Source organism: Hordeum vulgare, chromosome 3H, assembly GCF_904849725.1.
Source record: "Hordeum vulgare subsp. vulgare chromosome 3H, MorexV3_pseudomolecules_assembly, whole genome shotgun sequence".
NCBI classification, from domain to species: domain Eukaryota; kingdom Viridiplantae; phylum Streptophyta; class Magnoliopsida; order Poales; family Poaceae; genus Hordeum; species Hordeum vulgare.
In genome coordinates, this window is record NC_058520.1 from 25,141,958 (window position 1) to 25,214,046 (window position 72,089).

General features: G+C 45.6%; 1 protein-coding gene and 2 pseudogenes across 1 annotated transcript; 2 read left to right on the top strand and 1 right to left on the bottom strand.

Moving 5' to 3' along the window:
* Positions 1-5,274: 5,274 nt before the first annotated feature.
* Positions 5,275-5,902, bottom strand: LOC123442706 (histone H2B.4-like). The gene has a single exon (XM_045118826.1). It carries the CDS (start codon positions 5,813-5,815, stop codon positions 5,405-5,407), a length of 411 nt encoding a protein of 136 aa, XP_044974761.1. The 5' UTR covers positions 5,816-5,902; the 3' UTR covers positions 5,275-5,404.
* Positions 5,903-43,857: 37,955 nt separating this feature from the next.
* Positions 43,858-45,996, top strand: LOC123439370 (annotated as a pseudogene).
* A 7,263-nt stretch (positions 45,997-53,259) lies between these two features.
* LOC123441411 lies at positions 53,260-55,497 on the top strand (annotated as a pseudogene).
* Positions 55,498-72,089: the final 16,592 nt, after the last annotated feature.

A 72,089-nucleotide genomic window follows, 5' to 3' on the forward strand; every position in this document is an offset into this window, starting at 1 on the left:
GATTGGAAACAACGTAGAGTTTTTAGAGAGCATAAAGGATTACTTGAATAAAAGTTTCTCTATGAAGGACCTAGGAGAAGCTGCTTACATTCTAGGCATTAAGATCTATAGGGATAGATCAAAACGCCTGATAGGACTTTCACAAAGCACATACCTTGATAAAGTTTTGAAGAGGTTCAAAATGGAACAGTCCAAGAAAGGGTTCTTGCCAGTTCTACAAGGTACGAGATTGAGTAAGACTCAGTGCCCAGCAACTGATGAAGATAGAGAGCATATAAGCTCCGTCCCCTATGCTTCAGCCATAGGTTCTATCATGTATGCGATGTTGTGCACTAGACCGGATGTTAGCCTGGCCATAAGTATGGCAGGTAGGTTCCAGAGTAATCCAGGAGTGGATCACTGGACAGCGGTCAAGAATATCCTGAAGTACCTGAAAAGGACTAAGGAGATGTTTCTCGTGTATGGAGGTGACGAAGAGCTCGCCGTAAAAGGTTACGTCGATGCAAGCTTTGACACAGATCCGGACGACTCTAAGTCGCAAACCGGATACGTATTTATTCTTAATGGGGGTGCAGTAAGCTGGTGCAGTTCCAAGCAAAGCGTCGTAGCAGATTCTACATGTGAAGCAGAGTACATGGCTGCCTCGGAGGCGGCTAAGGAGGGTGTCTGGATGAAGCAGTTCATGACGGATCTTGGAGTGGTGCAAAGCGCACTGAATCCAATAACCTTGTTCTGTGACAACACTGGTGCCATTGCCTTAGCAAAGGAACCGTGGTTTCACAAGAAGACCAGACACATCAAACGACGCTTCAACCTCATCCGCGACTACGTCGAGGGAGAGGACGTGAATATATGCAAAGTGCACACGGATCTGAATGTAGCGAACCCGCTGACTAAACCTCTTCCACGGCCAAAGCATGATCAACACCAGAACTGTATGGGTGTTAGATTTATTACAATGTAATTCGCATGATGATGTGAGGACTAGATTATTGACTCTAGTGCAAGTGGGAGACTGTTGGAATTATGCCCTAGAGGCAATAATAAATATAGTTATTATTACAATTCCTGTATCAAGATAATTGTTTATTATCCATGCTATAATTGTATTGAATGAAGACTCATTTACATGTGTGGATACATAGACAAAACACCGTCCCTAGCAAGCCTCTAGTTGGCTAGCCAGTTGATCAAAGATAGTCAGTGTCTTCTGATTATGAACAAGGTGTTGTTGTTTGATAACTGGATCACGTCATTAGGAGAATCACGTGATGGACTAGACCCAAACTAATAGACGTAGCATGTTGATCGTGTCATTTTGTTGCTACTGTTTTCTGCGTGTCAAGTATTTATTCCTATGACCATGAGATCATATAACTCACTGACACCGGAGGAATGCTTTGTGTGTATCAAACGTCGCAACGTAACTGGGTGACTATAAAGATGCTCTACAGGTATCTCCGAAGGTGTTAGTTGAGTTAGTATGGATCAAGACTGGGATTTGTCACTCCGTGTGAACAGAGAGGTATCTTGGGGCCCACTCGGTAATACAACATCACACACAAGCCTTGCAAGCAATGTAACTTAGTGTAAGTTGCGGGATCTTGTATTACGGAACGAGTAAAGAGACTTACCGGTAAACGAGATTGAAATAGGTATACGGATACTGACGATCGAATCTCGGGCAAGTAACATACCGAAGGACAAATGGAATGACATACGGGATTATATGAATCCTTGGCACTGAGGTTCAAACGATAAGATCTTCGTAGAATATGTAGGATCCAATATGGGCATCCAGGTCCCGCTATTGGATATTGACCGAGGAGTCTCTCGGGTCATGTCTACATAGTTCTCGAACCCGCAGGGTCTGCACACTTAAGGTTCGACGTTGTTTTATGCGTATTTGAGTTATATGGTTGGTTACCGAATGTTGTTCGGAGTCCCGGATGAGATCACGGACGTCACGAGGATTTCCGGAATAGTCCGGAAACGAAGATTGATATATAGGATGACCTCATTTGATTACCGGAAGGTTTTCGGAGTTACCGGGAATGACGAATGGGTTCCGGGAGTTCACCGGGGGGGCAACCCACCCCGGGGAAGCCCATAGGCCTTGAGGGTGGCGCACCAGCCCTTAGTGGGCTGGTGGGACAGCCCAAAAGGGCTCTATGCGCCAAGAAGAGAAAATCAAGAGAAAAGAAAAAAAAAAGGAGGAGGTGGGAAGGAAGGGGGACTCCCTCCCACCAAACCAAGTCCAACTCGGTTTGGGGGGGAGTCCTCCCCCCTTGGACTCGGCCGACCCCCTTGGGGCTCCTTGAGCCCCAAGGTAAGGTCCCCTCCCTCCCACCTATATATACGGAGGTTTTAGGGCTGATTTGAGACGACTTTTCCACGGCAGCCCGACCACATACCTCCACAGTTTTTCCTCTAGATCGCGTTTCTGCGGAGCTCGGGCGGAGCCCTGCTGAGACAAGGTCATCACCAACCTTCGGAGCGCCGTCACGCTGCCGGAGAACTCTTCTACCTCTCCGTCTCTCTTGCTGGATCAAGAAGGCCGAGATCATCGTCGAGCTGTACGTGTGCTGAACGCGGAGGTGCCGTCCGTTCGGTACTAGATCGTGGGACTGATCGCGGGATTGTTCGCGGGGCGGATCGAGGGACGTGAGGACGTTCCACTACATCAACCGCGTTCACTAACGCTTCTGCTGTACGGTCTACAAGGGTACATAGATCACTCATCCCCTCTCGTAGCTGGACATCACCATGATAGGTCTTCGTGCGCGTAGGAAAATTTTTGTTTCCCATGCGACATTCCCCAACACACAGCCCATGCACACTCAGCAAGATCCGCGCGCGCCAGCGGCCCGCCAGACCCCGCGTCTGCGCCGAGCCCGTCGTGCTCCCAGCGGTCGTCGCATCCTCCGACGCCAGCTCGACGCAGCCGCCGCGCCCGGCAGCACAACAACTCCCCTCTGCCGCGCGCACCGGCGACCGCGCTAGATCCGCGCGAGCCCCACGCCGGCACGGCGCCAGATCCGCGACTGCCCACACGCAGCCCTGTGATGCGCTTGCTGACAAACCACCTGGAGCCGACAACCCGCCCCCTCCTCCGTGCGCATCGGTAGCAAGCCGCCCGAAGACAAACCGCGCCCTGCATCTCCGAAAAGTGAGCCGCCGCCGCGCTGCCCGAGCTCTTCACGAGATGGAGAAGGCCCCGCCGCCGTCGACGCAGCATGGGCTTTGCCCGGCGGCGCCATTCGGCGGCAGCGAGGGGGAGGGGGTGTGGCGTGGGGTGGCGGCGACGGCGATTTAGGATTCTCACGGGCCGCTGCTGGGAGCGACACGGGAGACTTTTCCCCGATCTTTGGACAGAGGCTTACACATAGAAGTGGCAACGGCCAGACCTAGCGGGCGACCGGAGAGATGCGCCTACCGCGAGCCAGTGCACATACACTTTTTTCTCACTTTTTTTATGTGAATTACCAAAATTCAAGCAGCTTAAAAAGTGTGTGTGCGCGCGCGCGTGTGTTTTTTTTTTAAATATAAAAGTTGCTTTAAACGTGTCACACATTTGAGAAAAGGTGTTCATGAAAAAATAAATCATTTGTGCATTTTAATAAAATGTTTATGACAATTGAAAATGTATTCATGGTGTATAAAATGTTTGTAGCATTCAAAAATAACAAACGCACGTTTAAAATATTGTCCATGAGATCTAAGAAAATGTTCATGAAACTAAAATTTTGTGAGTGCAGTCTTTAAATAATGTTCATGACATATAAGAAATGTCCGTTCCATTTTAAAATGGTTCATATCATTTACAAAATGATAACGTGTTTGAAACAATTTTATTGAAAATGTAAAATTTTGTTCGTTCAATTTCTAGTTTTTTAAAGTACCTATTGGCTTACAAAAGAAACTTAATTTTATTTGTTATGTTATATAACTAGTGGGACAGATGAGTCTGTTTTCAGAGAAAAACAGGTGAACAATCCTAGACGGGAAGAAAAATAAATCAAAACAAGAAGAGGAAGGAGAAACATACATAACGTTGGACAACATACGAGTGAATCCTGGAACCTTATATATTTTTATGTATAGGAGAGAAAAACGGTGGAAAAATCAGAGATGAAAAGGGGGCGGGGGGGGGGGGGGGGGGGGGGAGAAGTGAGAAAAAACATACATAAGGTTGTACTACAAAGGACGATGTGTGGACTCAACCAAAACAGAATCCACGCATCGTACCAAATAATTGAGTGAAGTTCAGCTAGCAGCAATGCTCGTCGCCCATTCCCTTTCTTTATACTTCTGTTGACGAAACGACCGCGGTTGTTCCATCAAACTAATTTGTACGATTTGCATACCCTTGTACTCCCAAGAACAATGCCACTAGATTGTTAAAGTACAAGTGGGGAAAGAAAGTACACATGGTACAAGATATGCATCTCAGCACATAGGACCAGATTCCTTTTGGCCTTTCAGCGGGGATGGTTCTGGGGCATGCCATGGGAAGTTCAGGTTCAGCTGTTTGAGGGCGTCAGTCATGAAAATCATTTGTTGGAACTTTCAAAAAAATAGAAAATCCTTTGTCGGCCGAGCGTGGGCCTGCAAGCCTGCCATCCGTGGCTTGGATTTCAGGTTTGATGGCAAGAAGCTCTTGCCGATTTTCCAAAATATCCTAATTCAGAAACTGAAACCTTTTCTCTCGGCCCTTTCCTTCCACTGAATTCTTTCTACCGCGACAATGTCGGAAACCAAACCAACGTCAAGATCCTAGCACTGCCACTTGCCAGAGGCCACTAAATAGTGCACAGGCCAGGATTGTACTTGGAATTGTGTAACTGGAGAGGCTGGTCTGATCAACACTCCAACTAGTGCCTCTAATAGGTTTTACACACCGCACGAAAATCTCCAGTTCTCCACCACCATGGCGGGCAGTGGCCACGAAATTGAAAGGAGCACGAGTAAACAAATGAACACCACTAGAGAGAAATGGACAGCTAATCTGCATGTGCAACAGCAACGATTTAGGCAAGCAGACAGAAGGTCGGGACCTGAAACTGAGTTTACGTCTCAAGACATCGACACTTTCGTCAGTTACCTGAAATAGACTTGCGATGGCATAACCAAATCACATCCTCCCAGTTCAGAATTAATTGTCCAGCAGAGAAACACCTCTGCCGGTTCAGAGTCGTTGTCTGCAGAGAATTACAGAGAAACGCGGGCTTGCACAACAGATCGAACCAAGACAAAGTAGCACAAACAGGATCATGGCAAGAACTGAAAGGGCTGTTGCTATTTCTCCAGATCATAAGATTTGATCCCACAAACAAAGGTTACAAGACGACAGAGTCTGAACCAACAATTACACAGCAACATCGATGCAACGGGAAGAAACTGTTTAGGCAGAGGTGAACTTGGTGACGGCCTTGGTGCCCTCGGAGACGGCGTGCTTGGCGAGCTCGCCGGGGAGGACGAGGCGGACGGAGGTTTGGATCTCCCGGGACGTGATGGTGGGCTTCTTGTTGTACCGCGCCAGCTTGGCAGACTCGCCGGCGAGCTTCTCGAAGATGTCGTTGATGAAGGAGTTCATGATGGACATGGCCTTGGAGGAGATGCCGATGTCAGGGTGCACCTGCTTGAGCACCTTGAAGATGTAGATCTTGTACGTCTCCACGCTCTTCTTGGACTTCTTCTTGCCCTTCTTGTCGCCGCCGCCATCCTTGGACGCCGGCACCTTCTTCTCCGCCTTGGGCTTCTTGCCCGCCGGAGTCTTCTCCACCGGCTTCTTCTCCGCTGCCTTCGGGGCCATGGATGATGATGATGCTGCTTCGACGGGGAGAGGGAGAGGTGGTCTGGTGTGTTTGTGTGTGGCTTCGCTGGATGGTGGGAGGATTGACGGCGGGGAGGGAGGCGGGTTTATAGGAGAGGGAAGGCGGCTCTGATTGGTGGACGGGTAGGTGCCGCGGATCGGTAGGATATCTGCCGTCCGCTCTGGTGCGGGATGGACGACCCAGATGCGCCTTGACGCAGATCGATGACGTGAACGAAAGAAAGTGGGCGGGGACCACACGGGTTTCGCCCTACGCGCGCGTACTGGAGTTTCTCCATGGCGGGAATCTGAATTCACCTAGCAAAAGACAATTGCGATGGATGAAAAAAAAATCACAATTTCCTAATTCAGTAATCATGACTTCGGACTTTAATAGGTTCATGCCTTTTATTTCAACACATGGCATCTCATATGTATTGCCACTTCCAGCAATTTTAATGGAACGATCCATTTCGTCCGATCGAGTCTGTTTGGATCGTCGCGGACACAAAAATCGGCTCAATGCACGGACCCAAGCGTCAGTTTTTCGTTCGCCCGCAACCCGTTTTAGGCCTAAATTTGAGCGTCATTTGCGTTGTCGCGGATACGAAGCGGATGCCCGTGTCGCCCGCCCTTCTCTTCCCCCTAGCCCGCTGGTCGGTGGCACGTACGCCAACCTCCTCTTCCTCCTTCGCCTCCAAATCACCCACCCGCTCCCCGCCTCCCACCCCCGCCGCTAACTTTCATCGTCGACGACGGCCATCCGCCCGTGAACTCACCCTTCCGGCACCCTCGTCTTCCGTCGCCGCCGCCCAGCTCCGCCACTTTCTCTCGATGGGACATGAGGCTCCTCTCCGGCCGGAATCTTCCACAACGCCCGCAAGGTGTTCAACGCTTTGCCCAAGGTACAAATGGACTCCAATGATGAGTATTTTTTTTCTACAACGTTTTTTTGGAGTCAGATGATTCTTCGTGTGATGATGAGAAGACGAAGGCGGATGCATTGGTTGTCCATGACCACGTAACTTTATATAGAATTTGGCTTACACTCGCCACAGGCTACATCAGAGTCACAGCAGTACAATACATAATCGTCATGAAGAAGAGCAGGGTCCGACTACGAACGAAAACAAACGATAAAAGAAGAACGACGTCCATCGTAGCTATCCTAAGCTGTTGGCCTGGAACCCATCCTAGATCGACGAAGAAGAAGAAGAAGAAGCAACTCCAAATGAACAATCAACGCGCTTGCGTCAAGTAACCTTTACATGTACCTGCAACTGGTGTTGTAGTAATCTGTGAGCCACATGGGACTCAACAATCTCATTTCCAAAGGTATCAAGACTAGCAAAGCTTAATAGGTGAGGTATGGGTAAGTGGTGGGGGTGCAACAGCGGCTAAGCATATATTTCGTAGCTAAACTTACGAGTACAAGAAATAAGAGGGGAAGATCTACGCATAGCGGACGAAACTACTGATGATCAAATGAATGATCCTGAACACCTACCTACGTCAGACATAACCCCACTGTGTCCTCGATCGGAGAAGGAACTCACGAAACAGACAGTCACGGTTACGCACTCAGTTGGCAAGTTTTAGTTAAGTTAACTTCAAGTTATCTAGAACCAGTGTTAAACAAAGTTTCCACATTGCCACCTAACCGCGGGCACGGCTTTTCGAAAGATTTAACCCTCAGGGGTGCTCCAACTAATCCATCACAAATTACCACAACCCGCATAGAAATCCTCGATCACGAAACTCGCGATCTCGTCGGACTCCTTAGTGGAAAACCTCAACTCTGAGATTACACAAAGCATCACCGGAATCCCGATGCACAAGATATCTCGTCAAAGGTAAAACTAATCCAGCAAGGCAGCCCGACGTGTCGACAATCCCGATAGGAGCCGCGTATCTCGTTCTCAGGACACGACGGATAAGCGAAGCATACAGTGGCCTGATAGACATCTCCCGAGTTGCCGCGGGTTGGCCCCGCACGGTGCTCTGTTTTGGACCAGCACCATCAGCACTGGCCCTCCCTATATTATGTAAAAATACTCATGGGGTTCATGACGCCCTATGCTTTCAGTATTAACAAAGTTATTATGTTGGGCAAATGTAGTACCAATGTTGTGCCTTGCCAGACCATCTTTAAGCTAAAACGAATTATCAAGGGGGTCCCCATAACACCCCCGATCGTGTTAGGAGCGCTCAATTATGGAACATAACACCGGTAGCCGAAACTAAGGGGGGCAAAGGTGGAACAAAACACCAGGCTAGAAAGGTCAAGCCTTCCACCTTTTACCAAGTATATAGGTGCATTAAATTAAATAGCATTAATATGGTGATATAACAAGGAACCCATGTTTTCACATGGAAGCAACTGCACCTGCAACTAGCAACGCTAACACAAGGTTAAGCAAGCGGTAACATAGCCATTCAGTGGTTTGCTAGGTTGTGAACAGGTTGGAGGTTTTCATGGCAATGTTGAGAGGTTGTTATTTAACAAATGGTAGGCAGCGAGACAATGACGATAGCATCAAAATAACTAGCATGGCAATGATAGTAATGTTATCTAGGGAAATGGTCATCTTGCCTGAGATCCCGCTTGGAAGAAGAATGACTCCGCGAAGCAGACGAACCGATGTAGTCAAACGGGTCCTCACAATCCGACACGCTTGCGGAACTCTATCGAGACGAAGGAAACCGGAAACAAGCATCAACACAAGATATTCTCCACGACATATGCACGACACGATGCAATCCACATATGATGCATGAGCAGCTGAGTACATGCAAGTCACGGCATGACAAATCTCACAATCAACCACTACACATTAAGTGAAGTTCAATATGCAACAAGTTGCATATTGACGAAACTCCATATACGAATTATTTAGTTCTATCCCGATTAGGTACTCGGCACTATTAAATGTTATTAAACATGGCAAGAGGTGAAGCTCAATTAAACTACCTATCTAGGCATTTTAAATGAGGTCGGAAATGACATATAGCACCTCCGAAACGACCTCACATGTTAATTTACAATGCTGTCCAGACCTGAACTAACACATTTAAATAGTTGTTAAACAGCAAAACAAATAGGTTCACCTGTTTCTACGCGTCGTTACAATCAATTTACACATAGAGAACATCTCCAACGGAGCTACGGATCAAAAGATACGGACACCGCAAGATAAGATGGCATGAATGCAATATGTGTGCAACGACATTCACAAGCTCCTCAAAACACACAAGCAGAAAGATAAAATGAATCTACATGAGATTCTAAGCAAGTTCCATATAGGACACGATCAAAACGGAGCAACGGAGCAACAACTACGAGCTAAACAAGAAATCACTACAATCTGACAAAATCAGCCACATAACATTTTCTACACCCCACAACTACGAGCTACTCAACTCCAATATACTCAACCAAGGCATGAGACGATAGAGGGCAAGAAGCACTACAACATACAACTAATAACTCCTAGCATGGAAGCATAGATCACTAGGAAAAGAAGTCACAAAATGGCTTCTCACACACAGTTTCAGACTTAGTGAAAATAACACTTCATGAAAGTGCAGTTTTCGATCTGAAGGCATATTGACAGCAGCAAAACCATAAGCTAGAGGACTTCAAATGGCATGAAAATTGACAGCATGCTAGAGAATCCTAAAGTCTACAACTAACTACATTGCACCAACCTCAAAAGAGCTACAGATCACCAGATAAACTCATGCAAAGACAGTAACAAAATATAACAGATTCAGACTTAGAAATATTTCAGCATCTCTAAAACCACACTATTTCCTAACGACTTGAGAACAAGCAAATCACACATAAACATGGATTTCTATTGCAACCAAAAATACCAGGGGCTAGACTAAACATCCAAGAGCATATGTCTAGTTGACAACTCCACCAAATCACGCACGGATTAAACCCCACAAAATAGACAAGAGGGCAACATGGCAAAATATCACGTGAACTAACTTGCTCAAAAATCTAAAACTAAATGCACCGTTAAATCCTATGGATTTTCTACCCCGAAAACATATATAACATGAAGGGTTGCAAAGTAAAAACAACCCCACACGTATATGCGGTAATAAGTCCTAAACACGGTAAAATAAACTAGCGACGGAATCCTACATGCAAAAATACCAATGACTACTCTAAAATACATGGCAAAGGGGTTCTAAAACATGAACATTTTATCTGCAGCATTCGAGCAACCCGGACACGCACGAGAAAATAAATACGAGACGGATCCTATTCGAACAACACGTAAAACTATGCGTTCGGCAACATCAAACTACCTCAAACAATTATGCAATTTGCAAAATCGTATTCTACGCGAAATTCTACACAAAACCCATATCTAATTCATCGCGATCCGACTTACGGTTAAAAAGTTACGGGCATATTAATATTTAGCTAATTCCTGAAATTATCTAAATCGAGAAAATTCTAATAAACCCTATCGGGCCGAATCTGTCTAACGGGCCTAAGCAGGCAGCGCAGTTTAGTAACAAAGCGCTCGGGAGGGGAATAGATCTCACCTCGGGGGGCCTCTTGGGCCGGACTGATGGAGCTGGTGGAGATGGGCCGGCGGTTGGGGGCGGAGGTAGACTCGGCCGGCTGCGGGGTGGGCCTCGGGGCGGATCGGCCGGCCTGGGCGCTGGTTGGGCGAGGCCCAGGAGCGCGGTCAACGCCAGGGAGGGGTTCCCCTCGTCTCCCTCCCGTCGCCTCCTGGGAGCGAGGCCAGGGCGGCGCTACCCCACGAGGCCACATAGACCGATGGAGGGGGAGTCCAGGGGCGCGAGGGCGGCGGATCCACGCCGCGCGGTGTAGATCCGGGCACAGTCCGGCGGCTGGCTCGGGAGGCGGCGCTCGGGAGGAGCTGCAAACCGGCGGCTTGGGGCTGAATCGGCTGCTCTGGATCGGGGCTCCTCCCCGATCTGGAGCTCGGGCACGAGGCTACGGGAGGACGAGCATCTCGGCCTCTGTTGGCTCTGTGGTCGCCGGACGTGTCCGGTTTGACCACGGACATGTCGTGTAGGTGGAGATTTAGGGCAATCTGAGCCGTTAGATGTAAATCCAATGGCCAGATTTGGTCAGAGGGTTTGGGTTGTGGGATTTAGAGGGTTAGGCCTAGAAGGTGGAGTTTTCCTAGGGGGGTGGCTGCAAAAATGACTAGGGGGAACCCTAGTGAAGTGAGAGAGACCTCTCCATGGGGTGGAGCTTATATAGGGTTGGTCTATGGTGGGGTGGACCTCGTCCGTCCGATCGCGATCCGACGACCACAAACGGAGGAAGTGGCTAGGTGGCACTACTCACGTGTGTAGATCGGCTATGTAGGGGTGAGAGGGAAATAGCGCGGTGATACGTCTCAAACGTATCTATAATTTTTTATGGTTTCACGCTGTTATCTTGTCTTCTTTGTATGTTTTATGTATCGTTTTATATCTTTTTGAGACTAACTTATTAATCCAGTGCCAAGTGCGAGTTCCTGTTTTTTCCGTGTTTTTGACTCTTTTCAGATCTGATTTTGGAACGGAGTCCAAACGGAATAAAAACCCCAAAATGATTATTTCGAGAACGAAAGAAGACCAGGGAGCCTTTGGGCCAAGCCAGGTGGGCCCCAGGGAGCCCAAAAGCTCCCACCATGCCACCAGGGGGGAGGCGGCGGTGGGCAAGCTTGTGGCTTCCCTGGCCGCCCCCTGACCTAGGTCTTGCGCCTATATATTCCCAAATATTCCGCAAAAAATCAAGGGAGCCTCGAAAATACTTTTCCGCCGCCGCAAGCTTCCGTTTCCGCGAGATCTCATCTGGAGACCCTTCCCGGCGCCCTGCCGGAGGGGACTTTGGAGGTGGAGGGCTTCTTCATCATCATCATCGCCCCTCCAATGACTCGTGAGTAGTTCACTTCAGACCTATGGGTCCATAGTTAGTAGCTAGATGGCTTCTTCTCTCTCTTGGATCTTCAACACAAAGTTCTCCATGATCTTCATGGAGATCTATCCGATGTAATCTTCTTTGGCGGTGTGTTTGTTGAGATCCGATGAATTGTGGACTTGTGATCAGATTATCTATGATATATATTTGAGTCTTTGTTGATTTCTTATATGCATGATTTGATATCCTTGTAAGTCTCTTCGAGTCTTGGGTTTTGTTTGGCCAACTAGATCTATGATTCTTGCAATGGGAGAAGTGCTTGGTTTTGGGTTCTGCCATGTGGTGACCTTTCCACTTAACCTTACCTCACCCATTAAGCTTCGCTAGTCTTGATACCTTTGGAAATGAGATTGCTGAGTCCCCTGTGGTTCACAGATTACTACAACACCAGTTGCAGGTACAGGTAAAGGTTACTTGACGCGAGCGCGTTGATTGTTCATTTGGAGTTGCTTCTTCTTATTCTTCTTCATCGATCTAGGAAGGGTTCCAGGCTGGCAGCCTGGGATAGCAAGGATGGACGTCGTTCTTCTTTCTCGTTTGTTTTCGTCCGTAGTCGGACCCTGCTCTTCTTCATGATTTTATGTATTGTACTAATGTGACTCTGATGTAGCTTGTGGCGAGTGTAAGCCAAATCTATATATATATATATATATCTTCTTTTCAGTACATGTACTAGTAATGATATCCATTCTTGCGACACGACGAGATGCGCTTCTATCTCTGATGAGGCCCTCGTGCCAAATTGAGGATATGGTCGCATCTTGGGCGTGACACGCACCCAATACAATGGTAAGTTGTATAGGTGCACTAGTTCGGCGAAGAGATGGTGATACAAGTGCAATATGGATGGTAGATATAGGTTTTTGTAATCTGAAATTACAAAAACAGCAAGGTAACTAGTAACAAAAGTGAGCACGAACGGTATTGCAATGCGTGGAAACAAGGCCTAGGGTTCATACTTTCACTAGTGAAGTTCTCTCAATAATGATAACATAATTGGATCATATAAGTAGCCCTCAACATGCAACAAAGAGTCACTCCAAAGTCACTAATATAGGAGAACAAACGAAGAGATTATTGTTGGGTACGAAACCACCACAAAGTTATTCTTTCTGATCGATCTATTCAAGAGTCCGTAGTAAAATAGCACGAAGCTATTCTTTCCGTTCAGTCTTTCATAGAGTTCATACTAGAATAACACCTTAAGATACATATCAACCAAGACCCTAATGTCACCTAGATACTCCATTGTCACCTCAAGTATCCGTGGGCATGATTATACGATATGCATCACGTAATCTCAGAATCATCTATTCAACCAACACATAGAACTTCAAAGAGTGCCCCAAAGTTTCTACTGGAGAGTCAAAACGTGTGCCAACCCCTATGCATAGGTTCCCAATGTCACGAACCCGCAAGTTGATCACTAAAACATACATCGAGTACTCACATGAATCAAACGTGTGCCAACCCATATGCATAGGTTCCCAATGTCACAAACCAGCAAGTTGATCACCGCAGATAGACACGTGCAAGACATACATCAAGTGTTCTCAAAGACTCAATCCGATAAGATAACTTCAAAGGGGAAACTCAATTCGTTACAAGAAGGGAGAGGGGGAAGAACATCATAAGATCCAACTATAGTAGCAAAGTCCACGATACATCCAGATCAAGACATCTCAAGAACACGAGAGAGAGAGAGATCAAACACATAGCTACTGGTACATACCCTCAGCCCCGAGGGAGAACTACTCCCTCCTCGTCATGGAGATCGCCGGGATGATGAAGATGGCCACCGGAGATGGATTCCCCCTCCGGCAGGGTGCCGGAACGGGCTCCAGATTGGTTTTTGGTGGGTACACAGGCTTGCGGCGGCGAAACTCCCGATCTAGGTTTCTTTTTGGGGGTTTCTGTATTTATAGGAATTTATGGCGGTGGAATTATGTCGGTTGGGCCCACGAGGAGGTCACAAGCCTGGTAGGTGCGGCCTAGGGGGGTGGTCGCGCCTCCCGGGATTGTGACTCCCTCGTGGCTCTTCTGTCCTTCTTCCAAACCTTCGGGGGTCTCTTTTGGTAAAAAAGAAATCATCGTAAAGTTTTATTCCATTTGGACTCCATCTGAAAAAGGGTCAAAAACACGGAAAAAACAGAAACTGGCACTCGGCACTGAGTTAATAGTTAAGTCCCAAAAAAGATATAAAATAGCATATTCATGCATATAAAACATCCAAAGTTGACAAGATAATAGCATGGAACCATAAAAAATTATAGATACGTTGGAGACGTATCACTGGATACTGATCGGGATCTTGTCCCTAATAAGAACCCCGCACTGATTAGCAAATGCTTCCTTTGTCCGGTATGGTTCAATCGGCTTGCCATCGCGCGCGATTGCTATGATCTCAATGATGGGGAACGTCGCATGGGAAACAAAAAATTTCCTACGCGCACGAAGACCTATCATGGTGATGTCCATCTACGAGAGGGGATGAGTGATCTACGTACCCTTGTAGATCGTACAGCAGAAGCGTTAGTGAACGCGGTTGATGTAGTGGAACGTCCTCACGTCCCTCGATCCGCCCCGCGAACAATCCCGCGATCAGTCCCATGATCTAGTACCGAACGGACGGCACCTCCGCGTTCAGCACACGTACAGCTCGACGATGATCTCGGCCTTCTTGATCCAGCAAGAGAGACGGAGAGGTAGAAGAGTTCTCTGGCAGCGTGACGGCGCTCCAGAGGTTGGTGATGACCTTGTCTCAGCAGGGCTCCGCCCGAGCTCCGCAGAAACGCGATCTAGAGGAAAAACCGTGGAGGTATGTGGTCGGGCTGCCGTGGAAAAGTCGTCTCAAATCAGCCCTAAAACCTCCGTATATATAGGTGGGAGGGAGGGGACCTTGCCTTGGGGCTCAAGGAGCCCCAAGGGGGTCGGCCGAGTCCAAGGGGGGAGGACTCCCCCCCCAAACCGAGTTGGACTTGGTTTGGTGGGAGGGAGTCCCCCTTCGTTCCCACCTCCTCCCTTTTTTTTTTCCTTTTCTCTTGATTTTATCTTCTTGGCGCATAGAGCCCTTTTGGGCTGTCCCACCATCCCACTAAGGGCTGGTGTGCCACCCTCAAGGCCTATGGGCTTCCCCGGGGTGGGTTGCCCCCCCGGAGAACTCCCGGAACCTATTCGTCATTCCCGGTGCATTCCCGGTAACTCCGAAAACCTTCCGGTAATCAAATGAGGTCATCCTATATATCAATCTTCATTTCCGGACTATTCTGGAAACCCTCGTGACGTCCGTGATCTCATCCGGGACTCCGAACAACATTCGGTAACCAACCATATAACTCAAATACGCATAAAACAACGTCGAACCTTAAGTGTGCAGACCCTGCGGGTTCGAGAACTATGCAGACATGACCCGAGAGACTCCTCGGTCAATATCCAATAGCAGGACCTGGATGCCCATATTGGATCCTACATATTCTACGAAGATCTTATCGTTTGAACCTCAGTGCCAAGGATTCATATAATCCCGTATGTCATTCCCTTTGTCCTTCGGTATGTTACTTGCCCGAGATTCGATCGTCAGTATCCGTATACCTATTTCAATCTCGTTTACCGACAAGTCTCTTTACTCGTTCCGCAATACAAGATCCCGCAACTTACACTAAGTTATATTGCTTGCAAGGCTTGTGTGTGATGTTGTATTACCGAGTGGGCCCCGAGATACCTCTTCGTCACACGGAGTGACAAACCCCAGTCTTGATCCATACTAACTCAGCTAACACCTTCGGAGATACCTGTAGAGCATCTTTATAGTCACCCAGTTACGTTGCGACGTTTGATACACACAAAGCATTCCTCCGGTGTCAGTGAGTTATATGATCTCATGGTCATAGGAATAAATACTTGACAAGCAGAAAACAGTAGCAACAAAATGACACGATCAACATGCTACGTCTATTAGTTTGGGTCTAGTCCATCACGTGATTCTCCTAATGACGTGATCCAGTTATCAAGCAACAACACCTTGTTCATAATCAGAAGACACTGACTATCTTTGATCAACTGGCTAGCCAACTAGAGGCTTGCTAGGGACGGTGTTTTGTCTATGTATCCACACATGTAAATGAGTCTTCATTCAATACAATTATAGCATGGATAATAAACGATTATCTTGATACAGGAATAATAATAATAAATATATTTATTATTGCCTCTAGGGCATAATTCCAACAGTCTCCCACTTGCACTAGAGTCAATAATCTAGCCCTCACATCACCATGTGAATTACATTGTAATAAATCTAACACCCATACAGTTCTGGTGTTGATCATGCTTTGGCCGTGGAAGAGGTTTAGTCAGCGGGTCCGCTACATTCAGATCCGTGTGCACTTTGCATATATTCACGTCCTCTGCCTCGACGTAGTCGCGGATGAGGTTGAAGCGTCGTTTGATGTGTCTGGTCTTCTTGTGAAACCGTGGTTCCTTTGCTAAGGCAATGGCACCAGTGTTGTCACAGAACAAGGTTATTGGATTCAGTGCGCTTGGCACCACTCCAAGATCCGTCATGAACTGCTTCATCCAGACACCCTCCTTAGCCGCCTCCGAGGCAGCCATGTACTCCGCTTCACATGTAGAATCTGCTACGACGCTTTGCTTGGAACTGCACCAGCTTACTGCACCCCCATTAAGAATAAATACGTATCCGGTTTGCGACTTAGAGTCGTTCGGATCTGTGTCAAAGCTTGCATCGACGTAACCTTTTACGGCGAGCTCTTCGTCACCTCCATACACGAGTAACATCTCCTTAGTCCTTTTCAGGTACTTCAGGATATTCTTGACCGCTGTCCAGTGATCCACTCCTGGATTACTCTGGAACCTACCTGCCATACTTATGGCCAGGCTAACATCCGGTCTAGTGCACAACATCGCATACATGATAGAACCTATGGCTGAAGCATAGGGGACGGAGCGCATATGCTCTCTATCTTCATCAGTTGCTGGGCACTGAGTCTTACTCAATCTCGTACCTTGTAGAACTGGCAAGAACCCTTTCTTGGACTGTTCCATTTTGAACCTCTTCAAAACTTTATCAAGGTATGTGCTTTGTGAAAGTCCTATCAGGCGTTTTGATCTATCCCTATAGATCTTAATGCCTAGAATGTAAGCAGCTTCTCCTAGGTCCTTCATAGAGAAAATTTTATTCAAGTAATCCTTTATGCTCTCTAAAAACTCTACGTTGTTTCCAATCAGTAATATGTCATCCACATATAATATTAGAAACGCCACAGAGCTCCCACTCACTTTCTTGTAAATACAAGATTCTCCAACCACTTGTATAAACCCAAATGCTTTGATCACCTCATCAAAGCGTTTGTTCCAACTCCGAGATGCTTGCACCAGTCCATAAATGGATCGCTGGAGCTTGCACACCTTGTTAGCATTCTTAGGATCGACAAAACCTTCGGGTTGTATCATATACAACTCTTCCTTAAGGAAACCGTTAAGGAACGCCGTTTTGACATCCATCTGCCAGATTTCATAATCGAAAAATGCAGCTATTGCTAACATGATTCTGACGGACTTAAGCATCGCTACGGGTGAGAATGTCTCATCGTAGTCAACTCCTTGAACTTGTGAAAAACCCTTTGCCACAAGTCGAGCTTTATAAATGGTCACATTGCCGTCAGCGTCCGTCTTCTTCTTAAAGATCCATTTGTTCTGAATAGCCTTGCGGCCCTCAGGTAGTACCTCCAAAGTCCACACTTTGTTCTCATACATGGATCCTATCTCGGACTTCATGGCTTCCAGCCATTTGTTGGAATCTGGGCCCACCATTGCTTCTTCATAATTCGCAGGTTCATTGTTGTCTAACAACATGATTGATAAGACGGGATTACCGTACTACTCTGGAGCAGCACGTGGTCTCGTCGACCTGCGTGGTTGACAGAAACTTGAACTGGAGTTTCATGATCATCATCATTAACTTCCTCCTCAACTGGCGTCACAATGACAGAGGTTTCCCCTTGCCCTGCGCCACCATCCAGAGGGATGAGAGGTTCTACAACCTCGTCAAGTTCTATCTTCCTCCCACTCAATTCTCTCGAGAGAAACTCCTTCTCGAGAAAAGCTCCGTTTTTAGCAACAAACACTTTGCCCTCGGATTTGAGATAGAAGGTGTACCCAACTGTCTCTTTTGGGTAACCTATGAAGACGCACTTTTCCGCTTTGGGTTCCAGCTTTTCAGGCTGAAGCTTTTTGACATAAGCATCACATCCCCAAACTTTAAGAAACGACAACCTTGGCCTTTTGCCATACCACAGTTCGTATGGTGTCGTCTCAACGGATTTTGATGGTGCCCTATTTAAAGTGAATGCAGCTGTTTCTAATGCATAGACTCAAAATGATAACGGCAAATCAGTAAGAGACATCATAGATCGCACCATCTCTAATAGAGTACGATTACGACGTTCGGACACACCATTACGCTGTGGTGTTCAATTCCACATTGTCTTAAGTGAGAACCAAACTCGAAACTCAGATATTCACCCCCACGATCAGACCGTAGGAACTTGATCTTCTTGTTACGATGATTTTACACTTCACTCTGAAACTGCTTGAACTTTTCAAATGTTTCAGACTTGTGTTTCATCAAGTAGACATAACCATATCTACTTAAATCGTCAGTGAAGGTGAGAAAATAACGATATCCGCCGCGTGCCTCCACGCTCATCGGACCACACACATCAGTATGTATGATTTCCAACAAGTCACTTGCACGCTCCATTGTTCCTGAGAACGGAGTCTTAGTCATCTTGCCCATGAGGCATGGTTCGCACGTGTCAAGTGAATCAAAGTCAAGTGACTCCAAAAGTCCATCAGCATGGAGTTTCTTCATGCGCTTTACACCAATATGATGTAAGCGGCAGTGCCACAAAAATATGGCGCTATCATTGTTAACTCTAACTCTTTTGGTCTCAGTGTTATGTATATGCGTATCACTATCAAGATTCAATATGAAAAATCCTCTCACATTCGGTGCATGACCATAAAAGATGTTACTCATAGAAATAGAACAACCATTATTCTCTGACTTAAAAGAGTAACCGTCTCGCAATAAACAAGATCCAGATATAATGTTCATGCTCAACGCAGGCACTAAATAACAATGATTTAAGTTCATCACTAATCCTGATGGTAACTGAAGTGACACTATGCCGACGGCGATTGCATCAACCTTGGAACCATTTCCTACGCGCATCGTCACTTCATCTTTCGCCAGCCTTCGCCTATTCCGCAGTTCCTGTTTCGAGTTGTAAATATGAGCAACAAAACCGGTATCGAATACCCAGGCACTACTACGAGAGCCGGTTAAGTACACATCAATAACATGTATATCAAATATACCTGATTTTTCTTTGCCCGCCTTCTTATCTGCCAGATACTTGGGGCAATTGCGCTTCCAGTGACCCATACCCTTGCAATAGTAACACTCTGTTTCCGGCTTAGGTCCAGCTTTGGGTTTCTTCGTCGGATTGGCAACAGGCTTGCCGCTCTTCTTCGAATTGCCCTTCTTGCCTTTGCCGTTTCTCTTGAAACTAGTGGTCTTATTCACCATCAACACTTGATGCTCTTTACGGAGTTCAGACTCTGCGACTTTCAGCATCGCAAACAACTCGCCGGGAGACTTGTTCATCCCTTGCATGTTGTAGTTCAACACAAAGCCTTTATAGCTTGGCGGCAGTGATTGAAGGATTCTGTCAGTGATAGCTTCTTGCGGGAGTTCAATCCCCAGCTCAGCTAGACGGTTTGAGTACCCAGACATTTTGATCACATGTTCACTGACAGATGAGTTTTCCTCCATCTTGCAAGCATAGAATTTATCGGAGGTCTCATACCTCTCGATCCGGGCGTTCTTCTGAAAGATAAACTCCAACTCCTGGAACATCTCAAATGCTCCATGACGCTCAAAGCGACGTTGAAGTCACGGTTCTAAGCCATACAAGACTGCACATTGAACTATTGAGTAGTCCTCCTTACGTGCTAACCAAGCGTTCTTAACATCCTGATCAGCCGTAGCGGGTGTTCATCTCCTAACGCATCATTAAGGACATAATCCTTCTTCCCAGCTTGTAAGATTAGCTTAAGATTACGAGCCCAGTCTACAAAGTTGCTTCCATCATCTTTCAACTTAGCTTTCTCTAGGAACGTATTAAAATTCAGGATGACTGTCGCGTGAGCCATGATCTACAACACAAATATATTCAAAGTGGACTTAGACTATGTTCAAGATAATTAGAGTTTAACTTAATCAAACTATTCGCTAAACTCCCACTCAAAAAGTACATCTCTCTAGTCATTTGAGTGGTTCATGATCCACTTACACTAGCTCAAGTCCGATCATCACGTGAGTTGAGTATAGTTTCAGTGGTAAGCATCCCTATGCTAATCATATCATCTATATGATTCATGATCGACCTTTCGGTCTCATGTGTTCCGAGGCCATGTCTGCACATGCTAGGCTCGTCAAGCTTAACCCGAGTGTTCCACGTGCGCAACTGTTTTGCACCCGTTGTATGTGAACGTTGAGTCTATCACACCCGATCATCACGTGGTGTCTCGAAACGACGAACTGTAGCAACGGTGCACATTCGGGGAGAACACAATTTCGTCTTGAAATTTTAGTGAGAGATCACCTCATAATGCTACCGTCGTTCTAAGCAAAATAAGGTGCATAAAAGGATTAACATCACATGCAATTCATAAGTGACATGATATGGCCATCATCACGTGCTTCTTGATCTCCATCACCAAAGCACCGACACGATCTTCTTGTCACCGGCGCCACACCATGATCTCCATCTACGTGTTGACATCGGGGTTGTCGTGCTACTCACGCTATTACTACTAAAGCTACTTCCTAGCAAAATAGTAAACGCATCTGCAAGCACACACGTTAGTATAAAGACAACCCTATGGCTCCTGCCGGTTGCCGTACCATCGACGTGCAAGTCGATATTTCTATTACAACATGATCATCTCATACATCCAATATATCACATCACATCATTGGCCATATCACATCACAAGCATACCCTGCAAAAACAAGTTAGACGTCCTCTAATTTTGTTGTTGCATGTTTTACGTGGTGACCATGGGTATCTAGTAGGATCGCATCTTACTTACGCAAACACCACAACGGAGATATATGAGTTGCTATTTAATCTCATCCAAGGACCTCCTCGGTCAAATCCGATTCAACTAAAGTTGGAGAAACCGACACTTGCCAGTCATCTTTGAGCAATGGAGTTACTCGTAACGATGAAACCAGTCTCTCGTAAGCGTACGAGTAATGTCGGTCCAAGCCGCTTCAATCCAACAATACCGCGGAATCAAGAAAAGACTAAGGAGGGCAGCAAAACGCACATCACCGCCCACAAAAACTTTTGTGTTCTACTCGAGAAGACATCTACGCATGAACCTAGCTCATGATGCCACTGATGGGGAACGTCGCATGGGAAACAAAAATTTTCCTACGCGCACGAAGACCTATCATGGTGATGTCCATCTACGAGACGGGATGAGTGATCTACGTACCCTTGTAGATCGTACAGCAGAAGCGTTAGTGAACGCGGTTGATGTAGTGGAACGTCCTCACGTCCCTCGATCCGCCCCGCGAACAATCCCGCGATCAGTCCCACGATCTAGTACCGAACGGACGGCACCTCCGCGTTCAGCACACGTACAGCTCGACGATGATCTCGGCCTTCTTGATCCAGTAAGAGAGACGGAGAGGTAGAAGAGTTCTCCGGCAGCGTGACGGCGCTCCGGAGGTTGGTGATGACCTTGTCTCAGCAGGGCTCCGCCCGAGCTCCGCAGAAACGCGATCTAGAGGAAAAACCGTGGAGGTATGTGGTCGGGCTGCCGTGGAAAAGTCGTCTCAAATCAGCCCTAAAACCTCCGTATATATAGGTGGGAGGGAGGGGACCTTGCCTTGGGGCTCAAGGAGCCCCAAGGGGGTCGGCCGAGTCCAAGGGGGGAGGACTCCCCCCCCCAAACCGAGTTGGACTTGGTTTGGTGGGAGGGAATCCCCCTTCCTTCCCACCTCCTCCTTTTTTTTTTCCTTTTCTCTTGATTTTCTCTTCTTGGCGCATAGAGCCCTTTTGGGCTGTCCCACCAGCCCACTAAGGGCTGGTGTGCCACCCTCAAGGCCTATGGGCTTCCTCGGGGTGGGTTGCCCCCCCGGTGAACTCCCGGAACCTATTCGTCATTCCCGGTACATTCCCGGTAACTCCGAAAACCTTCCGGTAATCAAATGAGGTCATCCTATATATCAATCTTTGTTTCCGGACTATTCCGGAAACCCTCGCGACGTCCGTGATCTCATCCGGGACTCCGAACAACATTCAGTAACCAAATATATAACTCAAATACGCATAAAACAACGTCGAACCTTAAGTGTGCAGACCCTGCGGGTTCGAGAACTATGCAGACATGACCCGACAGACTCCTCGGTCAATATCCAATAGCGGGACCTGGATGCCCATATTGGATCCTACATATTCTACGAAGATCTTATCGTTTGAACCTCAGTGCGAAGGATTCATATAATCCCGTATGTCATTCCCTTTGTCCTTCGGTATGTTACTTGCCCGAGATTCGATCGTCAGTATCCGTATACCTATTTCAATCTCGTTTACCGGCAAGTCTCTTTACTCGTTACGCAATACAAGATCCCGCAACTTACACTAAGTTATATTGCTTGCAAGGCTTGTGTGTGATGTTGTATTACCGAGTGGGCCCCGAGATACCTCTCCGTCACACGGAGTGACAAATCCAAGTCTTGATCCATACTAACTCAACTAACACCTTCGGAGATACCTGTAGAGCATCTTTATAGTCACCCAGTTACGTTGCGACGTTTGATACACACAAAGCATTCCTCCGGTGTCAGTGAGTTATATGATCTCATGGTCATAGGAATAAATACTTGACATGCAGAAAACAGTAGCAACAAAATGACACGACCAACATGCTATGTCTATTAGTTTGGGTCTAGTCCATCACGTGATTCTCCTAACGACGTGATCCAGTTATCAAGCAACAACACCTTGTTCATAATCAGAAGACACTGACTATCTTTGATCAACTGGCTAGCCAACTAGAGGCTTGCTAGGGACGGTGTTTTGTCTATGTATCCACACATGTAAATGAGTCTTCATTCAATACAATTATAGCATGGATAATAAACGATTATCTTGATACATGAATTATAATAATAAATATATTTATTATTGCCTCTAGGGCATAATTCCAACACTCAAACCTTTCATCCGAGCGCAACTTTTTCTTCGGGCCTCGTCTCTTTACCGAAGTTGTGCTCGATCCAGAGGGCTAGAAAAAGAAGAAAGACGAGAGTTAATTAATATGTGTACATACGAAAACAATGAATGCATCAATTAGCTAGTCAGCACAGGCTTAACTAATATATATACCTGGCCGAACTCGGTTCGGTCACCGGAGCCATCATAATCATAACCTTCTTCTTGTGCCGGCATTAATGGGTCACCTGAGCCATCATAATCGTAGCCTTCTTATTCACCCTGTCCTTCTAGACCATCGGTGTCTTTGAGAAACGACAAGACGACATCACTTCCTTTTGCGATTATTTCCCCCAACATCTCTTCTGTTGCTTCGTCTCGGGGGTGCTCCAAAGTTTCTGCAAATATTTACAACATGGCAATTATTATTCAAACATGAAAGATGGATATATTAGTGGCAAACGTAGAACTAGCTAGCTAATCACAATAAGGAATCATATTAGTGGCCTTGACGCTGCTTCTCTAGGGTTTGGGGTGGCCTTGGCAACGCTTCAAGGGTTTGGGTTGGCCTCGAGAACACTTCAAGGGTTTGGGGTGGCCTCGACGACAATGCTCTTTTAACTTGGTTAATTTTGGTGGCCTCAAGAGAGTTTGTCGGGTAGGGGCGCGATGGGAGGGGTTAGGAAACCAACATCGTTTTTTCTAGGGTTTGGGTATATCGGGAGGGGGTATATCGACCCCCCTCGTGTTGAAGTTATCGGGAGGGGGTATATCGACAACGACATACCCGATAAAAAATAAGAAGACAAAAGAAGAAATAAAAAGAGGAGAAGAAGAAAGGAATAGAAGAGAAGCGATCGAAGAAAAAAAAGAAGAAGAAAAGGAGAAGAAGAAAGGAATAGAGAAGAAGAAGAAAAAAATAGAATTCTATTTTTTTCTTCTTCTTCTCTATTCCTTTCTTCTTCTCCTCTTCTTTTTCTTCTTTTTCCTCTTCTTATTTGTTTCTCCTCTTCTTCCTCTCCTCTTCTTCTCCTTTCTTCCTCTTCTTATTTTCCTTTTTCCTCTCATTCTTTTTCTTCTTCTTCCTTATCTTCCTAGCTAGATATATAATACTTTTCTAAAAATGTAACTTTTGCATATATAAAACTTTTTCTTCTTCCTAGCTAGATATATAAAACGGAACTAATACATGATTCCACCTTTGTTTGTAATTATATTATTTATATTTCCGTTCGTGCTATAAAAATTTAAAAATATGTTTCCGTTCATTGAAGAATTTGGTTCTCTCATGTATGAAATCTGCTTAGATTTATTTGAAATGTATGCCTTGTGTAACTAATGTGATATTTTGTTTCAAAAGAATCACGATATTGCATCGGTCGACTAGACGGCTAGAGAACTGATTCGTATCGCTTCATCAAGAAATATAATTATTTCACATGTTACAGCAACATCCCGATCTTGCTTCCATCCACTAGGCAACTAGATTACTAGAAAGCTGCTTCACACATGCTTCCGTCAATAACAAAATAGTCCATATGTTTCAGAAGCTTCATGATCTTGTTTACATTGACTAGACGCTTGCTTCCAAGGATATACGGTTTTGCTTTCATCAAAAATAAAAATATTTCCAGTCATAACTACACATGGTTCACACAAATTATTAAATTGTTCGGAAAGAAAAGAAAATGCTACTAGGCTCGACAACCGCCAAGCCCTTGCCATGGCTAGACACTCCGGCTAGCACATCCACCCTCTACGCCAAAAAACTGCAGTGGTACACACTACACAAAGCAGAAAGCAACCAAATCTGCGTTTCATCAGCATGAACAGCTCTTGAAATTTACTACCCCGAGAGTATCTGAGGATTTTGTTGTGCCATTGCAAGCTAATGGCACGATCTGTCTAAGCTTTTTGAAGTACCTGAGGAGGCGGTGGAGCAAGGGAGGGCGGAGAGGAGGGCCTCGCAGTAGACGCTGGCGGGCTTGTCCACCACGGCGAGCCACTCGTCCTCGAACACGACGGCGGTGGAGGAGTAGGCACCGGAGGGGAAGAAGAAGATAGGGGCAGGGGCGACGACGGCTTTGACGGGGCAGGTCGGGGGCGCGCGGCGTTGGTGTAGAGGACGGCGGCGTGGTCGGTGTAGAGGATGGCGGCGTGGTCGGGGCAGGGGCGACGACGGCGTCGACGGGGCACAGGGCGGCGACAGGGCGGGTCGGGGGCGCGGCAGAGGCACGGCGAGGGCGCGCGGCGTGGTCGGGGCGGGGCAACGATGGCGTGGTTGGGGGCGCGACAGAGGCACGGCGAGCTCGGGCAGCGTGGCGGCGTCGTCAGATGGATCGATCCAAGAAACTGATGAAATTTTTACAAGTCTGGCTTATATAGCAAAGCCATTGGTACCGGTTGGTGCCACGAACCAGTACCAATGCCCCCTTTAGTCTCGGTTGGTGTCACCAACCCGGACCAAAGGTCTCTTTTCAGCAGCTCGAAGGGCGGGAAGCAGAGGCCTTTGGTCCCGATTGGTGGCACCAACCGCGACTAATGGGGGGCATTGGTCCCGGTTGGTGTCACCAACCGGGACTAAAGGTCTCTTTTTAGCAGCCCGAAGGGCGGGAAGCAGAGGCCGTTGGTCCCGGTTGGTGGCACCAACCAGGACTAATGGTGGCATTGGTATCGGTTGGTGTCACCAACAGGGACCAAAGGTCTCTTTTCAGCAGCCCGAAGGGCGGGAAGCAAAGGCATTTGGTCCCGGTTGGTAGCACCAACTGGTACCAATGCCCCCCTTTAGTCTCGGTTGGTGCCACCAACCGGGACCAAAGGCCTTGCACTGGCGCGGTGTGGTGCTATGTTTAGTCCCACCTCGCTAGCCGAGAGGGGCTCGGAGTGGTTTATAAGCCCTGCCGAACAAACCACTTCGAGCTCCTCTCTATTGCAGGCTTACAGGCCTAAAATCACTATATGTGCTTGTGGGCCTATTGGGCCTACTGCGGGCCTGCATCCTGGCCCTAATAATGGGTTTCTAGTCGTATGCACGCCGTGGTGGCCGTGTAGGTGGCACTTTTTTTTAAAAAAATCCAGTTTTTTGCTTTCTTTTTTGTTTCTAATTACTTATTTATTTTCTTTTATGATAATTCTTTTTGCTATTAAAGTTTGTAACAAAATTTTAATTACTTACTTATTTCCTTTTATGATAATTCTTTTTTCTTTTAATGTTTTGAACAGAAAATACTTTGATAATTTTAGTTGCATAAATTCTATATAATTTTAGTTTCAATAATACTAGAGGTTTATAAAAGCTTTTTAGTTGATTCTTTTAGTACCAGTTCTAAGGCTGTTACAAAGGCATTTTATTTGGTACAGGTTCTAAGGCTGGGGCCCCACGAGCACCTTTTAGTACCGGTTCGTGGCATGAACCGGTAAAAGAGTTTTTTAGTTGATTCTTTCTGCAAATGTTTTGAGTTAGGGGCAGCAAGGCACACATCAAGCAGTTGCCATCAAGGGTAAAAAGATGGGGTTTTTATCATTGGTTTGAGATTATCCCTCTACATCATGTCATCTTGCCTAAGGCGTTACTCTGTTCTTATGGACTTAATACACTAGATGCATGCTGGATAGCGGTCGACGTGTGGAGTAATAGTAGTAGATGCAGACAGTATCGGTCTACTTGTTTCGGACGTGATGCCTATAGAAATAATCATTGCATAGATATCATCACGACTCTGCACAGTTCTATCAATTGCTCGATAGTAATTTGTTCACCCATCGTCTACTTGCTTTCATGAGAGAAGCCACTAGTAAACACTACGGCCCCCGGGTCTATTCACATCCATCGTTTACAACTCTGCTTTTACTTTGCTTTGTTACTTTGTTGCTTTCAGTTCTCACTTGGCAAACAATCTATAAGGGATTGACAACCCCTTCATAGTGTTGGGTGCAAGCTTTTGTGTTTGTGCAGGATCTTGAGATACTCTTCCGCCGGATTGATGCCTTGGTTCTCAAACTGAGGGAAATACTTACCACCGCTACACTAAATCACCCTTTCTGCTTCGAGGGAACACCAACTCAAGGCTCCAAGGCCACGGGGGAAATCCTTTGCATACTTGCCTAGGAAGTCCCTTAAGGCGTAGCCGCAACAGAAAGATCAAGCCAAGTATTCTCCCGTCGACGTGCCTATTTCTGGCGCCATTGCCAGGGATACCCAACAAACGTCAGAAGTATTTCTGGCGCCATTGGAAGGTCTTTTGTTGCAGTAGCACGCGGCGCGGCAACATGATTTAAAACACCGAAACACGTCCGACGATAGACCGAATACGGTGCCACTATGGTCGACCGTTCGGGTACCAGACGGACTCCGATTGCGACGAAATTCGACAGGCGGCCTAGCTATATTAAAATAAGACCGCATGTCAAATTCCAACCCAATTAGAGAATGTTTTTAACACACTTTTAAAAACAAGATTTAAACGATGCCGCGGGCGTGTGCGTGTGTGGTCGGGCTCAGAACGGACAACGACGAGAACCGACAACTACCAACGGATGCAAGTTTGAAAACTGGCGGCAACGGAGATGCCTATGCAATGCTGATGATGCGCATGATGCGACAAATAAAAATAAACACACGACGAAAACGGAATAGAAGGGGGGAATCTTCTGGAACGTCGGTCTCGGGCTGTCACAGTGGGACCTGAGGCTCCTCTCGAGCCGGAGTCTTCCACAACGACCGCAAGGTGTTCAACGCTTTGCCCAAGGTACAAATGGACTCCAATGATGAGTATTTTTTTCTACCACGTTCTTTTGGAGTCGAATGATTCTTTATTTGATGATGAGGAGATGGTGGCGGCCGCATTGGTTGTCCATGACCACGTAAGTATGGAGCGCTCACAGTTTAAGGGCTCTATATATGCCGATGCACATGCCGACACAGAGTTGCAACCGGGAGAATGGCCATTTCCTACTGTGGAAAGACTATTTCGAGACCCAAAATCCGCTCATCAAACATCACTTGTTCCACCATCATTTTCGGATGGCCAGACATGTTTTCAACCGTATTCGAGAGGGGGTGGTTGAGTAAGATAACTATTTCGAGTGCAAGACGGATGCCCTTGGAAAGATTGGCTTTTCTCTTGTCAGAATGCACTACTGTCATTCGGATGCTTGCATATGGAGTCCCCGACAATCTCATTGATGAGTATGTCCGGATGAGTGAGTCCACCTGACTTTAGTCCATGTATAGATTTTGCAGGGCTGTCATAGCTGTGTTTGGGCCGGAGAAATTGAGAGAGCCAACATTTGTCGATACCGCCCGGTTCTTGTCCATGAATGCCACTAGAGTGGTCCACGGGATGCTTGGTAGCATAGATTGTATGCACTAGAAGTGGAAAAACTGTTCTTCTGCTTGGCAAGGGGAGTATAAGGGTCATGTTTGAGCTTGCACTGTCATACTTGAGTGTTGGAAATATGCCCTAGAGGCAATAATAAATAGTTATTATTATATTTCTTGTTTTAAGATAATCGTTTATTATTCATGATATAATTGTATTGAGCGGAAACACAAATACATGTGTGGATACATAGACAAAATACTGCCCCTAGTAAGCCTCTAGTTGACTAGTTTGTTGATCAAAGATGGTTAGTGCTTCATAGCCATGGACAAGTGTTGTCACTTGATAACGGGATCACATCATTAGGAGAATGATGTCATGGACAAGACCCAAACTATGAACGTAGCATATGATTGTGTTATTTTGTTGCTATTGTTTTCTGCATGTCAAGTATACATTCCTATGACCATGAGATCATGTAACTCACTAACACCGGAGGAATGCTTTGTGTGTATCAAACGTCGCAACGTAACTGGGTGACTATAAAGGTGCACTATAGGTATCTGCGAAGGTGTCCATTGAGTTAGCATGGATCAGACTGGGATTTGTCACTCCGTATGACAGAGAGGTATCTTGGGGCCCACTCGGTAATACAACATCACAAACAAGCCTTGCAAGCAATGTGACTAAAGAGTTAGCCACGGGATCTTGTATTGTGGAACAAGTAAAGAGACTTGCCGATCATGAGATTGAAACAGGTATTGGGATACCGACGATCGAATCTCAGACAAGTAACATACCGAAGGACAAAGGGAATGATATACGAGATTATGTGAATCCTTGACATAGAGGTTCAACCGATGAGATCATCGTAGAATATGTAGGATCCGATATGGGCATCTAGGTCCAGCTATTGGATATTGACCGGAGAGTGTCTCAGGTCATGTCTACATAGTTCTTGAACCCACAGGGTCTGCACGCTTAAGGTTCGGTGATGTTTTTGTATAGTTGAGTTATGTGTGCTGGTGACCGAAGTTTTGTTCGAAGTCCCGGATGACATCCCGGACGTCACGAGGAGTTCCGGAATGGTTCGGAGACAAAGACTGATATATAGGGAGTTGGTGTTTGTATTCCGGAAGGATTTCGGGCATTACCGGTAGTGTACCGAGAGTGACGAATGGGTTCCGGGTGCCCACCTAGTGGGCCCACCACTCCCCAAGAGGGCCACGTGGACTTGATGGTGGCGAATAGCTCTTAGTGGGCTGTATAGTCAACCAAAGAAAGCCTGTGAGGTAAAAGTGGTAAAACCAAAAGAGGTGGACAACTTGGGGAAGAGTCCTACTCCAAGTAGGATTGGAGGAGGACTCCTCCTCTCTAGCTTCGGTCGAGCCCAAGGGGGTTTCCCTTGGTGCTCAAGGCTAGCCCCTCCTTCCTCCTATATATACAAGAGGTTTTGGGGGGTTTTGAGACACAATTTCAGCCACGTGCAACCCTATCCTCTAGTTCGTAGTTCTTCCTCTAGATTGGATTTCTGCAGTGCTTAGGCGAAGCCCTACAGGAATAGATCACCACCACCACTGGAGCGTCGTCACGCTGCTGGGGAACTCATCTACATCCCCGTCTCTCTTGCTGGATCAAGAAGGCGGAGATTGTCATCGAGCTGTACGTGTGCGGAACGCGGAGGTGTCGTCTGTTCGGTACTTGATCAGGACGGATCGTGGGACGACGTTTTGCATCGCGAAGACGTACCACTACATCAACCACGTTTATTAATGCTTCCCACTTAGCGATCTACAAGGTTATGTGGATCCGATGTCCCTCTCATAGATGATCATCACCATGATAGGTCGTCGTGTGCGTAGGAAATTTTTTGTTTCCCATGCAACGTTCACCAACATTGAGGCCATGGCTTTCCAAGATCTCTGGATTTGGCACGCTTTCTTCAGCATGGCCGGATCTCACAACGATATTAATGTGCTCCAGTGCTCTCCGGTGTTTGCTAGAATGGCAGAAGGCAATTGCCCAGAGGTTAATGTTGAGATCAACGGGCACTAGTACACCAACGGACACTATCTAGCTGGTCGTATCTATCCACATTGGTCTACTCTTGTGAAAACAATCTCCAACCCTGTAGGAGAGAATAGTACGAGATTTTCCCAAGAGCAAGAGAGTGTTAGAAAGGATGTAGAGCATACTTTTGGCGTTCTTCAATCTTGATGGGGCATCGTTCAATATCCTGCTAGAACTTGGAGCATGAAAAAGTTGTGGAAGGTGATGACAAGTTGTGTGATCATGCACAACATGATTGTAGAGGATGAGCGCCCAAAACGTCTCTGTGATCAAGGTTTTGAGTTTCCGGATGACAATGTTGTGCCTGAACTTGCAGGAGAGGCAACGTTTGCATAGTTCGTCAAGTTTCATCATAAAATGCGTGATTGGGATACTCACATGCAGCTGTAAAATGATTTGGTTGAGCATATGTGGATTCATGTCGGCAACCAGTAGATGTACCGACAACCATTTTTAAAAATGTATTTGAGACAATTTTGTGTTAAACAATGATATATTTTTTGTAGTTCTCGAACTATGCAATGTTTTGTATTGAACATTTATTAATCTAGAAACAATTTTTATTAATCAAAGCGACCAAAAAATGACCGCAAGCCAGCCGCGCGGACAAAAAATGGGTCGCCCCGTTGGGCGCATGGCCGACCCATTTGCAAAAGAGGCGGACGAGCCAACCCAATTGTAGAAATGGCGGACAAAGCATGTGTCCGTCTGGGTCGCGCGGTTGGAGTTGCTTTTATCCTCCTTTCCACTCTCGCTGACGGTGGCCTCAATGTTCAAACAATCATAACACATTTGAATGTTGTTAATTCTAAGACGTCTCTCTTTCTCGGCATGACAAATATGCTTTTTTGTGATATTTTGACTAGGCATGCATGATTATAGTACCTTTTCCGTCTCCCATACCGGTTTTGTTGGAGTATTCAATTTTAATTCGGATCGACGCCGATATGAGAAAAAGATGGATCATGCGTTATGGTTAAGGTTGCACCTTAAATAGCATTTTTAAATGGTTAACGGGTAAAATATCATCGTATTTAGATTCTACATATTCTTTTAATTAAATTTCATATATAATACTTTCCCTATTGTTACAGAAGCTGCATCTTAGATTTCCTTTCCAATTCCGTTTTGCCAGATTGTCTTTTGTTAGAATAACACCTTTGTGGACAAACCATATGAAGATCTTTATTCTGAGAGGCACTTTAACTTTCCAAATACGCACGGATTTTGGAATAGGCACCACTTTTGGGGAACGTTGCATGGGAAACAAAAAATTTTCTATGCAAACGAAGACCTATCATGGTGATGTCCATTTACGAGTGGAGATTAGATCTACGTACCCTTGTAGATCGCACAACGGGAAGCGTTAAGAAACGCGGTTGATGTAGTGGAACGTCTTCACGTCCCTCGAACCGTCCCACGAACCGTCCCTCGATCTGCCCCACGAACCGTCTCGCGATCCGTCCCACGATCCATCCCGATCTAGCGCCGAACGGACGGCACCTCCGTGTTCATGTGACAGCTCGATGCCGACGTTCCAGAAGATTCCCCCCTTTATTCCGTTTTCGTCGTGTGACTTATTTTATTTGTCGCATCATCACCGCATCATGCACATCATCAGCATTGCATCGACATCCGTTGCCGTCCGTTTTCAAAACTTGCATCCGTTGTTAGTTGCTGGTACCCGTCGTTGTCCGTTCTGAGCCCGACCTCACACGCCCGCGCCCGCGGCATCGTCAAAACCCTGTTTTAAAAGTGTGCGTAAAACTTTCTCTGATTGGGTTGAGATTTGACGTGCGGTGTTATTTTAATATAGGTAGGCCGCCTGTCGAATTTCGTCGCGATCGGAGTCCGTCTGGTACCCGAACGGTCGACTGTAGCGGCACCGTATTCGGACTACCGTCGGACGTTTGTCGGTGTTTTAAATCGCGTTGCCGCGCCGCCCGTTTTCCCTCTCGTCTCTGGATAACCACTCTTCACAGCCCACTAGTTCCACCTAGCCACTTCCTCCGTTCGTGGTCATCAGATCGCGATCGGACGGACGAGGTCCACCCCACGAGAGACCAACCCTATATAAGTAACACCCCCCCAGAGAGAGCCCTCTCACTTCACTAGTGTTTCCCCTAGTCATTTTTGCAGCCACCCCCTCAAAAACTCCACCTTCTAGCCCTCACCCTTCTAAATCCTGCAGCCCAAACCCTCTGACCAAATCTGGCCATTGGATTTGCATCTAATGGCTCACATAGCCCCTAATCTCACCTACCGGACAATGTCCACCCAAGTGGACAATGTCCGGGCGACCACATGAGCCTCTCGTGCAGCCCGCAGCCTCCCGTTCTCCTCCTACACGCCTGCCTCAGCCATCTCCCTCTCCTCCCACTGGTTCTCGTCGTCCGCAGCCGCCGGATCGGTTCCCCGGCCAGGTCCGGCTCATCCCCGCTACCCGCCGACCTCCTGGCAGCAGGTCACCGCCGGCCCCGTTCCCCTGCGCCGCCCCGCAGCCAGATCTGGAGCTCGCATCCCTGCAGCCGCCCGGATCCATCTTTCCCGACCGGCTCCTGGTCAGATCCCGCGGAGAAGGTCTCAGGTCGTCGCCGCGCCGGGTCCCTGGGACGGCTCGAGTCGACGCAGAGGCGAGGCAGCGCTCGCTGGCCTCCCGCCGCCCCGCTCGCGTTGACCAGCGTCTGGTCGCGCGTGGCGCCAGCGCCACCAACCGCCGCGGCCCAGGCTCCTCCGCCCCGGCCCAGGTCGACGCCCCGCAGGCCGGCCTAGCTCGGCCTGCCTGCCTCCAGCTCCACCAGACCGACCCCAGGCCCACCTCAAGCCGGCCCAAGTGGCCTTGCCCAGGTGAGAAACCCCCCTGTTGAGTCCCTCTATTCCTCGCCCCAGATGTGTGATTGCCATTTTGCGCCCTAGTTCGGCCCATTAGGTAATTTAGGATATTTTAGAATTTATTTAAAATTCCAGAAATAGACGAATATTATTTTGCCCGTAGATTTTATTCCGTAAGTCGGATCACGACGTGTAGCATATGGATTTCGCGTAGTTTTGCGCGTAGAATACGTTGGTGCAACTTGCATATTTGTTTTACATGACGTCCAGGCATGAAAGTCGTTTGAGTAGATTGCACTACCGAATGAGCAACCTTAGTCAACCTATTAGTTCCCACCTTTGTGAAAATCTTGAAGCTAACATTCAACAGTCAAATAGGACGAAATTTTTCAATACGCACTGCCCCTTCCTTCTTTGGTAACAACGTAATGGTACCAAAATTCAGGTGAAAGAGTTTTAGTCTTCCACAGAACAAGTCATGAAACATTGGCATAAAGTCATTCTTAATTATATGCCAACTCTTCTTATAAAACTCAGCTGGAAACCCATCCGGACCAGGAGCTTTGTTGTTCTTCATTTTTCCTATAGCCTCAAGCACCTCTTTCTCCGTGAAAGGAGCGGATAAAATCTCATTATCAACGTCTCTGATTTGAGGAATATCCGCCACCCTTTGCTCATCCATAGAGACAAAACTATGGTCTCGAGCTCCAAACAGCTGTTTGTAATATGATGAAATGTATAATTTTAGGTTCTCATGACCTACTATCATACCTTCATCTTGTTCTAGCTGCAAAATTTTATTTTCCTATGCTTGCCATTTTCAATTAAATGGGAATTTTTTGTGTTATTGTCCCCATGGACAATGGCCCTTACTTTGGCTCTAAGTGCCCATTTCATTTCCTCCTCTCTAAGGAGTAATCACACTCTCTATTCAACCTCGTTTTTCGATGCCCGTTCATTTGCATCTAATAAACAAGACTCGGCTTTGCGGTCAAGATCATCTATAAGTTTGAGAAGCATGTCTTGCTCCTCCTTATATAATCCAAATTCATTCTTAGCCCATCCCCGTAGGAACTGTCTAAGATGTCTGATCTTGTTTTGCCACCTTTCAACGTTTGATGTCCCACCTAACTCCTGGTTCCACTCCCTAGCAATCAGATCCATGAAACCTTCTCTCAAGGACCAACTTGATTCAAAAGAGAAACTGTTCTTTTTTACCGTTCACCGGAATCAAGCAATAGCGGAGTATGGTCAGAAATCGCCCGTTGGAGAGCTCGTACTGTTACTAGTGGGAACTTTTGCTCCCATTCGATGCTAGTCAGTACCCGGTCTAGCTTTTCGAAAGTCTGGTTCTGTAAAGAATTAGCCCAAGTAAACTTCCTCCATGTGAGCTCAATCTCCGTGAGGTCGAGGCTCTCGATAATTGTGTTAAACATAAATGGCCATCTGCCATCAAAATTATCGTTATTCTTTTCAACAGACCTCCGAATGATATTAACATCACCCCAACTAATAGAGGTAATTTTTCATCACAAATCCGGACCAGATCAGCCAGAAAATCAGGTTTTAACTCTGTTTGGGCTGCACCATACACAACAACTAGAGCCCATTGAAAACCATCATTCTTAGTTCTAATCCTAAATTTTACCGCAAAATCCCCCAACACCACTTCCCGCACCTGCAATGATTCACACTGAACTCCAAGTAAAATCCCACCGGATCTTCCTCTTGGAGGGAGACAGTGCCAATCAAACTCCATGCCAGCTGAAAGAGTATTTAGGAACTGGGAAGTGAAATTATCTCTCCCTGTCTCCATGAGGGCGATAAAATCAAGTTTGTGCTCTACCGTAGCCTCCGCTAGGAATCTAATTTTAGCCAAGTCTTTTAGACCTCTGCTATTCCAAAAGATCCCTCTCATATTTCATCATAGAATTTTTTAGCAGTCTTAAATCTGGCACTCGTACGCACTGCAGAAACCGGATATATTTTCTGTTTCCAAGTTCGTTTTGTTTTTTCAGCACCAAACTCCTTGTCCATATAACCGGGTAGTTGAGTGCCCATATCAATATTTTACCCAACAGTGAAACACTCATCCGAGACCTGATTATCTTCCTCCTCCTGGTCCTCTATAGGGGCAAGATTCTCACAAAGAGCATTCAAACCCCCGAGATCATTAATCTCATCGTCATTCATTGGCTTGGCAGCAGCCATATTTCGTATTTATATTAAGATATAAAGAGAAAATTTTCTTTATTAATCATTGATCAATTCTGTGTACAAAGGATGCTCTCCTATTTATATAGCTAGAGGTAGGGGATAATTGCCCGCATTAACGTTAAGTGGGGGAAATGATCGGTCAAAGGAGGATGTTGGCCGAGTCAGGCCGCATCTGGTCCTAGGTGCCGTTGGTTTCCCAACACTCCTTTTTGGGCAGTTATCCGTATAACCATGTCTCAAAACTCCGAAAAACCTAATAAAGAAAAATACAAAGAAAGAACACATAGTATACGTTGTTGTATTGCACGAATTGCCTCATCAAAAACCTCATGTGAGAAACATCATGAAAACTCACTCAAGGGAAAAAGACTACAATCCACTCAACCATCAGGTTGAGTACTCAATCATCGGGATCGAGATTTTAACGATGAGTTTGTGAAGTTTCTTCCTCGGAACCTTACATCTCTCTAAGTCACATCATACCGATTCCACGCACACACCCCTCAAAGTATGTTGTCGGTAATGATTTAGTGAATATATCAACAAGATTGCCACATGACTTAGTATGCAAAATTCTCACCTCGTTCATCTGTTGCAGCTCATGTGCCTAGAAGAACTTGGGACTAATATGCTTTATGAGGTTACTCTTCACATAACCCATCTGAACTTTCCCGTAGGCATAGTCCTCGGCCAGGAGGTACGGACTATGCCTACGGCTTTACCATGGACATAGATGCAAAACTATCCCGACGGCTTTACCATAGGCATAGTTCCACCATATGTCTCTTTGTGGTTGGTCGGACCTCGCGATGGTGCCGTTAGCTCCCGTCTAGCGTTTTTTGTTGCCAACGGTGAAATTATACCGATGGCTGTACGGAATCCGTAGGCATAGGCCGCTATACCGACGACAAAACTATGTCAACGGCCTGACAGGAATACGCCGACGTACGAGATGCCGACGAGGCTATACCGACTATTTTCCTCTCTCGTATTGTCCTCATTAACATCAACATCGATATCTGCATTTAAATACAACAATATATAGTAATTACCAATGGTGGATATACAGTAAATCATATGTTTGAATCTAGCTAGTACTTAACAAAGCAAAGATCTACTTTTGGCTGTTCTGTTCCATTATCGCATCGACAACAAGTTCAACCTCTTATAGATGACATCACTTTATTTTTGAAAAATACATTTTTGTTTAGAAACGAAAATGCTGATATGTTTTTAGCTGATTTGCATTGTTTTCATGTATGTTTTAAAAAAATAGAGAAAGAAAGCATTTTACATTGTTTTTTCTGGAACATATCAAGAATGTTATAATTTTTTACTTTTATTTTGTGGGTGAAGAGTGTTAGAGATTTATACTACTGTATAGTTTTGAAACCTCTATGCTATATGTTGAAAAGAAAATGTTCCTTTCCGTTTTCCAATTGATTAAGTCGCGTGACTTAACTAATCTTAAACTTTACCAATAGCTGAGTAGAAAAAGAAATGTGCTTTAACAGAACATTTTATTTACACACACCCATACATACGTACATACACTTCTTACCATGAAAGCACACGCATTCTACTTCTATGAGCATCTCTCAGAGACTGAGCTGACATATCATCATGAGATTAACGAAGTCCATTTCTAGTCGACGGAAACATCTCGTCTCACTGATCGCACATCACGAGTAGGCCTAAAATTGAAAAACACGAAACACCGATGTCTTGTCTAAAACATGAATCATGACGGGCTGGGAATGTTAGATGGGCAGCGAATGTTAGTGTCGTTCTAACCATTCAAATACAGATTTGTTCGCTCAAAACTGTTTTAGTTATTGTCGATTTCTCGATGTTCGTCATGTATTCATTCAGAGAGTGGATTTTCAGCACCCGGGTGCCTAGGCATCATTTATAAACAGTAACACCAAAATAAATAAATAAATAATAAATTTTTTTAAAACTTTGCAAGATCAAAGATGATCAAACTTTCTAGGTGCTTGCAGCTTTTTATGTCAAAAAAAATATTTGAGTAGCTCTACACAGGAAAAATATTTTTGTACTTCAAATTTTGATCATTTTTAGCACTGAAATCTGAAACTAGTTTGTACACCTTTCTCTACATGAGATTTTGGCATAAAAACTTGTTAGAACCTACAAAGTTTGACCATCTTATATGTGATAGATCCCGTGGATCGACAAGGCTAGATGTGTTCGGTGTGATGTGGAGATGTTACCTTGTGATGAACTCGATGAGCTCCCTCCGGTCGTCCATCGTGAGGTGGTGACGACGGTGGGGAAGGAGAGAGAGATCCAGTGGCGGAGGTGATGGACTTCCCATCACTTCAGTGCTGCCCTCTGGATCGGATTAGGGTTAGGAGTGAGGAACCAGTGGCGGCGGCGAACCTCGTAACCCGTGCCATGGTCCCCACCTCCACTACATATAGCACTGCGCGACAGGGGTCCATCAGCCTTACTTGGGCTGGACGCCCCCGATCAGGGCGTGAGTCAAGGTCCAATGGGCCGTTGGGCCCATTGGGTAAAGAGATCAACCTAACATTCTCCCCCTTGATCTCATCATATACTTTTAACTTTACCCGTTTCGTAACAGATCAATACATAGGGCATGTTTCATCGTCACGACTCAATTGCCGATGGAATCAGACAGCCACAATGTACCTCTCTATTTTTGAGACAGGTTTTTTAACATTGGGCCCTTTATTGTCCGGGAATATTAGACTATACCATAAAACCCATGTCGACTATGTGTTCTCCGAACACACTGGGCGGTAAGCCTTTGACAAGGAGATCTGCAAACACTTGTTTGTTGCTTTTATGCTTCAAGCATTTTTCCATAATTCCGGACTTTCTCCTTCACAACACGTAACTCTTTGCCAGTGTGTTTGGCATCAACACTTGACTCGTTGTGACAGGAGCGAAAGAATTTAAAATGGTTATCGTTGTTGTCAACCATTATCAACTCCGGGTACAGGTAGCCTTAACCATGTTGTCCGTCCCTCAACCTCATATCAAGCTGTAACATATCATTGCATCACATTGATGACAATCGTTTTACTCATTTTGAGATTTTCCACACAAAACTCCGAGTATGAAAGTTAGCGACAATTGTGGATTTTGCTATACATTTCACAAGTCCTCCTTTGTACTCACAATGTTTTGAGAGCACTTATTTCTTTCAGCACGAGGCCGATATCTTTGAATCCATTCCATTGATTTATCTATGGACTGGACATTGCCAAAACAACCCGGATATATACGTGAAGTGTGTCAGGGTAATTTCTTGAGCTTCCAACAACTGAAGCATATGGTACCATATCCGTTTACAATCTTTTCTTATTAACTTTTGGAACACCATAGTTTCCACTTCCATTACCCTTGACTATAAGAACAGGCATAGGTTTTCTCGTATGCATACTTTAGAGATCTTTCTTAGCATGTCCATGCGACATTCCTAATACCCCCTTTTATTCTTTTGAACTTTGAGGACAAGAACTTCTTTTCTCCTCCTGCAGTAGATTGACATCACCACTAGCAAGTAGGACATCATCCACATGCATAGGAATTGGGAAACGATTTTCCCATTCTATAACTTTGCAAGAATGCAATTGTCCTCTCATTTTCTTTGCACAAAATATTTCGATTTATGTCATGTTTCACACATTTACATATTTCCTTTGGAGTCACATTTGCCTTGTAGACCCTTCATAAAGTCTATGTTAGTGAAATTCAAATGATGGAATTCCACTAACATAGACTTTATAGTAGTCACAAGTATCTGATTTTCTCATGCCTAGAGACCATCAAAATCTCAGGTACTGGCACTTATTTCATATGGGGTTGTCGTTGCTCTGTCATTGCTAAGAGGCAAATTCATTCTATAGTCATCCATTTCCAAAAGGCAATGGGTTTTACACGGACCTGTATCACAAGATCCCTTGTAGAGCTAACAACAGGTGTTGTATAGGTCATACAACATGCTCCCCCAGATTACTCCGTCTTCACTCAAGAAATGGCGTATCTTTAAACTTTCTTCTTTATGGCATTTTAAGCACCATAGTTGTATTCCTTAGTCTGCTTTCGGAACTATAAAAGATTCGAAAATACAACTGTTTCTTTTCTTTAGGGGTATCATAATGTCGGTATTCAGATGACTGTCATACTTCCCTTGACAATCACATTCTTCATTAATGGATCACTTTAGATGCATAATGTGCATCACATCATCTAAAGTACAGAGGAGTCATGAAATACACTACAATGTATTTCATGTCTCTATCTCCCCCTCGAAATGTGGCAAGAACTTTTCTACCACAATTTCGAAACCCATTCATAGCTCTTGTGATAATGAGGAAACTTCGATTATCTAGCTCATTCATCTTATCACTTCATGTAAAATGAAGTTATAAGTTAACTAGTATGGGAGTACTTTTTCCTCATTTCATTTCAGAAACTCAACAGAGTTCTTTATCATTGTCTCTTTTGCAAGTCACACTTGCATATCATTCTTGTCTTTAGGTTCGTCTGTTACTTTTATCCTTTCTCGATTTAGTGATTACATAATGACCGTTACACATAAAGTGTACGGTCGATAATAGGTAAGCTTAATAGCTACTCCATACTTTTCTCCCATAGTGGGACACATTAACCGCACATGAGTCATCATAACTTTCTCCTGTCATACAGGATAAGACCTTTGCCATAATTTCTCCCGCCATACACGGATTGTTGACATAATACAATGTCAACTTTACCCGGTTACGCATGCATTCTTCTCAGACTTTTCCCGCCATGCGGGTAATTCCCTTTAAGGGACATCATAAATGCCATAATTGGCTCTTTTGACTGCATCAAATTCAGAAATAAATCTGAATTATCTTTGACACACATGTTTGATCCGACGTTGGTCAAATTAAACATGCATGTTGCTTCTTTCATTTCAATCATGTTGACTGAAAAAGAAGACTCCATCATAGAGAGTACATAAAGACATTCGTCAACCAAGACCCTCAATGATCTGTCTCTTTTCTTTTCTTGAATTAATATCCAAGAGTTCTTTTCTTTTGAAGCCATTCTTTACAGAGAATTTATTCCCTCAAGTTATGACCTTTCTTTTCCATCTTTCGGGTCACTAGTACCCAAACATTCGCTTTCATGAGTGAAAGCTTGAATAACTTTTAGTCTGAGAAAACTTTAGCCAATAAACAACGGTAATGAGCATAAAAATAACCCTACGTTGGTCTGATTAAAATCATGCACATTAAACCTTTTAAAACTTTCTGGAATATTCTAAATCACCGTTGGGCAGAATTAGAATAAAACATCATCCTACTATATTAATTCCATATCACCGTTGGGCAGAAATGGAAATAATGCATATAACTTATAAACAATGTGATGATGGTATTCTTATTGAACAACTTTGCTAAGAAATAACAATCATCATCATTAATCATATGCGTTTCTTTATCTGTGCTCCGAAAATTGATCACTTTGATACAAAATTTATCAGAGATTTAAGCTTTAAACATAAGATGACTCATACAAATATAGTATTGTTATCATCAACGTTGGTCAGAAAACAACAATACCATATTTTAACTTTAAAACAAACTTCATTCTTTTGTCATAGCGGAAACAGTTTGAATCTTATTTCACCCACAAGGGAAAAACTTTGCTAATAACATTTCTTCCAATTAAATTTTTCCGTTGGTTCCAATTTAATTGGAGGACTAAACCTTTTTACTTTGCAGCGGAAATACGTGAGTATGAAAATTCATACACCTTTACAGAAAATTATTCTGTAAAAAATAAAAAATTCATGAACTTTATTTTCCTTTTATAAAATCCATGAACTTTTCTCTTTCTGAAAATATTGTATTTTCAAAAACTTTTATTTTTCTTTGCAGAAAAATTATGTCACTATTACAGAAAAATATATTCTGTCATAATTTAAAAATTCATGAACATTATTAATGCTTTTATAAAGGTCATGAACTTTTCCTTTTCTGAGAAAACTATTTTGTTCTCAGAAATCCTTTTACTTTTCTTTTCAGAGAAATACTATTATATTTCTGTTGATTTAAACAGAAAATTAGCAACATTTTTATTTCCTGTTATCTAGACATAATTTCGTAAAAAAAAAGTCTAGAAGTGCCTTTTATTTCTTTTCAAAAACTTTTCATTTTTCTTTACAGAAAAATGTCTATTACTTGCAGAAACTTGGAACATTTCTTTAATCTCTATTTTTCTAAATATTGCCCTGCCTTCGGCCTGAGCCGGCATTCGGCCTCGGCCCATCTTGCTAGCACCGGCCTGTGGCCTTGCCACAGCCAGGGTCGGCCTCTGGCGCGCTGCTGGCCTGGCAGGCCCAGCCGCCAGCCTCGGCCCGAGTGGCCCATTGCGGCGCTAGGGTTTCCTCTAGGGCCGTCGGATCTAATCCGACGGCCGGGCGCGATTTTCTCTCCGACAAAACAGGTCTGCGACCGGCCCGAGTCGAAACCCTAGCCATTTTCCCCAGCGCCGCTCTCTCTGTCGTTCTTCTCGTCCCCGTCGCCCTGCCTAACCGAGCACGTCACCACCCCGCTCGCGGGATGAGCCGCAGCTCCGGTTGCCGGCGTCGGCAACGACAGCGGCCGTGCATCTCGCGCTCGCCCTTCTTGCCTGCTCGCCTCGGCCTCTTTGGTCCCACACGCTCTCCTCTGACCGTGGTTGGTCGGGCGGTGGCCGCCGGCCGTGGCGGTCGAAAGCCCCACACCGCGCGCGCTCTCCTCTGGCCGTGGTTGGCCGGGCGGTGGCCGTCGGCCGTGGCGGCCGTAAGCCCCACGCCGCACGCGCTCTCCTCTGGTCGTGGTTGGCCGGGCGGTGGCCGCCGGCCGTGGCGGCCGAAAGCCCCACGCCGCGCGCGCTCTCCTGCTGCGTGGCCGAGCCACTGTCTCGCGTGGCGGCCCTTGAGCCCCGCCGAGCGCATGCCATGGCCGTTTTATTCCTACGCCTCTTTTACTTCTCAGAGAGAGACATGGGGCCGGCAGAGCATCAAATTGCGGCGCCGTGGCCTCCCCTTACGTCGGTTGCGCGTTCCCTTGCGATGAGCGCGCCGCCGTCGAGTGGGTTGGCCATGGTGCCACTTTTCCTTTTCCTTTTCGTGCAGGGGTGTCCTGCAGTGACATGATACGGTGGCTCCATCTCCGTTCCTTTGCCGGCGTGCGCGAGCACCTTCAAGGTGAACACGCCACCGTCAAGGGTGCGGTGGTGGTGCCCTTGGCCCCGGTTGGGGTGTTGGCTTTTCCTTTGCTTTGTCTTTGCGTGTTCCCCTACTCCCCTTTTTTTTGTTTTCTTTTTCGGATTCAATCCGACCTTTTCTTTGCCTCTGAAGAGGTGGTACCTTCGTCCGACGCCTCGGCTTGCCGATGCGCGTCGAGAACGACAGGGTTGGCGCGGCCTTGCGGCGGCGCTTCTTTGCCGGATGGAAATCCGGTGACTTTCTTTTTCTTTTGCTTTTCAGCTCGATCTTTGCCCTCTTCTAGGGATCATATCGGGGAGGGAAAACTTTTCTTGTACATGTTTTTACCGAAACTCATCTAAAGCCTCGTGGCTCTGATACCAATGATAGATCCCGTGGATCGACAAGGCTAGATGTGTTCGGTGTGATGTGGAGATGTTACCTTGTGATGAACTCGATGAGCTCCCTCCGGTCGTCCATCGTGAGGTGGTGACGACGGTGGGGAAGGAGAGAGAGATCCAGTGGCGGAGGTGATGGACTTCCCATCGCTTCAGTGCTGCCCTCTGGATCGGATTAGGGTTAGGAGTGGGGAACCAGTGGCGGCGGCGAACCTCGTAACCCGTGCCATGGTCCCCACCTCCACTACATATAGCATTGCGCGACAGGGGTCCATCAGCCTTACTTGGGCTGGACGCCCCCGATCAGGGCGTGAGTCAAGGTCCAATGGGCCGTTGGGCCCATTGAGTAAAGAGATCAACCTAACAATATGTTGTAAAGTTTCAGATTTTTTTAAACTTTTTTTTATTTTACTGTTTATAGAGGGTGCGTAGGCACCAGGTGGTGTTATCTTGTACGGTCCAATACTTATATGTAGGCATCGTTGTTGAATTTGGTCTATTTTTCTTAGAACCAGCGTGGTTGTTAATTTGCTTCCGAAGTTTCCGCCTCCTGTAAATGACGTGTCCTGCATGCATTTTTTTTGGCAAGTTTTGCAATCATGCTAAATCAAATCAGCATCTATATATACGGGTTTGTTTCTGCTGGGCGTCTCCCGACTCCCGAGCGGCTGCATCGATCTCTAGCCGGCCATGGCGTCCGCGCCGCAACGCACGGCGTCGACGCACAGGTCGGTGGTCGTCCGTGGCACGCACCAGTTTCACATCGTCGGCTACAGCGAGCGTAAGCTTTCCGACGACGCCCCTTCATCAAGCTACCTCTACGCCAGCGCCCGCTTCAGGGACCCCTTCATCAAGTCGGCCGCCTTTCAGGTCGGCAACTACACCTGGCACCTCGTCTGCAGCTTCGGTGATCGGGGACAGGGTCACCTCGCATCTATCACCCTCGAGCTGCTCACCAAAGACATAGCCAAGGACGTCGTCGCCACGGCCAGCCTCCAGATCGACGACCCGCTTGGCCAGTTGCCGCCCGCCGTGTGGCGAAGCGCCGCCGCCAACAGATTCTGCAAGAAAATGGCCGGTATGAGCTGGACGATGTCGCTACCAGATGTCTTCTCTGGGCACGAGGAGCGCTACGTGAGCGGCGATGACGACTCCCTCACCATCCTCTGCACCATCGACATTCTCCAAGAGGATGCCCAGACCACCGCGGAGACCAGGGAGTGTTTGGTCTCCGTGGTGCCCAAGCCGACCATCCCTCGGGATCTTCAGCGGCTTCTACTACTTCTCGACAAGTACCCCAAGTCATCGGACGCCACCTTCCTCGTCGGCGATACCGAGTTTCATGCACACAGGCTTGTGCTTGCTATGCGGTCGCCGGTCTTTGCCACGGAACTCACTGTCACTACTGGTGATGTGACGGGAAGCACCACGCACCCCATAAGGATCCAAGACATGGATGCCTCCACATTTAGGGCCATGCTTTGGTTCATCTACACCGACGAGATTCCCATCGACGTTGCCCTTGATAATTTCAAAGGGGAACACATGGCGAGGGGACGCGAATCCATGGCTCGCAAACTCCTTGTGGCGGCGGATCGGTATCATCTCGAGAGGCTGAGGCTCATGTGCGAGAACATACTGTCAGAGTGCATTGATGTGACGACTGTCATGAAGACGTTACTCCTAGTGCAAGGCCGCCAAAGGTGCTCTCAGCTCGAGGATTCCTGCATCAAGTATATATCGTCTCATCCTGATGTGTACAACGCGGTGACGGCGACAAAGGACTATGAGGAGCTCAAGGAAACATGCAGCTCTATTATAATTGAGGTCAACGAAAGAGTAGCCACACACAACATGGCTCGCCATACTAGCCACCCTTCTTCATTGAGTAGCACTCGACCACCGGCACCAGAGAAGAGCACATCCAGCTATAATTTGTTGGATGTAGTCCGTGGCACGCATGAGTTCAGAATCCCCATCTTTAGCTCTTTGCAAAGTAGCTATCGTGCTGGTCAAATAATCACTTCCGACATATTCAAGGTAGGTGGTTACGAGTGGAAGATAAATGTGTACCCGTCTGGGAATGACGTGGATGAGCACATATCCGTCTACCTCTGTCTATGCACTGATCCTGGAACTGCTAGAGTCAAAACGTCTAAGAGATTCCGGGTCGATGACCCTAATGGCAAGTCACCGTCGATGGTGCTTGGTTCACAAGACACTTTTACCAAGTTGCATGAAAGCTGGGGGTTTCAGAAGTTCATCACCGTGGATTCTGCAAAGTCACGATACATAGGATACGATGGCTCCCTTACCATACATTGTGACATTGACGTCCACAAAGAGGCCTGCACCACTATCCCTAAACCCATGATCGTTGTGCCGCCGTCCAACATTGCATGGCACCTGGAGCAACTGATGATGAGTGGGCTATGGTCGAACATGACGTTCCTGGTTGAGGAGAACGAGATTCACGCACACTGGCTCATCATTGCCGTCCGGTCACCGGTTCTGTTCGAAACGGTAGCGGTGGAGACGTGCAAGTGGGTTGTACGGATCAATGGCATGAAGGCCGATGTCTTGAGGGCAGTGCTCCACTTTGTCTATACCGATGAGCTGCTTCCTGTGGATGATGCAGTGGCAGCCGGAGAAATGCTCGCGGCGGCATGCCGGTTCCGCCTAGAGAGGATGAGAGCCATGTGCGAGAACCTGCTCGCCCATCTCATTTCCAAAGACAACGTGTTGATGGTGCTGGAGCTGGCGTGGCGTCACCAATGCGAGGACCTCAAGCTTTACTGCCTCGACTTCACCTCGCTTGCAATGAAGTGATGATGCATGGAAACACTCCCCTATTCTTTGGCGTTTCATGTTTAGAAAATGTTTCGTCATCGAATCGCTGCACCACCATAGATGTACTTTTTTTCCTTCAGATTTTTGCGCGTCTTTTTTCAAGTCCTTCTCTCGTCTATTTGTTCCTTGCATTGTCTAGGACGTGATTGATTAATTAGTAGATGAGGAAAGCTGAGAAATTACGCTCGTTGGTGTTTCCTTTGGGTCTATATAGACCTGAACGCAGCAGATTTCACATCACGTGGGCAAAATGTTAGTTGCCTAGTAAATTGGATTTACTTTTAGCAAATTGGTGTCAGTCATTTTTTTATTTTTTTGACCTGTTTTGTTTGCATCAACACATATGTCCGTGCGTTGCAACGTAAGACAAAATTTGTGTGTATTAAATTTTAACAATAAATTGTATGGACAAAGCGTAATGGCTCACGAATAATTTAGCGTCTAAGAAGATGTATGGACGTGCATTGTCACAAAATAACTTCTATATGGATTCCACTTTGACTTAAATGTGGTTAAAGTAAAGCTATAATTCGACATCGTATGCAAGTAAAAAATAACAAATTATCTTTGATTCAATATACATACCTTCAAAAATAGAAAATAATATTGATTTTTCCACAAACAAAATAAATTGATAGACTGTGATTTAATTTGTATTTCAATAACAGTTAGTTACCCCTAAAAAGGTTAGTTATTATCGAGCAAAAGCATGAATGGATCAAAGTAACAAATCATATAGACCAGGTTTAATTTGACAATCTCTCTATCAATGGGATGATACGGTCCCGCGTTTTTGTAAAAAAAAAGTAACAAGACGGAAATACAAATCATATAGTTACTAGCACAAGAATCTAAACCAGATTGTCAAGCAATAGTACAATAGCAAAATTCCATGTTGAGAATTACAACAACAAGGGATGTGTTAATTCAAGGCTATATATTCCTGATATGATCATGAAGAATTTAGCACTCATGTTGTACGACGGCATACAATTACAGGTACTGAAATCCTACTTTAACTTTTTTGAAAAACAATAATAATTGTTAGCCACTAAACCATGATCGCGTGTGTGTGAGTCTGCACTTGTGTTTGTTCTGGCTGAGGTCGGAGCTGGTGTGTGGCCGTTGGCGAGAGTAGCGGAGAGCCAGGCAATCTGTTAGAACTAGCCTTGTAGTGCACGTAGTGGCGCGCCATGCGCGCAGCCGAGCGAGCAGATCATGCATGCGCAGTGGAGCACATGGTGGGCGTGCGTGGGCAGGAGTGGATCGTGGCGTGCGTGCTCCGCCTATACAACCACCCCGTGTACTGCTTGTATATGAGTGAGTTAAGAAAATGATTCGTGTGTTCGAGCGCCCGCAGGCGGCGCTCCGTGCGCCGGTCGGCAAAAAAACTTCCCGTGTCTCTACTCGAGTCGTCGTCTCCCACCTCATGTCCTTGTTCGTGCGAGAGCAGAGGTCGAAGAGACAGAGGGTGCAGCCTAGGGCTGCACCAACATTTGGTATCATGAGCTTGATGGTCTTGGGCATGTTCGCCGTACCGGAGGTGTGCCGGCGATGGCGGTGGTCGCCGGTGGCTGCGCGGAGCTCCGGGCTGTATGTCGGCCTGTTGAGGTGCGCGGCGTGGCGGCTGTCATGGCGGACGCGAAGTCCTCGCACAGTGAGGCCGTGGAGCATGGCCATGCCGTGCGTGCGGGGAGCGTGGCGGCCGCGACGGACCTGCGTGGTGGCGCAGAGGCTGTGGTGGCATGGCGTGGCTCGGTGGCGTGGAGAAGAAGCCGTTCGTGCGGCGGGTGAGGCAGCTCGAGCGGCCATGTTGCTTGCGTGAGGGCGCGGCATGTGCGTGAGCCGAGGGCGTGCGGATCACCGGAGGAGAACACGTCCAGCGGAGCGCAGGCCGGCCGCGTTGATCATGTCAGTGCGTGATCGTGTGCGCGAGCCGAGGCGTGCAGGGCGTGGCGTCATCAAGGAGCTTGGCGTGCGTCGCCGAGGAGCTCGACGTGTGTCACCGGCGGAGAAGGAGCTCGACCTGTGTCGCCAAGGAAGAAGATGGAGGCTGCATCAAGCTCGGGCCGTGTGTCAGTCAATGGAGGTGCTCGGCAGTGGATCGTGTGTCGGTCTTGCTCGGCGTGATGCGCTCAGTGGCGTGTGTCGCCGGAGACGAAGAAGATGGAGTTCCCTGCGACAGTCGACGAGGAGCCAGTGTCTTGTAAGTCAGGATGGGCAACGGTGTCATGGTTTAGGGGGAGATTGTTAGCCACTAAACCATGATCGCGCGTGTGTGTGTGTGAGTCTGCACTTGTGTCTGTTCTGGCTGAGGTCGGAGCTGGTGTGTGGCCGTTGGCGAGAGTAGCGGAGAGCCAGGCAATCTGTTGGAACTGGCTTTGTAGTGCGCGTAGTGGCGCGCCATGCGCACGGCCGGGAGAGCAGATCATGCATGCACAGTGGAGCACATGGTGGGCGTGCGTGGGCAGGAGTAGATCGTGGCGTGCGTGCTCCGCCTATACAACCACCCGTGTACTGCTTGTATATGAGTGAGTTAAGAAAAGGATTCGTGTGTTCGAGCGCCCGCAGGCGGCGCTCCGTGCGCCGGTCGGTAAAAAAACTTCCCGTGTCTCTACTCCAGTCGTCGTCTCCCACCTCATGTCCATGTTCGTGCGAGAGCAGAGGTCGAAGAGACAGAGGGTGCAGCCTAGGGCTGCACCAACAATAATATCTTCTATGCAATTGAAAGATACAAATATAAGTCTAAAAATTGTAAGGCAAAGGGACTATTGAATCAATAAGGCGTTGGAGGGTCCCATGATATTTATTGAACACTTTTTATATATTGAGCAATTTTGCAATAGAGAGCACAAAAGAAATACTGATCTTACTCGTAAAGAAAGCAGATTCTGATTATTATTATTATTATTGTGAAAGGAACAATATCATTGCTTAAACAGAGCTATTACACTCAAGTTGACATAGAGTCTCAACTTCCTCAGGCACACAACGCAACCAGACTGTTTTTTTGGGGAGAGTTCTGCCCATGCGAGCTAGGACATGACTAGTTTTGTTCTGGGCACGTCGTACGAGCTTTATTTCATGTGTTCTAGAATTTAGTAACTGCTTTATGTCATTCACCAATCACCATAGCAGCAGCCGGGGATCTATTGGGAACTTGGAAAGTAATCATGAGTGTTACCGCCATGCAGTCTGTCTCGATCAACAACTGGTCAGTGCTCCTATCCGCGAGAGAAACCCCTTCCATGATGGCTGCAATTTCAGCTTCAAGCCCACTTCCACAGCGAGGGATGAAACGGCATGACGCAAGGACGATGGCCCCTGTACTATCTCAAAGAATCATGCAATGTCCACATGTACTCTCCTCTTCAAATCATGACCCATTAGTGTTAAGTTTCACTGGTCCCAGTGGAGGTGATGTCCATCGCTCAGGGGGTTTGTGTCGTAACAACATTTCATGTGATTTTGCTTTCTGTCCTCTCCAACATAGGAGACCACCGTCTTCCCCTTCTCCATATCAGCATTTGGATGCTACCGTATGTGCAGTAATGTACTGATGTAGCCACAAAGGAATCGACAGGACGCGTCGAGCGGTGCTATTTTTTTTTAAATATTGCTTTTTTATTGAATTTGAAAATGTTATGAAGAAGAAGAAGAAAAACCAAGAAAAGGAACTTCGGCTGGCGGAGGTTTATAGAGAGCGACAGGAGGCCCATGATGTTGAGAGGCAGAGAAAGAAAGAAAGGGTTCGTGCGGCCAAGGCAGCAGAAGAAGCTAGAAAGGGAAGCAGAAGGTGCTATCCTAAAATTGTTAAATACTTTCGGAAAATTGTATCTTAATTTCAACAAGTTGTATCTTAATTTCAGCAAGGTGTATCTTAGTTTGAACATGTTAAGTTTTCCAGCCATATCTTCCTCGTCATTTCTTTCGCGCCATATCTTTCCTGTCATATCTTTCCCGCATCGCTCCCAGGCACCTATAAAACCACCCTCCACACTAAGGTGAGATATCAGTGTAGTCCAGTAGCTAACTTTTGTCAAGATGTCCCATTATCTTTTTGATCGTAGTTTTCACTCTGGTATGTCCGAATGTCTTTTGTGCTTAGCTAGCAATTTCAAGATAGACAATATAATAGTTTTACGGGACGAACTCATCAGTAGTGACACGCTACTTAATGAGGTTGCCCATGCATTAGCTAGAAAGGGGTGGCCTCCAAGGATATTTAAAAAAATGAAACTCCATGGGCACTAGCACCCACGGTTTATTGATATAGAAGAAGCATCCCTCATGAGAATTCCAGAAATTCGTCTCTGACAGAGAATCGAACTCTGGTCGTTAGGTTTACAATCATGCGCCCCCAACCACTGGGCTATGCCCACGTCCTCCTCCAAGGATATTTGAGGAGATACGGAAAGAACTTATCAGGTTGAATGAAAGATGAAAGAAGAAAGGTTCTGCTCTATATGCTTCAAATAAAAGTAAATATTTGAACTTGACCGGATCCATAATGTATGAACACCGTCGGTGTGCGTTTTAATATTAAAACCTAAACATACGGCCAACCATTATGTCAACTGACTAATAGACCATGTTTAAGAGGAGGTCACTATCACCTTAATGTACTGAAATTCACTTAGATCAACTCCCATCTCATTTGTTTGGACAGTACCAGGACCATAGTGAAAACCTAACTTCCTTATCAGACATATCTGCTGACCTAAAAAATTATTCAACAAGGACAAATTTTAGAAAAAGGACAAAGCTAAATTATTTCCGAATCAACTGAAAATTCAAAGACCTAAATATATTTCCCAAAGCTACCGGAGCACCTAAAAATATTTAAACAACTTAATTCACAGACCTAAATATATCCAAATCTATGTGAGCAGCAAGAAATAAATAAACACAATATTTCGCACACCTAAATTTATTACACAACGCTACGAGAACGAATATTGAATTTTACCCTTCAAGCGTGCGAAGAAATGACGAACGACGAACGACGAACACCGAAAAAAACGACGAACACAACAACCACCACCACCACCTCCACCTCCATCCACAACTCCACCACCACCTCCACCTCAACCTCCACCACCACCACCAAAAAAATGTTCAACACCACCACCACGAACTACCCCATCGCGAGTGAGATGAATGGCTTGGCTGCCCTAACCCTCTATAATACAACTACGGTAGAAAAATGGGGGAGGGATGGGTCAGATTTAGTGTAGAGATGAGAGAATTTTCGGGCGGGGAAAGAAGGAAAGAGGAGAAGGAGAGAAAGAAAGAGATAAGGAGGAGAAGAAGGGCCGAAAGGAGCGGGCTGACTGAGGCAGACCAGCCTCGTATAGGCTGCGCCAGGACCGAAAGGCCTGTCGGCTGCGCCGAAGCCGACTGACTCCCCTCCAAGCCGAGTGGGTGCGAGCGACGTGGCCCAGCCAATCGTCGGCTACCACGTGGCCGACGACTGGTCACTTATCGGTCGCACCAACGTCGGACAGGAGCTACTCGGCTCCGACAAGGCCGACTGAAGCCAATCGGCTTCGGTCAGGCCGAGGCCGTTATATTTTTGGAAGTTTTTAAAACGACGCAATATTTTTCAAATTTTATAAAAACAATATTAAAAAAATAGCTCGAGCGGTGGTGCTTCTCTACAATGATATAGAGAGGACATAACAAATATCCAGTTCAGTTTGCAAGAATTTAATAAATATGCAGATCATCTTTCTATCTACCTATTGTATAAATGATATATCGCGCGCGCATGTGTTTTTTTATTTTTGTTGAAGAGAAAAGAAAAAAAAAAGATATGCATGCGTACGTGCTAAATAATGGAAAATCAAAACAGCATATTCTACTACGAGCGCTGGAACTGCTGACTCCATCACGCGCAAGGAAAGAAGGAAGGGAGTTTAATTTAATTTAAAAAGGAAATAGAAAAAGAAGGAATTAATTGTACGCTGAAAGGAAAGGAAGGACCTGCCGTCCGTAGGTGCCAAGAAGAAAAATGGAAAAGAAGGAATTAATTGCACACCCCAAAGGTGGAATTGCAATTGCACGTGCCAAAGTAGGTTGCAACTCCAAGTTTTCTAGGTTTATCGCAACCCCAAGTTCCTAAGGGCGGGAACGGAATTGCAAATTTTTAAGGCATGTCGTAATTGCAAGTTTTCTATGGTTTGTCTCAACTCCATACTCCCAAGGGGAATCGCAACAACATGTTCTCCATGGCAGGTCACAATTGCATGTTTTCTAGATTTTTCGCAACTACAAGTTCCCAAGGGTGGAATGTGAATTGCATGTTTCACAGGGGAGTCGCAATTGCATGTTTTCCAAGACATGTCGCAACTCCATGTTCTCTAACTAAGTCACAATTTACGAAGTTTTTTATTTTTTATTTTTAAAAACATTCCCCGTAATTTTCAACGAATTTTCTGTTGGTTTCCCCATATGTTTTTTGAGTAAAAAAAGAGATTTCCCGTGTTTTTCGTTCTAATTATGTTTTTCTGTTCTTTTCCCTTTTAAATTTAAATGACATAAAAATAGGCAAGCTCGAGGGTCCCACTACATGTTCTCAAGGGGAACCGCAACCGCAATTTTTCAAAGGTAGGTACCTAGCTGAGTTTGAACAAAACCGTTTCGAATAAGTGAAAAAAAAATCATCTATGCAGTAAGCAGTTTTTTAGAAGATGTAAAATTTTCGTCTTATGCATTATAAATGTTCCATTTTGCTGTTTATCATTTTAAAATATTTTGATGGATTTAAAAAATGTGTGGAACAAAACTGGGATTGACCCTGCGCTAGAGGCACCATGCGGCCGATTACTACCGAACAGAGTAAAAAACTGGCAAAGCAAAAAAGAAAACACTTGAAAACTGGGCTACAGCAAATAAAAAAATATTGTACAAACCAGCCACTAAGACGTACCTGCAACAAGAGAGAAACAAAAGACAAGCTACAAGAAATAGGACATACACAAAAATCCCAAAAAGAACAAATATATGTGCTGATGTCATATGAACGAGATCATAGATAAATCTTAGCTAGATGAGTTTAAGGTGCATCCTAATAAGAAAAAGAAAAAGGAAAAGAAGGAAGGGATTGTACGCTGATAGGAAAGGAAGGGCCTAAGGGCGAAGAGGAGGATGGCAAGACGGAGCGCCGCGCCATCGATCAAAACAGTACGTATCCTGTGGTGGAGCGGTTTCATCCTCATCGATCGATCTCTAGCCATAGCCATGGCGTCCGCGCCGCCGCCGCCGCCGCCGCAAAACACAGCGTCGACACACGGGTCGGCGGTCATCCGCGGCTCGCACGAGTTTTATATTGTAGGCTACAGCGAGCCTAAGCCTAAGTTGGTGCACCTGACCAACGACGACACGACCAACCCCCTCTACGACATAATCAACGCCAGCGACGGCTTCGTCATCAAGTCCGCCGCCTTCCAGGTCGGCAACTACACCTGGGACCTCGTCTGCACCTTCGCCGGTGATCAAGGGCAAGGCCACCTCACATCCATCACCCTCGAGCTGCTCACCACCGACGACATAACAAGCACAACCACAACGGAGGAGGACGCGATAGTCACGACCAGCCTTCAGATCGACGACCCGCGAGGGCAGTGGCCGCCTGCCGTGTGGCGAAGCGACGCCGCCAATACATTCTCCTACGACTACGATGATGTGATCTGGGAGCTGTCGATCCCAAGTGCTTTCCGTGGGCACGAGGAGCGCTACGTCAGCGACGACGACTGCCTCGCCATCCTCTGCACCCTCGACATTCACCGAGAGACCGTCGCCGAGATAAGCAAGCGCTTGGTCACCGTGGTGCCGGAGCCCACCATCCCCCGGGATTTCCAGCAGCTTCTACTACGTTCCACAAAGCAGGTCGTCCCCCTGTCGTCGTCAGAATCACAAGTGATGACCTTCGTCGTCGAGGATACCGAGTTCCGCGCGCACAGGCTTGTGCTTGCTATGCGGTCGCCGGTCTTTGCCGCCGAGCTCTTTGGTCACATGAGCGAGAGCACCATGCAACGTGTCAGGATCGAGGACATGCGTGCCTCCACATTCAGGAACATGCTCCACTTCATCTATACCGACGAGCTTCCCATCCAGCCAAATAACTATGTCGTGGAATCTGCAGGAAGCAGTCATCATAATTTCAAAAAGGAATTCATGACGAGGGGATGCGAATCCATGGCTCGCAAACTCCTTGTGGCGGCGGATAGGTATGATCTCAAGAGGCTAAGGCTCATGTGCGAGAACATACTATGTGAAAGCATCGGTGTGGCAACTGTCTTGACTACTTTGCTGCTGGTGCGGGGCCGCCAAAGGTGCTGTCTGCTCGAGGATTCCTGCATCAGGTTCATATCGTCTGGTCCTCATGTGTACGACGCCGTGAGGGCCACCAAGGAGTATGAGGAGCTCAAGGAAGCATGCAGCTCTTTTATAATTGAGGTCAACGAGAGAGTAGCCACACACAGCATGGCATGCCAAACTAGCTCTCCTTCTTCCTCCTCCAATATCCGTTGGCCAACACCAGAGAAGAGCACGTCCGTGTACAAGCCGTAGGTGGTCCGCGGCACGCACGAGTTTAAGATCCCCAACTTTACATCTATTCAAAGGAGCCATGGTGTTGGTCAAGTAATCACTTCAGACATATTCAAGGTAGGCGGTTATCACTGGACCATCAATGTGTACCCGTCCGGGTACTCCGCGGTGGCCGAGGGTCACATATCTCTCTACCTCCGTTTATGGACTGATCCTCAAACTGCTAGTGTCAAGTTGTCCAAAACATTCCGGATCGATGACCCTAGTGACAAATCACCATCAATTGTGCTTGGTTCAGAAGACATTTTTACCAAGGTACGTGAAACCTGGGGATTTCAAAAGTTCATCCCGGTGAATTCTGCAAAGTCGGGATACATAGGGCACAATGGCTCCCTTACAATACATTGCGACCTTCAAGTCCACACCAATGCGTGCACTACTAGTGCTAGCACCACCATCGCCAAACCTATGATTGTCGTGCCGCCGTCCAACATTGTCAGGCATCTCGAGCAGCTGATGCTGAGCAAGCAATGGTCAGACGTGACACTCCTTGTCGAGGACAGCGAGATTCGCGCCCATTGGCTCATTATCGCTGTGCGTTCGCCGCTTTTCTATGAATCTTTAGTGTCGTCAACAACCAACAGTGTCGTGCGGATCGACGATATGAAAACCGTTGTGCTGAGGGCCGTACTACACTTTCTCTATACCGACGAGCTCCTTCCTGTTGATGACATGGTGGTAGCCGGAGAAATGTTGGCGGCTGCATGCCGGTACCACCTAGAAAGGATGAAGGCCATGTGTGAGAATTTGCTCGCTCATCACCTGTTGAAAGACAACGCATTGAGCACTCTGCAGCTGGCATTGCGACACCACTGCAAGGACCTAAAGATTTACTGCAATGAGTTCATCTCACGTGTACTGAAGTGATGAGAAAACATTTTAATTTTCAACATTTACTGTATAGAAAAGGTTTCATCATGAGTAGCATATCTATATATACATTCCACACAGCTTTAATATTTCCAGAAAATTAAGGGTCATTATATTTGTCATTTGAAGTTGTAGAACTGAAGCTTGCAGATTCCACGTTGTACACCCCAGAATTCTTAACTAGCTAGTTTCTTCCATGCATCTATTGACATGTTTAAATGTTATATATACTCCTCCTTGTCTTCTCGGTATTTTAGCAGGCCCTGCTCATCAAATAGAGGCCACACTTTTTGATTTCAGCATCTTATCAAATTGTTGCAAACGATTAACTATCTATAGCACATACAGATCCATTCTGTTAATCAACTCATATAAGTACACCATTCACTTCATATAAGTACACCATTCACTACGAGAATAACGGTCAATGCCGACGGAACCCTCCGTCGGCATAGGGCCAAAGGCCGTCGGCATAGGGCTATGGGGCCGTTGGCGTATCTCCATCGGCGTAACCCCAGGCGGCTGTCGGCATAGGCATGTAAGCCGACGGCCCCCTCACGTCCGTCGGCGTAGATAACCCCTCGGCAACGAATCGGGACTGACGGCCATTATCGGCGTACGCATCCACTCAGACCCCGCCACATGGCAGCTCCTGGCGCACACTATGCCGACGGTTAGGCTGATGGCGTAACTCCATCTATGCTGACGGCCTAACCGTCGACGTAGTGGGACACGTGGCCGCGCCTGGCAGTTCCTGCCGCACACTACGCCGATAGTTAGGCCGTCGGCGTATCTCCATCTATGCCGATGTCCTAACCGTCGGCGTAGTGTGCGCCAGGAGCTGCCAGGTGCGGCCACGCGTCGCCACCTGGTGCCTCGTGCCATCTATGCCGACAACATAACCGTCGACGTAGTTACCACATTTTATTTTTATTTTGTTTTTGTATTTCCATTTAAATACACACTATATACATCATATATACACAGGATATACATCATATAGTTCAACACAGGATATACACATATATGTCATCAACTATAGTTCAACATAATGACAAGTCCGACAGAGCCAACAACATAATGACAATTTCAACGGAACATAAAGGCGAGCACCACCACTAGCATAGTTCAAAACAGGCATAAAAGATTAAGCGTCATCACTTCCACCGCCAAAGTCAAGGTCGTCACCGGTAACGCTACCACCACCGCCACCGCTACCGCTACCGCCACCGCCACCGCTGCTACGACAAGAAAAGACATTCCCCAGCAACGGCGTCAGAGGTCCTTCTGCTGCTGGCTACGCCTACAGGGACTTCCTTGGCAAATATGCAAAGGATTCCCCCGTGGCCTTGGAGCCTTGTGTTGGTGTTCCCTTGAAGAGGAAAGGGTGATGTAGCACAGAAGCAGTAAGTATTTCCCTAAGTTTGAGAACCAATATATCAATCCAGTAGGAGGAGCGTTCACGTCACAAGTACCTGCACAAACACAAAGAGCTGGCACCCAACGCTATGAAGGGGTTGTCAATCCCTTATAGATTGTTTGCAAAGTGAGAACTGAAAGCAAAAAGGAAACAAAGCAAAGTAAAAGTAAAAGTGGAGACGATAGCTGTGAATAGACCCGGGGGCCGTAGTGTTCACTAGTGGCTTCGCTCATTAAAGCAAGTAGACGGTGGGTGAACGAATTTCTGTCGAGCAATTGATAGAACCGCGCAAAGTCAAGATGTTATATATGGCAATGATCATATCTATAGGCATCATGTCCAAAACAAGTAGACCGATACTTTTTGCATCTACTATTATTACTCCACACGTCGACCGCTATCCAACATGCATCTAGTGTATTGAGTTCATAAGAACAGAGTAACGCCTTAAGAAAGATGACATGATGTAGATGGACAATATCAAATCTATGATGAAAGCCCATCTTATTATCCTTGATGGCAACAACACGATGCGTGTCTTGCTGCCCCTTCTGTTACTGGGAAAGGTCACCGCACGGTATGAACCCAAAACCAAGCACTTCTCCCATTGCAAGAATCATAGATCTAGTTGACCAAACAAAACCCAAGACTCGGAGAGACTTACGAGGATATCAAATCATGCATATAAGAAATTAACAAAGACTCCAATATAATTCATAGATAATCTGATCACAAATCGACAATTCATCGGATCTCGACAAACACACCGCCAAAGAGGATTACATCGGATAGATCTCCATGAAGATCATGGAGAACTTTGTATTGAAGATCCAAGAGAGAGAAGAAGCCATCTAGCTACTAACTACGGGCCCGTAGGTCTGAAGTGGACTACTCACGAGTCATTGGAGGGGCGATGATGTTGATGTAGAAGCCCTCCAGCTCCAAAGTCCCCTCCGGCACGGCACCGGGAAGGGTCTCCAGATGAGATCTTGCGGAAACGGAAGCTTGCGGCGGCGGAAAAGTGGTTTCGTGGACGCCCTGATTTTTTCTGGGATTTTAGGGAATTTATAGGCCAAAGAGCTAGGGCAGGGGAGCGCTAGGGAGGCCACAAGCCTGGTTGCCGCGGGCCCCCTGGCCGTGGCAACAGGGCTTGTGGGCTCCCTGTGGGCCTCTTACCTTGGCCCTCAAGTCCCCCGATCTTCTTCTGTTCTGGAAAAATTTATTTCGGGGATTTTATTCCGTTTGGACTCCGTTCCAAAATCAGATCTGAAAAGAGTCAAAAACACAGAAAAAACAGGAACTAGCACTTGTCACTGAATTAATAAGTTAGTCCCAAAAAAAGATGTAAAAGGTATATAAAACATCTAAAGTTGACAAGATAACAACATGAAACTATCAAAAATTATAGATACGTATCAAGCATCCCCAAGCTTAACTCCTGCTCGTCCTCGAGTAGGGAAGTGATAAATAATGAATTTTTGATGCTCTCATGCTACCTAGCATAGATGTCCTTTGTAACTCCTCTTATCTGACGTGAATGTTCATATCCATTAGATTCAAAATAATAGTTTTCTATTGACGTGGAGACAATAATACTTCAAGCAAACTAGCAAGGTAATCATGAACTTCCAAAATAACAAGGCCAAAAGAAAGTTATGCCTACAAAATCATATAGTTTGGCTATGCTCTATCATCCTTGCACAACGAATTTAAATCATGCACAACCTCGGTATTGGCCAAGTAATTGTTTTCACACCTTTACTTTCTCAAACTTTTTCAACTCTCACGCAATACATGAGCGTGAGCCATGGTTTTAGCACTATAAGTGGAATGGACTGTGGTGGAGGTTGCAAGGTAAACAAGGAGAAGATGGTCACATTGACTAGGCATATCAACGAGCTATGGAGATGCTCATCAATAGATATCAACGTGAATGAGTAGGGATTGCCATACAAATGATGCACTAGAGCTAAGAGTATGTGAAAGCTCTTAAAGGAAACTAGTGGGTGTGCATCCAACTTGCTTGCTCACGAAGACCTAACACAATTTTGAGGAAGCCTATCATTGGAATATACAAGCCAAGTTATATCACTAGTAGAAAACAGGGCTACCGTTCGGCCCTGGCTAGCCCATTAGTCCCGGTTCTTCAAGAACCGGGACCAATGGGGGGGGGGGGTATTAGACCCGGTTCGTGAGCCCAGGGGGCCGGCCGGGGCCTCGTGGGCATTGGTCCTGGTTCGTGTGGAACCATTTGTCCCGGTTCGAGCCACGAACCGGGACCAATGGTCCTCGCTGCTGGTCCACAACCTTTAGTCCCGGTTCATGCCACGAACCGGGACAAATAACTTGCCTACATATATACCCACCGCCGTGGTAGAGCACTCCACAATGCTCTGTTTTTGTCGAGCCGGTGAGGAGAGGGCATTTGGGTGCTCTAGTTCACCTCCTATGCACATGAGGTGTTCGATGAAATGCCCGAGCCACACTAGTTAAGCTTTCTCCTCTCGAAACACGACCTCCGAGCTCCATTTTCAACGAGACTTGTCTAGATTTAGCGGTCCGTCACGCCCCGTCTTCACCGCCGTCGATCGCCGGCGCCGATCTCGTCGCCGGCGCCACCGTGGTGAGCCTCTTGTTCTTATCTTCTTTCTGAAAGAAAAAAAATTCTGACTTCAGATAGATACTTGTCTAATTTTCTTACTTTTATTATTCCTTGTTATTATATAGTGCCATGGTTTTGGCATCCACCCCCGTCGGCCCTCGTCCTGTCTATGATTCAGATGTGGTAAATATTATCTTTTCATAACTATTTGGTTCATTTATTGTTTATGACAATTATGATGACCAACGTGACATATATTTTTAATCTAGGAGGTATGTGAACCGGAAATTCCAACCCACCTAGAAATGCTTCTTGAGAAGTTAACTTTGGTTGAAAAAGAAAACAAATACTTGAAGGAAAAATTGAAAATAATTGAGGATAAGAATATGGAAATGGAGTTGCATGTTGCCTAGGTCATTGACGATCGCAAGATGAAGATCGATGCGATGCGGTTGAAGATGGATGCAATGCGCTTGAAGATGGATGAAATGCGCTTGAAGATTAGGAATATTAGAAAATATGCCATTGATAAAGAGGCTTGGTATCATTATGCTGTTGGGTCAATTGTTACCTTACTTGCGATTTTGATCGCGTTTGTTGTTGCATTTAAATGTTTTACATAGTTGTATGTTGTTTTATTAGAGAACTTTATGTATTTATTTTTCAATAATAACATTTGATCACTATTGTGCTTTGGTTTTAATGTGATGATGACCTTGTATTAATTTGATCATTTCTTTATTCATTTTGTTCTACAATGGTTTTTTGATATATACTTAATTTTATAATAGAGATGAACCGCCAATGGATGTACGGTGACCGACGCACTTTGGAGTACATTACGAACCGAGACTAATGCCCGAATCGAAAAGGGTTGTAAATTGATGACGTGGCTTTGAATGGTGCATTTTGAACACAGAAAAACTATGGAGTTCAAATAAGTTCAAAAAAATGAAGTACCTTTGTAACAAACGAGTTTCCGTATGAAACCCTGATACTTCGAAAGAGATTGTCCGTTTTGTACACGAAGTGCATCCAGTTTTTGCCGTAACCCTCTCAACTTTCTCGCACATGGTATGTGGGTGAAATGATGATACCATGCCAACTTGGAACCTTTTCAGAGTTCATTTCAAATGCTTTTCAATTTCATGGTCTTATAGCTCATAATAATCAGTAAATGCATGAAAAATAACAAATGAAGTCAGAAAGGGTTGTAAATTGATGATGTGGCTTTGAATGGTGCATTTTGAACACAGAAAAACTATGGAGTTCAAATAAGTTCAAAAAAATGAAATCCCTTTGTAACAGACGAGTTTCCGTATGAAACCCTGATACTTCGAAAGAGATTGTCCGTTTTGTACACGAAGTGCATCCAGTTTTTGCCGTAACCCTCTTAACTTTCTCGCACATGCTATGTGGGTGAAATGATGATACCATGCCAACCTGGAACCTTTTGAGAGTTCATTTCAAATGCTTTTCAATTTCATGGTCTTATAGCTCAAAATAATCAGTAAATGCATGAAAAATAACAAATAAAGTTAGAAAGGGTTGTAAATTGATGATGTGGCTTTGAATGGTGCATTTTGAACACAAAAAACTATGGAGTTCAAATAAGTTCAAAAAAATGAAATCCCTTTGTAACATACGAGTTTCCGTATGAAACCCTGATACTTCAAAAGAGATTGTCCGTTTTGTACACGAAGTGCATCCAGTTTTTGCCGTAACCCTCTCAACTTTCTCACACATGCTATGTGCGTGAAATGATGATACCATGCCAACTTGGAACCTTTTCAGAGTTCATTTCAAATGCTTTTCAATTTCATGGTCTTATAGCTCAAAATAATCATTAAATGCATGAAAAATAACAAATGTAGTCAGAAAGGGTTGTAAATTGATGATGTGGCTTTGAATGGTGCATTTTGAACATAGAAAAACTATGGAGTTCAAATAAGTTCAAAAAAATTGAAATCCCTTTGTAACAGACGAGTTTTCGGGACTAAAGATCGAGCGAAACCACGTGGCGTGACGCGCAAACACGTGGCGTGCCACATATGTTATTAGTCCCGGTTCAGGACAAAAACTGGGACTAAAGCTCCAGCGAAACCATGTGGCGTGCCGCGCAAACATGTGGCATGCCGCATATGTTATTAGTCCCGGTTTTAGATACGAACCGGGACTAAAGGATTGTCTATATAAACCCTCCCCCCTCCCACCCCTCTCCTGTGTTTTTGGGAGTTGAGGTGTGAGCATGCATGCCATGCTCTTGCCACTCTAGCTCATGCATATGAGAGAAGAAGAATGCCGGCTGTTGTTATGGGGGTCCCTCTTCCTTTTTCTCCTTGTGCTAGATATTTGTTATGCATTAGGGGAAGAAGGAATAGCGGCCATCATCGACGGTCGAAAAATCACGTGAGGGAGTGTCCACCATATATGAGAGAAACTTTAATAGCAAAAAGAATTATCATAAAATAAAATTAATAAGTAATTATAAACAAAATAAAATAAAATAAATAAGTATTTTGTTGTAAGTAGAAACAAAACAAAATAAGCTAACTAGCACTTTGAATTTAAGTAGAAACAAAACAAAAAATAAAAGAAAAAATAATCAGTAAATGCAACTAAAATTATCAAAGTATTTTCTGTTAAAAATCATTAAAAGCAAAAAGAATTTTCATAAAGAACTTTTTTGTTAGAAACTTTAATGGCAAAAAGAATTATCATAAAATAAAATAAATAAGTAATTAGAAATAAAAAATAAGTATTTTGTTGTAAGGAGAAACAAAACAAAATAAGCTAACTAAAAAAATAAAAAACAAAAATAAAGCAAAAAAATAAAAAATAGATGCGAATTTATAGAGAAAATTCAACCTAAATTCAAAGTATTAGTTAGCGCTAACTAATACTTTGAATTTAGGTTGAAGTTTCTTTATAAAGTCGTTCCTCTCCACGTTGCACCCGCGGCGGAGCTTATAAACAGGTTCGGAAGCCCATCGCTTGGCGAGGTGGGACTAAACATTCAACCGCACCACGGCTATGGCACGCAACCGGTACCAATGCAAAAAAGAAATAAAATAAATAAAGCAAAAAAGAAAACAAAAAAACTGCGAAAAAATAAAAAATTGCCACCAACTAGGCCACCACGGCCTGAATACGACTAGAAACCCATCCAAGGGCGAGGATTCAGGTCCGCCATAGGCCCAGAAGGCCCATCAGGCAAAGCATTAGCAAGTAGGCCCGAACCCTGCAGTGGAGAGGAGCTCGAGAGGGGTGCGGCAGTGGGGCTTATAAACCACTGCGCGCCCCTCTCAACTAGCGAGGTGGGACTAAACTTTGGCCACGACGCGGGCAGCACAGGGGCCTTTGGTACCGGTTCGTGGCACCAACCGGTACCAATGCCCACCCTTTAGTCCCGGTTGGTGCCACCAACCGGGACCAAAGGCCGCCGCTTCCCGCCCTTTGGGCTGCTGAAAAGTGACCTTTGGTACCGGTTGGTGGAACCAACCGGGACTAAAGGAGGGCATTGGTACCGGTTGGTGCCACGAATCGGTACCAATGGCTTTGATATATAAGCCCGTGCTTCTGAAATTTTCGTCAGTTTATTCGATCCCTCCGACGACACCGGCAGGCTGCCCGAGATCCCGACCATGCCTCTGCCCCCCGACCACGCACCGTTGCCCCCTTCCCGACCACGCCGTCGTCGCCGTGCCTCTGCCCCCCGACCACGCCACCGTCGCCGCCGTCGCTGTGCCTCTGCCCCCCGACCACGTCGCCGTTGCCGCCGTCGCCGTGCTTCTGCCGCGCCCCCGACCCGCCCCGTCGACGCCCTCTGCCCCGTCGACACCGTTACCGTCCTCTGCCCCGACCACGCCGTCGTCGCCCTGCCCCGACCACGCCGTCGTCGCCCTGCCCCGACCACGCCGTCGTCGCCGGCCTCTACACCGATGCCGACGCCGTGCCTCTGCCCCTGCCCCGACCAACCTCTCCCTCCTTGGTTAGGCCGGTGGCGCCGCCCCCTTGTCCTCTCCTCTGTTTTTTTCATTATATGATGTTTTTTTTTCATATTATGTGTATATGTGTGAGTATATGTATGTATATGTTCTTTTCATTATTAGATTTTTTGTTCATATATATGATGATTTGTTTTTTGCATTTTTATAAAAATTGATATATGTATATGTTCTGTGTGCATATAAAAGTTAGATTTTTAGTATATTTGGGTACATTTTATGTTAGTTTTATCTATATATGTTCTCTGATTTAGTACATTTTAGGTTGGTTTTATCTATATATATTTAGGAAGAAGGAAGAAGGAAGAAGAAGAAAAAGTTTTATATATGCAAAAGTTACATTTTTAGAAAAGTATTATATATCTAGCTAGGAAGATAAGGAAGAAGAAGAAAATGAATGAGAGGAAAAAGGAAAATAAGAAGAGGAAGAAAGGAGAAGAAGAGGAGAGAAAGAAGAGGAGAAATAAATAAGAAGAGGAAAAAAGAAGAAAAAGAAGAGGAGAAGAAGAAAAGAATAGAGGAGAAAAAAAGAAAAAAATAGAAATTTTCTATTTTTTTCTTCTTTCTCCTCTATTCCTTTCTTATTCTCCTTTTTTTTCTTTTTTTTCTTCGATTGCTTCTCTTCTATTCCTTTCTTCTTCTCCTCTTTTTATTTCTTGTTTTGTCTTCTTATTTTTTATCGGGTATGTCGTTGTCGATATATACCCCCTCCCAAATTTACCAAGTTAAAAGAGCGTTGTCGCCGAGGCCACCCCAAACCCTTGAAGCGTTGTGTCCAGGCCACCCCAAACCCTTGAAGCGTTGTGTCGAGGCCACACCAAACCCTTGAAGCGTTGTCTAGGCCACCCCAAACCCTAGAGAAGCAGCGTCGAGGCCACTAACATGATTCCTTATTGTGATTAGCTAGCTAGTTCTACGTTTGCCACTAATATATATCCATCTGTACCATGTTTGAATAATAATTGACATGTTGTAAATATTTGCAGAAACTATGGATCACTCCAAAGACGAAGAGGAAGAAGCGATGTTGGGGGAGATAATCGCACAAGGAAGTGATGTCATTGCGTCGTTTCTCAGAGACACCGATGGTCTGGAAAGACCGGGTGAAGAAGAGGGCTATGTTCATGATGATCTGGAAGGACCGGGTGAAGAAGAGGGCATTCATGATGATCTGGAAGGACCGGGTGAAGAAGAGGGCGTTCATGACGGCTCCGTTGACCGAACCGAGTCCGACCAAGTATATATATATATATTAGTTAAGCCCGTGCTGACTAGTTAATTGATGCATTCATTGTTTTCATATGTACACATATTAATTAACTCTCGTCTTTCTTGTTTTTTCTCTAGACCTCCGGATCGACCTCAACTTCGGTAAAGAAACGAGGCCCGAAGAAAAAGTTGCGCTCGGATGAAAGGTTTGAGATCACAGCAATCACGCGCGATGGCAAGCCGATTGAACCCATTCGGACAAGGGATGCATTTCGTGCTCAGTGCGGGGTTCTTGTTAGGGACAAGATCCCGATCAGTATCCAACAATGGTTAAAGCCAAAGAAGGAAGACCCTGAGGTGCCGACGTCTTATGTCTCCGATAAAAAGAAAGAAGATCTTTGGACAACGCTTAAGGAAAATTTCACCCTACCGCCAGAGAAGGATCCAGAGAAGCCAGTTAAAGAGGAATTGATCAAGTCTCATGCTCTTAAGAAGATGGCAGAACTATTCAGGAGGTGGAAGAATGAGCTGAAAACGTTTGTCGACAAAGAAGAGACACCAGAATTCACCGGCCGGTTTGAGAAGATCAAAGATCAATGGCCCGCATTTGTGGCCCACAAGACATCGGAAAAGAGTAAGAAGATGTCAGCGACAAACAAGAAAAATGCTGCGAAGAAGAAGCATCACCATCGCACGGGGTCAGGTGGTTACCTCAAAGCCCGACCTTTGTGGGACAAGGCTGAGAATGACCTGATTGCTAAAGGGGTCGAACCAGAGACATTGAGACGGCCAGACCGTTGCCGGACTTGGTTCTTAGGGGTTGGCGGAACCTTGGACCCTGTATCAGGGGAGTGCCTTTGGACGGAAGAGCAACTGCGAATACCCGTTAGGAAGCTTCAACACTATATCGCCGCAGCACAGGAAGGGGCGTTCATTCCAGACAGAGAGAATGATGAGCTCACAATGGCCCTCGGGAATCCTGAGCACCCTGGACGGACATGAGGCACGCTAGATTCCCTTCCGTGGAAGGCAGGGTTTTCGGACGCAGGGGTTACAAAACCCAGGTCAGGAGGAAGAAAGCGGAGCATAGCCAACTGCAGGCGCTGCACGAAAGGGTACAAGGGCTAGAGGAACGAGAAGCAGATCGTAGCAAACGACCTGCCGAAGCTTCCCCTGAAGCTACCCCACCATCTCAGCGGAGAAGCACCATGGCTTCCACCGAGCAGACTCAGCAGCTGGAGCCTGTCTTCACGTGCTACCCCGTGGATGCTATCACAGAGTCTCAACATTGCTACCTTATGACGCAATGGATGACATTCAAAGTCAAGGCGACTGTTGGCTCTGTTATACCTAATGAACCTGGCTCAACCTACCACGGCCAGCCGATTCCAGAAGGATATGCTAGGGTGATGGTGGATCAAATAACGGAAGGATTTGAGGACCTTGAGCTTGACCACCCTACGGGTGAAGGGGAGATTCGGCTGGGTTCTTCTCTGAAGACTCCATGCCTATGGCGGAAGGAGCTCATCCACCTTCCGAACTGGACGCCTCCGCCTCCTCCTCCTCCTCCGGCGAGTCAGGGCCCGCCTCCTCCTTCGCCTCCTCCGGCGAGTGATCAGGGCACTCAGCCTCCTTCTCCAGCACGTGACGGCACTCCGCCTCCTTCTCTGCCTGCGCCCGCGCGCCCGAGCAGCCAGCTGCCTCCTCCTTCTCCGCCTCGTCAACAAGAGCTGAAGAGACCCGCCGCCGCTCCGGCTCCTCCGGCGCGTAGTCCTTCTCCTCCGCCTCATAAGAAAGGAAAGACAGTCGCAGCCGCTCCGTCTGCTCCGACGTGTAGCAGTACAGCCAGAGGCAGGCAATACAAATACGGTCCTTCTCTGAAGCCTCTAGAGAAGTTACCATACGAGAGGAGCCCGGAGGAAAACGAGAAGCTCGTGCGAGCTGAAGTGGCCAACTTCTTTGAAGGGGTCAAAGCAAAGAAAAATCCACCTCCGGAGGAGAAGATAGATCCGGTAAAAGCGAAGCGTACTCTGGCTGCCCTGACGAAACCACCAAAGTCTCCGGTGAAAGACAACTATCAGCGCATTCTTACAAAGTCATTTATCGCAGCGGAGCGGTCGGGAAGTACGGTCAGTGATCAAAGGTTAGTAGGACGACGAGCTGGGAAAAAAGTTGCCCAGCTCGGCGAACACGCGAACCAATCGTTGCCCCCGCTCCAGGTGTCTAGCGTCGTCGCGAATCATCCGGGCGGGATGGTGCACTGTTATAACGATCTTGGAGATTACCTGCCCGACTCTGCACATTTTGATTTCTTGGAGGTGGACGAACACAGATACGTGTACGGGAAGCCTCTCGTCAAAGATGAAAAATCTCTAACAACGATGATTCGAAGATTCCATGATTGGTATATGAAAACCTGTAGAGAGTCTCGGGGAGGAATAGTTTGATGCTCAGAGTTAAAGAGGAGCATGACCTCGTTGGAATTGATCTGTTGAATGTTCCATTTGACGAGTTCTTCGAGTTTTTCAATCTAAAGGCCCTCGATAAGTCAATTATCACTTGCTACTGCCTGTAAGTAGTACTACTTCTGTCATTAAGTCTCTATATATAGGTCATCTCTTTCATTGCATGTATCTTTAATTATTCTCACTATATTATGCAGATTGAAGATCGCCGAATTGAAGAAAAGACAAATTGGTGATATTGGGTTCATTAACACAAATCTCATTGATGAATATATGGTTAAATATCATGCCAAAGATACCGAGACAAACCTGCTACAATCGTTTATATTAAATCAAAACAAAGCTATAATGCTCTTCCCTTACAACTTCGAGTGAGTGTTACTGTCTTGTGCATATTCGGTTTCCCTTATTAGTCGAGGTTATAGTAATGTAATTGATGAGTTATGCATGCGTGCGCAGTTTCCACTATATTCTCCTAGAGATTAAGCTTGAGGAGGGACTAGTAACCGTCTTAGACTCGAGACGAAAAGATCCCAAGAAGTACACATACATGACTGAAATTCTAGAGAAGTAAGTTAAATCTATCATTATCGCACCATATCGACAACTTCAATTTGTTCATTTCCTGATGTCAAGTAATTGTTTTCTTTGTCTGGCAGAGTTTGGATTAAATTCACCTTAAAAACTCCGAGACTGCCAAAGAAGCTGCAGTTTAGACACCCGAAAGTAAGTACTATAGTAGCATATATGTTCCACGCATCTCCTAGTGATCCAAGCGCTAGTTTCACCAATACCATTTAGCATGCTTGCTAATTATCAGTTTGATTGACCTCTATTTCTTGTAAAGTGGTTGTGGCAGGAAGAGGGGACTAATTACTGTGGATACTACATTTGCGAGTCCATCCGCAACGCGACCTGTGAGCGGGACTACTCCGAGAAACAATATGAAGTGCGTAAATAATTATATTCGCAATTTTATTTTATTACCATAATTTGTGTTCAGTTTCATTTATTCATATATATGTATTGACCCCCTTCTTCAAATTAGATATTTCGGATGCGAAATGAACTCCTAGCACCAGATTGTATGCGAGCAATTCAAGAGGAATTGGCGGCATTCTTTCTTGACCACGTGATCGCTAAAGACGGAGAAGACTATGTGGACCCTGATGCGTTCAATTTTAATTAGGAGATTATATTGTAAAAGATACTTATATTGTATATATGTAGCGAGTAGCGTCGGATAGATATACGAGAACTTGTTGTTCGACCAATCTCTCAGAGAAGGAGAGGTGGTCGATATCACTTCCCTTTGTATGCATCTGTTCATGACGATCTTCTGTTTCCTTCATTTGCTTAACTAGCTAGCGTGTCTAGTCCTCTATACGTATAGTACGTAGCATCGACCAAGCACGGAGATAAGAAAGGACACTTCGCTCTATTAATTAGCATGCTAACACAATATATGAAACACCTAAATTAACCCTCCAAAACCCCCAAACCCTCCGCCCTTTCAAAAAAAAACAAAAACCCGAGCACCTGAGATGTTGACGCGTGGATGCCTATTGGTCCCGGTTGGTGCCACCAACCGGGACCAAAGGGCCTCCTGCCTGGGCTCGCCGCACCGGCCACGTGGAGGCCCATCTGTCCCGGTTTATGCAAGAACCGAGACTAAAGGTTTAGGGCATTAGTACCGACACTTTAGTCCCGGTTCAAAAACCGGGACAAATGGCCCTCACGAACCGGGACAATAGGTCCTTTTTCTACTAGTGTATAATGAAAATTTCCCACTAGCTATATGGTGGTGACAAAACGAGAGACTCTCAATCATGAAGATCATGGTGCTTAATAAGCACAAGTGTGGAAAGATAGTAGCATTGTCCCTTCTCTGTTTTTCTCTCATTTTTTGGTGGGCTCTTTGGCCTCTCTTTTTTTGGGTGGGCATCTTTGGCCTCTTTTATTTCCTCACATGGGACAATGCTCCATCAATGATGATCATCACACTTACAACTCAAAACTTAGAGCAATGATGACTCTATAAGGAATGCCTTCGGTAGTGTACCGTGATAATGATCTAGCATGGCATAGACATCAATGGAAACATCATGCTAGCTATCTTATGATCATGCAATGGCAATGTAGAAGTGGTGGCACATGTCATGGTGGTAGTTGCATGGCAATATATCTCGGAATGGCTTTAAAAAAGCCATAGTAGGTAGGTATGGTGGCTGTTTTGAGGGAGGCTATATGGTGGGTTTTGTGCACCGGCGAAAGTTGCACGACACTAAAGAAGATAGTGATGGTGGAAGGTGAAAGTGCATCTAAACCATGGACTCAACATTAGTCATGAATAACTCATATAATTGTTGCAAAAGTTTTAGTAGTAATCGAAACAAAGCATTCAATGCATACTCCTAGGGGAAGGGTTGGTAGGTATAAACCATGGCGCGATCCCGACCATCACACAAAGGATGACAATCAATAGACTAATCATGCTCAGACTTCATCACATAGCGGTTCACGATACGTGCATGCTACGGGAATCACTAACTTCAACACAAGTATTTCTAGATCCACAACACCTTACTAGTATAACTTCAATATTACCACAACCACAACTCAAAACTAATTGAGATGAATCAAACTTCTCTAATTATTCAATGCACATGAAGGTGGAAGTTTTCATATCCCTATGGATAACTACCCCTTTTGAGACTACTTTCATAGCATAAGCCAACTATCAAGCCACGCGCTTCCGTGCTCTAAAAGATATAAGTGAAGCACACAGAGCAAAATCAACTAGCTCAAAATATAAAAGTGAAGCACATGTGAGTTTAATTGTCTAACCAAAGGATATAAGTGAAGCTCGACAAAATCATGGTGAGTGCATGTCTCTCTCTCTAGGTGTGAATCAAGGAAGATTGTGACACAACAAAAATAAAAGACTCCTACGATACAAGATGCTCCAAGCAAAACACATAACATGTGGTGAATAAAAATATAGCCCCAAGTAACTTTACCGATGGATTGAAGACGAAAGAGGGGATGCCTTCCCGGGGCATCCCCAAGCTTAGGCTTTTACGACATCCTTGAATCAACTTGGGGTGCCTTGGGCATCCCCAAGCTTGAGCTCTTGCCACTCTTTATGTCTTTGTCCATAAGAACTTCACCCCAAACTTGAAAACTTCACAACACGAAACTTAAACAGAAACTTGTGATAACATTAGTATAAGAAAGCAAACCACCACTTCCTTAGGTAGTGTAGCAAACTTAAATTCCACTTATGTTGATGTTGGGTTACTGTATTTTCAATCTTCCATGGCTAATACCCCCCGACACTATCCATAGTTTCATCAAAATAAGCAACCAACTCAACGAAAACAAAATCTGTTAACAGCAGACCAGTCTGTAGCAATCTATATACTTCGTATACTTCTGGTACTTCAAAAATTCTGAGAAATTACGACAGTGTGAAGAATTTGTGTAGAAATCAGTAGAAAAAATAATCAACTCAAAAGCTCTTACAGAAAAATGGAAAATTCTTTTCGTGAGCAGAAAGTTTCTGTCTTTTCCAGCATGACCAAACGATCATCCCCAAGACTAACCATAACGGTTTTACTTGGCACAAACGCAAAAGAAAAACAAAAAACACAATCATAACAGAATTATGAAAGTGTGGAAAACACAAAACAGAAAGAAAAATGATAGATTCGTTGGGTTGCCTCCCAACAAGCGCTATTGTTTAACGCCCTTAGCTAGGCATAAGGTGATGGAATCACGTATAGCATCTTTGGTGCTCAAACCATAAGTAGCCCTCATCATAGATTCATAAGGCAATCTTATTTTCTTTCTAGGAAAATGCTCCATGCCCTTCTTTAGAGGATATTGAAATCTAATATTCCCTTCCTTCATATCGATGATAACACCAATAGTCCTTAGGAAAGGTCTACCAAGAATAATGGGACATGAAGGATTGCAATCTATGTCAAGTACAATGAAATCCACGGGTACATAGTTCTTATTTGCAAAAATAAGAACATCATTGATCCTTCCCATGGGTTTCTTGATAGTAGAATCCGCAAGATGCAAATTAAGAGAACACTCTTCAATCTCATGACAACCAAGAATATCACATAAAGACTTTGGAATATTCGCGGAAACACTAGCACCCAAATCACACAAAGCATTGCATTCATAGTTTTTGTTTTTGATTTTGATAGTAGGTTCCCACTCATCATGAAGTTTTCTAGGTATAGAGACTTCTGATTCGAGTTTCTCTTCAAGAGATTTCATCATAGCATCTACGATATGCTTTGCTTTAGCTATAAGCATGTGGAGAGTTTGCAATGGATTGCATCAAAGAAATGCATTCAAACAAGGAGCAACTATCATAATTGAATTCCTTGAAATCCAAAATGAGAGTTTCATTACTACCAAATATTTTGATTTCTTCTACTCCACTCTCCTCACCTTTATCATCAAGATAGGTGGACTCCGAATCATTGGGGCGTTTTCCAACCAAAGTGGATTCATATCTAGCCCCTTACATCAATAGGTTTGCCACGAGAAAACAAAGATTCAAGAGGAGTCACACCAAGCACTTTAAGATCTTCGTGATTTGCATCACTAGAACGCACCCTTTTAAACTATTCATGCCTAGCGCGAATTTGGGCGGTTCTTTCTTTGCTCTCACTCATGGAGACACGCATAGCTTTTAAAGTTTCATCCAAGTTGACCTTGGGAGGAACACATCTAACTTTCAAAGCATCAATATCACAAGACATCCTATCAACGCTCTTAGCCAAATCGTCTATTTAGAGTAGTTTTTCCTCTATGGACGCATTGAAAATCTTTTGAGTGTTGATGAACTCTTTGATATTAATCTC

Coding starts and splice junctions, on each gene's coding strand:
- LOC123442706 (XM_045118826.1), bottom strand. CDS start 5,815: ATGGCCCCGAAGGCAGCGGAGAAGAAGCCGGTGGAGAAGACTCCGGCG.